The following is a 69,437-nucleotide window of genomic DNA, read 5'->3' as shown; positions in this document are numbered from 1 at the left end:
AATCTTGGCTCACTGCAACTTCCGCCTCCTGGGTTCAAGCGATTCTCCTGCCTCAGCCTCCCAAGTAGCTGGGATTACTGATGCCTGCCACCACGCCTGGCTAATTTTTGTATTTTCAGTAGAGACGGGTTTTACCATGTTGACCAGGCTGGTCTCAAACTCCTGACCTCAGGTGATCTGCCCGCCTCAGCCTCCCAAAGTGCTTGGATTACAGTTGTGAGCCACCATGCCCAGCCCATTAAAAGTCTTAAGAAACAGCCACCAAATGCAACACATGCGGATAATCTCAAGATCTTGATCCCGGATCTGAATATATCAACTGTTAAAAGGCATTTTTGAGAGAATCAAAGAAATTTGAACATAGACTGGTTATTAGGTGATATTAAAGTTGGTAATTAAAAAAAAGTTGGTAATTTTGTTTGGAATAAAAGAACATTGCTGCTATAAATAAATATATTTGAATATATATATTAATTACAGCTGTGTGTGTGTGTATATATGTATATATATATAAAACTCTTATCTCCTAGAAATGTACAATAAAGTATTTACAGTGAAATGGTAAGCTGTATGCCTTAAAATATTACACCAAATATAAATATATAAAGAATAAAATTTAAAAAAAGTAAGAGTGTTGCCAGGTGCAGTAGCTCATGCCTTATAATCCCAGCACCTTGGGAGGCTGAGGCAGGTAGATTGCTTGAGGCCAGGAGTTTGAGACCAGCCTGGCCAACATGGCGAAACTCTGTCTCTACTACAAATACAAAAATTATCTGGGTATGTTGGTGCATGCCTGTAATCCCAGCTACTCAGGAGGCTGAGGCATGAGAATCACTTAAACCTGGGAGGCAGAGGCTGCAGTGAGCCGGGATCGCGCCAGTCCACTTCAGCCTGGGCGACAAAGTGAGACAAAAGAAAAAACAAAGGGGGTGTGTATATAAAACAAAGATTTGCAGAAACAGTGTAATTCTTGATGCTGAGTGATGGAATATGAGGTCCATGACACTATTCATTTTTACTTTTATGTTTGATCCTTTTTTGTAATAAGTTGAAAACATTTCCATTTTGTGGTTTCTGTCTTTAGTGGTATCCCGAGGGTCCCAAGCAAGGCCGACTTCGGTGGGCCCCACACTGGCCGAGTTGCTCCTGAGCCTCCCCTGCCCACGGCTCCGGCCCTCGTCCTGCTGTCTCCCACCACTATCCCTCGAGGTTGTCTGACCATCAGCTTGAGACTTTGAAGAGCCATATCAGGGCCTGGAAGTGGAAAGGATGAGAACATTTTTAGAAACAACAAAATGGGGGTCTCCCTCCCCGGCTTTGTCTGCTTTAGTATCATCTGCAGGGAAGGGGCAGGGGCCCGGATAGGGAGGGAGCCAAAGACTGAAGCAGTGGACTTTTGAAGGGAAGGGAGGAGGGATTCATAATTAAATAACAGAGAGGAGGGCAGCTTGCACAGCATGCAAGACAGATTGGGATGGGAGAGAAGCCCAGGGGCGTGAACAGAGGGTCTGCAGAGAGGAACAAGATGTTGGAAAAGGGCCTCCTCTGGCAGCGGGACATACGCAGTGAGTCAAGTTTAAACAGAGAACAGTTGGCTGTGGGGAGGAGAGAGCTAGGATTTCTGTAGTACCTACCAGCAGTCCAGTCGCATTTGGATCTTCTGGTCAAATGGTGCTGGAGGCTGCATCCTTCCTGCTGGAATTCCTGCTCCAGACATGGAGGTGGTAGAGATGCTTGCTGCTGGTGAGCCATGGGAAAGAGGCCACATTCAGTGGCCCTTTTATTACTCTGTGGCCGTTGGCATCATCTCAAGCTGGACAGCAAAACAGCAGGTCACCCAAAACATCTCTCCTTTTAAAATATTGTCTAATATATCTAACCTTTCTTGGTATGTCTTAGACCTAGAATTTTTTTTATTGTTACTCATTCCTTTAGTAAAGGTAATTCATCAGCCTGACTCGAGTTTCCGTTGAAGAATCCACGAGCTTCCCAGTTGGTAACTTCTGCCTTATGGCTGTCACATCTCATCCCACAGAATCCAAGTGTTGGAATGTTCCATCGGGCAGGGGTGCAAAGGTCCTTTAGCTCCTACATGTCAGTGACGTGGCACCTGGTCTACCATGCTCCATTCTGAGTCCAAGGCAGATATTGCCAGCGAACAACAGGACCCCCGACCACTGGATGTGGCCCCAGAATCCTGAGCAACATACAATCCTTTCAGCCACGTGTTCTAGCAACCAGTGTCGGCACTGGATCGGGAATGATTGCTATTCTTGGACGAGTCCAGTCTGTTATCCTGGAGATGGGGAAACTGAGAGCTGGGGTGTATAATTTACAGAAGGGATGCAAGGTAGGTTAGTGAAGTGCTGGGACCCGGGGCTTCTGGCTCTCCGGTAATCCTCTTCCCACCAGGGCATAGGCTTGGGGAACTCCAAGAAGGGAAAGGTGAGAGAATGCTCAATTGCAGTCCCTGCTGCCAGCTTCCGTAGGTCACTTTCGGGGGTCTGCAGGTGCCAGAGCTGAAGTTCTTTCCTCTTTCTCCTTAAGTCCGGCTCCACTTCTGTTGCCAGACCTGCCGTCTTATGGCAGCAGGAAGGCAATGTTGGAAGCTGCCAGACACAGTGGGGGCAGCCCCGGCTGGAGTGGCACCAGGAAGGAGGAGGCAGTGGTGCCGGTTAGTGCTTGACTTGTGCCCAGCTTGGCAGCCCCACAACTTCCCCTCCTTGTTCATACCACACCGACCCTTGTAAGTTGGTGTGGCACTGGCCTGTATTTAGAGTAAGGAACATCTTCTGGTCAGACTTCGACAATTGAAACCCAATGTTCTATTTCGCCTTTAGGGGACTCTTGGCTGAGTTGGGAGGGTCAGACAAGGGTGCATTCAAGGACTTGTTGCTTCTCTGATGCTCAAGAAAGACCTTGGAGCTTTGAAGGCCCTGATGAGGGATGAACAACTCATGCTTTCTGGGGGCTTCACTGTCTGGAGACAAAGAATGGATCAAGGAAAACCCACCGGGAAAGCCCGGGCATTACTTGGGTCTCAACTGATTTCAAGTTGAATTCTAGCCACCAGACATCATGGTCAGGTGCTGATGCCCCATGGCCATCTTCCAGGAAGGAATGGAAGAACCAGACCCTGCCAAAGGAGCAGCCACCTTCGGGGGGCCCCTGTGATCCCACTGGGGGAGATTAGACAAGAGCGTTTACTTTCCTCCTGGCCCTATGTGTGTGCTGGGGGTTCCACCCAGGAGGACAAGCAAACCCCAGGGTTCCTGGTGGTGGCAGTGGCACCCACTGAGCCTCTTGGAGCTGGAGCTGCTGATGATAACCAGCTTATCTACATGGCCCTGGGCCCAGAGCAAACTCAGCTCTATTGACACCTCTTATTTTCCTGCCTCAGTTTGCACGTAGCCCCAGGGCTTGCCATTCTGGGAAAGGGGTTGATAATTCATTGCTGATAACTTGCTCCGAGTCAACAAATCAAGTGTGTGATGAGGTCATGGTGTGTAACTTGTGGCCTCGATGGCCTGGTTGACGACGGTGTGTTCGGGTGTGGACGGAAGACTGGAGATGGAAAAGTAGCCATTTATTGAACTTGGTTACCTTGGGCCTTTGCAATTCCTGTTCCCCCTGTCTAGAAGGTTCTTCTCCCAGCTTTCTGCGTGGACGGCTATTCAGCCATCATCTCAATGTTCCCTCCTCAGTGATGTCTTCCGTGGCCACTCTGGTCTCCCAGCTGTAGAGCCTGACTTGGAGGAGCCCTGGAGACACCTATTGAACGCCTTTTCCCATGTGCTCTTTGTGGGCACCCTGTGGGGCTGATAATGTCTCCAATTTATAGATAAGGAAACTGAGGCTTAGAGGAGCTAAGTAACTTCCTCAAGGACTTATGGCAAGTAAGTGGTAGAGTCAAGATTTGAACTAGGTCTGTCTGACTACAAATTCTAGGCTCTTGGCCACTCTGCGGCTCATTAGTACTGGGCTTGGGAGATCAGGAAACGAGGCAGAACAAAAGGAGGAGAGGACGGGTGGGAGGAGGAGGGGATAACTGAGGACAGGTCTCATCTATTAGGAAAATTCGTTCTTTCAGTGAACACTTGAGGGTGCTCGAAGCCAAGTTCATAAATTGCTCGCTGCTTATGAATAGCCTTGCAGACAGGGCCATGGAGGACAGTGTACAAACTGTGCCCAGAACACAGGTGTCAGGCCATGGGGGAAGGAGGCCTGAAGTCAGATCATGATTCACTGCTGAGCCATGCACCTGGGCAGCTGCAGCCACCTGGAGGGGGCCAGCTTTTTCTGAATCTAACGAAGGCTCCAAATGGGCTAGCAGTGGCCCTGAAGTCCAGGAAATAAAATATTTAGAAAGCTAATGTGGCAGCACTGCAATAGAGGCATGCCCTGGGCATCCTGCAAAGAGGATGCCCAATGCTGCCTTAGATAGAAAGTTAGGAAGGCTCCCTAGTGGAGGTGGCAACTGAGCTGAGTCTCAGTGGATGAGAGAAGTTTGCCAAGTGGGCATGGGAAGGAGGGAACACCAAAGAGGGCAGCACTGGCATGATAACAGACCTAAAGGATTGTAAGTCACCTGGTAAGGTTAGACGGCAAGGGTCATGGGCCCAACCGATGCAGGATATTAGTCAGCATGGGCAGTTGTACTGCAGTAACAAGCAACACCCAATTTCACAATAAGAAGGTTTCTCTTTTGCTTTCCTTATTTGTCCATTACAGGTCATCTAGGGCTCTGGTTTGAGACGTCTTCACTCAGGGATGCAGACTGATGGAGACTTTACCATCTATGGTGTCACTGGTGGCCACAGCAGGGGGAGAGGCACATGCCAACTCATGCACCCGCCACACCAGAAGTGTCTGCAGGAGTGAAATGGGTCACTACTATTTGCATTTCATTGGCCCAAGCGACGCCAAATTTCAAGGGATTATGGAAGTATAATTCAACATGGTTTTAGAATGAGGACTAGGAAAATCTGGAGAACAGTGCTAACGATATACGGCTTAACATGGGGAAGGAGAGGAAGGACCACATCACAGTAGCCTTTGAGTGCCATGGTTAGGAACTTGGAATGTTTTCTGTAGGCAACGAGGAGCTTTGGGTGGGTGGATGAGGTGTGAGCCTGCAAAGAAGGGAGCAGAAGAGAGGAAAGTGAGGTTTAAACATGAGAAGGGCGCCAGAGCCAAAGGAAGAGGAAGGAAGTACGAAACATCAAACAGAGAGGGAAGCTGGAGAGACGGGTTGGGGAAGCGCTGGACAGTGAGTGAAAGTCAGGCCCTCCGGCCTCCAACCCTCCCTTTCATTGGAAAGAGAGAGACTTGGGAGAAAGGGATGGAGGGAGGAGGTGGGGAAGACGGAGACCAGACAGACATTTTGAGGGGTTGCTTAGACTGGAAAATCAAGACTTCGGTGGAGCTTCAGGGCCAACCACAAATATCTAAAAGTTGTTTGCAAAAACAAGGGACTAGACTTATTCGATGGCAAATGTTCTGAGTAGCACAGGGACAAATACTGGGAATTATAGGGAGGTGGATTCAACTTTTATTTGATAACAACTTCTGTTATCAACTTAAGCTTTTTATTTGAACTATGTACAAGCACCTTGCAGGGGTGAAGAGGCGTGCAATGTTTTGAAATGTTAATTTCCTTCCTGTTCTCAGGGCTGAAGGAAAGAATTAATGAATATTTAATACTACAGGCTAGGACTGTGCTTTGAGGGTGACAGGTGACAATTAATGGCTTTGTGGTATTCTAGGACTGTACTGAAGAAAACCCCCACCCAAGCCAGTGTTTAGAAGATGAAGTTAAATGAGAATGGGGAGGTAAATAGAGGGGTAAGTGCCACGTTAGAAAAGAAGAGGAAAAAGCTGGGTGTGGTGGCACACACCTGTAGTCCCAGGTACTTGGGAGACTGAGGTGGGAGGATTACTTGGGTCCAGAAATTGGAGGCTGCAGTGAGCCGTGATTGCACCACTGCACTCCAGCCTGGAAGACAGAGTGTGACTCCATATCTAAAAAAAGAAAACAAAAAATCCCCCCAGAAATGAAAGAAGGAGGAAGCCTTCTCTGGGGGAAAGAGGGGTGATGGCTTCCTTACACAGCTGAGGCTGGTTATGCTCCCAATTCTGGGCCACAGAAAGAGGCAGAACTTATGATCCTAGGTAGGTAGATGCCAGAGTCTCATTTCTGAGCATGTGGCTTTGGGAGGAGCTGGCAGGATACCCTAGGAATTGTCCTTGTCCTGGCTTGGGCCCTTGGAGTGGCATCTCAGTGACCTGCCCAGTGACAGAAGGCATTGCCATGTCACCCTGTGGCAGAGGAGGCTGTGGCTAAGAGGGTGATCAGCATGGTGTCTAAACTCAGCCCCCATTCCCGCTAGTTTTCCTTTTCTTTCTTTTTTTCTCTTTTCTTTTTTTTTTTTTTGAAATGGAGTCTTGCTCTGTTGCCTAGGCTGGAGTGCAGTGGCACAATCTTGGCTCACTGCAACCTCTGCCTCTCGGGTTCAAGCAATTCCCCTGCCTCAGCCTCCTGAGCAGCTGGGACTACAAGTGCCCGCTGGCATGCCTGGCTAACTTTTGTATTTTTAGTAGAGATGGGGTTTTGCCATGTTGGCCAGGCTGGTCTTGAACTCCTGACCTCAAGTGATCCGCCCACCTCGGCCTCCCAAAGTGCTGGGATTATGGCGTGAGCCACTGCACCCTGCTTCCCCCTAGTTTTTCTGACACTGTTATGGTCTGGAAATCTCACAGGATTCTATGGAGTGGGAGGAAGGAATGAACGGGCTGCTTTGGGAGCCTCCATGCCTGCACGAGGATCAAGCAGAGGCTGTCTGACCTCCAGCTGGTCTGAGGGCTCTTCTGGGATGCTGCCCAGAAGAGAGATTGCCCTTTCATTCTGATGTCCAGCTAGCCTTAGGGGTTGGGGGGATTTGTTTGACTCCCTGTGGCCTTATCAGCTGATACCATGTCATTTCCAAAGACTTGAGAACCTTCGCAACGTTCCTGGGCAGGTCCTTGCCCAGAGACCAATACGGATCCAAGTGTAGGGAGCTGCAGTGGCCGCCAAAGCTCAGAGTTCCTGGGTGCTCAACCTAATGGGACGGAGGCTGGCTGGTCTTGGCCGAAAGCTTTGTAACGATCACACCACTCCCTGCATCTTGCTCTTAAAAAATTTGTGTTGGGGGGCAGGGATTTAAATGCCATGGGTGCCACTGGGGTGAATGCATTCTTCCTCCAGCTGCTGGCTTCTCCATAGCTCACCAGAAATATCTTTTCTTACCAGGTGCAGTGGGACACGCCTGTAATCCTAGCTACCGGGGAGGCTGAGGCAGGAGGATCACTTGATGCCAGGAGTTTGAGACCAGCCTGGGCAACATAGCAAAATTCCATCTCTAAAAACAAAAAACAAAACTTAAAAAAAGGGAATGTTTTTATGTCTTTTCTGTTCCATTGAGGGGGTTTTGGCCACTGGGAACCAGAAAGGCTCTCTCTCTCAAAGCCTTTGCAGGATTCCTGTTATGATGTTGATGGGAGTAGAAGAGGTGTGGAACATCCCAACATCACCTGAGGTTGCACTTTCACCGGGTTTGAGGTGCTTTTGCTTCTCATGGCACCTATGACTTGTCTTTGGAGAACAGAATACATTGGCCCACAGGTGCAGGGTGGCCCTTAGCCAATGACTGAGGGGTGCAGGTGGGAGTGTGAAAGCCCAGCTTGCTTGCCTTAGGTTGGGGCAATTTTGAGGCATGACTTACATTCCAGGGCTCCCCTGTGGGATCAGGCTGGAGCTTCCCTCTGCAGGACTTGCATAAAATCACACTTTGGCTTGGCTTCATCCTCCTCCCAGTCCTGCTTCCCTGCTCCCTCCTTCACTGGTTTCCTGAACCACCTTTGAAATAAATCACTTGTACAGGAAACCTCATCTCACTGGTTACTTCTGGGGAGCTTGACCTGAGACAGTGTCCTTCAGGCAGCCACTGAGACCCCAGCTATGAGTTCCTAGAGCACCTGGAAGCTTTCCCTGCCGTGTGGCTTTGCCCCGGCCTGATTTTCTGAACCCCTGGCTGGACCACATGTTCCCGAGGGCAGGGATCTCACTTGACTTCAAGTCCATGGTCTCTACCTGCCATAAGTCTAATTGTCAAAACCAGGCTAACATCCAGGAATTAGGCTGCAGGTTCAACTGCTGTAACCAAAGCCCAAATAACAGAGGTTTAAGTAAAATACAATTTCATGGCTGGGTGCAGTGACTCACACCTGTAATCCCAGCACTTTGCAAGGCCAAGGTGGGAGGATCACAAGGTCAAGAGATCGAGACCCTCCTGGCCAACTTGGTGAAACCCCGTCTCTACTAAAAAAATACAAAATAATTAGCTGGGCATGGTGGTGCGCGCCTGTAGCCCCAGCTACTCGTGAGGCTGAGGCAGGAGAATCACTTGAACCTGGGAGGTAGAGGTTGCAGTGAGCCGAGATTGAGCCACTGCATTCCAGCCTGGTGACAGAGCGAGACTCCATCTCAACAAACAAACAAACAAACAAACAAACATTTCATTTATCTTTCATATAATAGATAATAGTCCAGGTGGCTCTCCAGTGATTGAAACCCAAATTCCTTCTTGTTGCCTTGCCAACCTCAACACAGGATATTCATCTCTTGGTCTATTATAGCTGCTTCAGCTCCTGTCATTACATCTGCATTTCAGCCAGTGGGAAATAGAGAAAGGGAAGTGGGATGTGCCCCTTTCCTTAAAAGGCATAATCCAGAAGTTGCAAAGATTACTTCTGCTCATATGTCACTGGCCATAATGAAGTTAACAGGGGCACTTCTAGGTGAAAGAGAGGCTGGGAAATGTAGTCTTTAGCTAGGTGGCCACAGACTAGGGTGAAAGTTAGCGTTTGATTACTGGAGGAAGTAGATGATGAGCAGTTCCTGTTATACCCTCCTGCTTCAGTGAAGATAAGCTGGTTTCCACCCTCCAAATCTCAGAAGATCAACACAACTAAGGTTGATTTCTCCCTCACAGCCGACCTGGGCTGGCAGGGAGCTCTGCTCCTCACAGCCACGCAGGGACTCCGGCTGACAGATGCTCTGTCCTGATGCAGGGGAAGGGGATGGGTGAGAAATGGGACTCTGGTTCCTAAAGGCTTCCACCTGGAAGTGACACACATCACCACCTCTGCTCACATTCCATTGGCCAAAGTAAATTTGACCAATGGGGTTGGGTGGCAGGGGGATGAGGGTGGGAGGGGGATGGTGGTTTGGAAGAGGGAGGGGAAGTGTGGTTCTGCTGCTGCGGTTATGAACAGCAACAATGGCCACACCTTTCACCTAGTGCTCATGCCTCACTCACCTTTGGTTCTCCCCACCCCCACTCTAAGCCTCTTTTGGCCAACGTATGCAGATTTGGATGAGATTATACAGGAGGACATGCACTACGCTGTCAAAAAGCAGGGGAACCAACCAAACAACCAAAGAAAAAAAAGAAAACATCCCCCAACTATGCTTAACCATCGTTTATAATCACAATTTGCATTTATGCATGATTATGTATATGTGCATTTTTTTTTTTTTTTTGAGATGGAGTCTTGCTCTGTTACCCAGGCTGGAGTGCAGTGGCTCTATCTTGGCTCACTGCAACCTCCGCCTCCTGAGTTCAAGCAATTCTCGTGCCTCAGCCTCTGGAGCAGCTGGGATTATAGGCCCCCGCCACCATGCCCCGGTACTTTTTTGTATTTTTAGTACAGATGGGGGTTTCATCATGTCGGCCAGGCTGGTCTCAAACTCCTGACCTCAGGTATCCCAGCTGCTCCAGAGGCTGAGGCACGAGAATTGCTTGAACTCAGGAGGCGGAGCAGCTGGGATTATAGGCCCCCGCCACCATGCCCCGGTACTTTTTTGTATTTTTAGTACAGATGGGGGTTTCATCATGTCGGCCAGGCTGGTCTCAAACTCCTGACCTCAGGTAATCCACTCGCCTTGGCCTCCCAAAGTGCTGGAATTACAGGCGTGAGCCTGTAATAGTCTGTGCTTTTTTTTTTTTTTTTTTTGGCAGCCTGAGCAGACTAAGACACACAGTAACTGTGTAGTAGTATCAGGTTTAAGTTTAGGTGCACATTATAGAAAACCTGAAATAACCACAATTTTAAAAAGATAAAACTTATTTTTTCTCCCTTAAATAAATCTGCAGATAGGCTGTTCAGAGTTTGAACACTTTCCATTTCCAAAGTCACCTCATAGTCCAATATGGCTGCAGGAGTTCCAGCCAGCACATCTGAAATCTAGTGAGTACTTAGAAGGCGGGGGAAGGCAAAAAGGCTCACATCCCAGCTGAATCAGCTCCTTTAAAGCAGCCTTCCAGGAAGTCCCCCTCAATACTCCTGCTTATATCACAGTCACCTAGTCACAACTAACAGCAAAAGAGGTTGGGAAATGCAGTCCTTTAGCTGACTGGACACATTGCTATCCTGAATGAAATGTACTGTTTTTAAGGAAAAACAGAGAACGGATAATTTTGTAGGCAGCTGCCAGCCCCTACCTCAGAGGCAAATCCATTGTTTGGATTGTGCAGGCTGAATGGCTCGGCACAGCGTGGGAGCCACAAGGAGGAAGCAGAAGTGAGAAACCAGCCAGACAGATCTGACTCCCAACTCTAGAAATAAAAAGATAAAGTAACTCTTCACTGGTGATCCTCTGAAGACCAAACTAGAGATTCTACATGCCACATAGTAAAACTTCCTTTATAAACTGCTCTTCCGGCCAGGCACAGTGGCTCCCACCTGTAATCCTAGCATTTTGGGAGGCTGAGGAGGGCAGATCTCGAGGTCAGGAGATCGAGACCATCCTGGCTAACACAGTGAAATCTCATCTGTACTAAAAATATTAAAAATTAGCCAGGCGTGGTGGTACGCGCCTATAGTCCCAGCACTTGGGAGGCTGAGGCAGGAGAATTGCTTGAACCCGGGAGGCGGAGGTAGCAGTGAGCCGAGATCGTGCCACTGTACTCCAGCCTGGGTGACAGAGCGAGACTCCATCTCAAAAACAAACAAACAAAAAACCCCCAAAACAACAACAAAACTGCTCTTCCAACCCAGTTCCCAAATCTCTCGCAATACCTCAGCTTCTCAAATGTCTCATTACCTCGAACTCTTAACTTCCTTGTCTTGTCTTCCTTGTTTACGTAACTTGTCCATCCATTCAACCAGTATGACAAGGTCCGGGGCTGAGCAGCTGAGCAAACAAGGAAGCAAAGAAGCAAACCGAAACCTTCACTTTTTAGAAGGAGGCAGAGAGGCAATGCAATGTATACTTCAACGTAGTGTCATATTTTTTGTTCCTGATCAGGGTCATTTGAAGGACTGAGGCATCTTGGGCTAGAGATACCTTGTTTTCTCTCCAATCTCAACCAAAAATGTGACTTCCTTGAGGCTGGAGAGGGTATCTGTTCATCTGTGTATCCGCAGGTCTTAGCAGTGTGGGTATTCAGTGAATGCACGTGGAATGAACAAAGGAATGAAGTGAATGGGAGAAAGAGAGTAAGGTACCGCCTTCTCTAACAGGGGTTGTGTTTATAACTTTTTTTAAATTTTGGATTAATCAGGGCCACTCCAGTTACGAATGAAATTGGGTGTAATTGAGGTATAGAACGTGGGAACATAGGTGTATGCGATAGGAGACCAGGACTGGAGGAGGGGCTAGAGCCAAAGGAAGTTGCAAAAGGCCCAAAGTGGAAAATAGCAGGAACCAAATAAAAAGAGCACCCTTTTTCCCAATGCCACTTCCCTCCCATGACCTGAATTTCCTGCAATTTTCTCTTCCTCCCTCCTTTGTCCTAATTCTCTATCTTTGGTTATTCAGGAGGGCCAGCACCCTCTGGCCCCAGAAGATAATGTGGCAATGACTCAGGACATGCAGAGAGAGCATAGGCAGCTGTGTGTCATTTCCCCTCAACACCCTTGGTACAATCATCGTGTCTGTCACATTCACAAGTTCTTCTTCTTCTTCTTCTTTTTTTTTAGCGTTAGCAGTTTCCAGCATCTGCATAAAATGATGTATAAAATAGAGTCTCTGCCTGTCCTTAGAGAAGTTACTATCTAGGGGGAGTGAAAGGTCAACTACAGAAAAGTGTAGAGAATGCTAAGAAAGAGTTGAAGGGTGGGGTGTTTGAATAACATACAAGGGGGGAACTTACCCAGTCTTAGGGTATAGGGGCTTTCCAGAAGTAGAGTCTAAGATTTAAAAGGCACAAGTGACAGAAAACCCAAAACAACAGTGACACGAGGTGGTTTATTTCCCTTTAACACAGAGCCCAGAGGCAGCCATCCAGCAGTGTCATGGTCCTTTATGGAATCAGGGCTCAGGTTCCTTCTATTTTGTTGTGCCACTAGTGTGGCCTCTATTCCTATGGTCGCCTCATGGTTCAAGATGACTACACTTGCTCCAGCCATCATGTCCATGTTCCACCTTCCAACATGGTACCAATCAGTGAAGAGATTGTTCGATATAAACTCAAGCTAATCCATCAATAGTGTTTCCTAATTATTTTCCTTCAGAAATGAAACACATGCAGAGTTAAAAATCACATAGCAGCTGGGCATGGTGGCTCACGCCTGTAATCCCAGCACTTTGGGAGGCCGAGGTGGGTGGATCACCTGAGGTCAGGAGTTCGAGATCAGCCTGGCAACATGGAAAACCTGTCTCTACTAAAAATACAAAGACTAGCCGAGTGTGGTGGCAGGTGCCTGTAATCCCAGCTATTCGGGAGGCTGAGGCAGGAGAATCACTTGAACCCAGGAGGCGGAGGTTGCAGTGAGCAGAGATCGCACCATTACACTCCAGCCTGGGCAACAAGAGTGAAACTCTGTCTCAAAAAAAAAAAAAAAAAAAAAAAAAAACCACATAGCACAAAAAGGCTTATGACAAAAAATTAAGGTCATCTGCCCTGGCCCTCCCTAACCCTCAGAAACAATTTCAACCTCGCTTTCAGGCAGGTGCTGTCAATGGGAGTCACTCTGACATTATGTACCAAGTGAAACGTTTGCAAAACCAACATGCCCCCGCTCAAAGGAGTCACCAGTGTCTCAGAAGGGTCAGCAGCTGAGACTGCCTTCTTCATGGACCCCTTCTGTTATCAGAAGGAGTTTTGACATATTCAGTTTGACAGAGTTTAATTGAGCAAATAATAATTTGTGAATCAGTCAGCCCCCAGAACCAGAATAGGTTCAGAGTGACTCTGAGGCTGTCACGTGGTTGGATAACATTTAGGGATAGAAAACGGAAAGTAGGTTGGGCGTGGCGGCTCATGCCTGTAATCCCAACACTTTGGGAAGCCGAGGCTGGAGGATTGCTTGAGCCCAGGAGTTCCAGACCAGCCTGGGCAACATAGCGGATCTCCATTTCTGTTAAAAAATAACAATCATTAAAATTTTAAAATAAGAAAAGAAAAAGGAAAGAGATGTCCAGAAAACAGAAGCGAGGTACAGAAACAGTTGGACCAGTTATGTAAGCGCAGAACCAGCCCCATCTGATTCAACTTTGTGTAATAAAGTGGTGAGTTGTTTTTTCAGTTGCCATGATCCCAGGTTGCAAGTTATGTAACCTGAGCGTGCCCAGAAGAATCAAGCATGCAACCACAGGCGCAACCTAAATGCTCAGACCAAAGAACCGGAACAGAATTAAGAAGTAGATACATGGTAAAAGCCATGATCTAATCAGATTGAGCCATGGCATCATCCCATGGCAAGATCCAGTCAGATCATTGCTCATTGCAAGATTATCAGATCACTGCTCATTACCCTCTGCCTATAACACCTGCCACAGCCCCCGGCTTGGGGAGACAGATTTGAGCATGTCTCCTTGCCAGTTGACTTGCAACAAATCTTTCCCTCTACAAAAACCTGATACTTCGGTGTTTGGCTTTCTGAGGGCAAAGGGATCCAGTTTGGTTCCCTACCAATGACAGATTGACATTTGCCTTATTGGAACAAGGTTTGAACAGGTGGCTGCCTGTGATTGGCTGAAATTCTGTGATTGGTATGAGTAGGTTCCAGTTCACTATGTGCGGAGAAACCTTTAGGACAAACTTAAAATATGCCAGGAGACAACTTTAGGCTAAACTGAACACTTCTCCCCTTTTGGTCAACCTCTTGATTTTGAGAGGTTGGAAACTTTAGACATTGACATCAGTTACCATTGTAAATAGACTTATTTGGTCTCAAATTCCCCTGGGAAATAGAGCAGTGGGTTTCATAGGTGGGAAAGGAAACAGAATAGAAAAAAAAAAACCTGATTAGTTAACATCAGGTCACTTCAGGTTCCTTTTTTTAAGGGTTAGAGCAGAGGGGGCTTCCTTATTATGCTGGAATCTCCTGTTTCCGGGGGGAAGGGAGGAGATGGGGAATATCGGTAATTCTGTAGAATGAATGGGTGGGGGAAAGAGATTAACTAGTAAATGGAAATGAGTGTGTGGTGGCCTTGGGGCTCCTCAGTCTTAGCTCAGCCTAGCTGGGGCTCCTCCTAGGTTCTGGGCTTCCATCTGCTTCCCCCTCCTTTTGGGTCCCTCTGAGAAGCCTCCCAAGATCGAGCTGCGTACAGAGCGAGTCCTCGCTGGCCACTCGGAAGGCGGCGGATGTCCGCGCCGGCGCACTCGCCCAGAGCGGCCTGGTCTCCGCCCAGTGGGCGGGGCCTCTTACCGGAGGCGGGGCCGGGGCGTGCGGCGCGCGCGGGAGGGGTCTCGTGGGCGCTCCTGTGGTTGTGGCCCGGGCGGCCGCGAGCGTGTGTGTGTGGCACGATGTCGTGGTAACTCAGAGGCGCGCGAAGCCGGGCGCCCAACGGGGTCGCGGGGCGAGCACGCGCGCCACTGGGGCGCCGGACGTTGCAAGGGGGTCACATCCGGTAGGGGGCGGGCCTGGCGGACCCCGGAAGTGTGGGCGCGGCTGCGGTTTAACCCGCGGTGGCGGCGGCGACGGCGGCCCTGGCAGGTGAGCGGGCCCTGGGGAGGGTCCCGGCTCTGCCGCAGGCGGGCGGGGCAGAGGACGACGGTGGGGGCGGTGCCGGCGGTGGCTCCCGGAGCGCCCCCGCCTGCCCGCCTCATCCTGGCAGAGGCCGGTGATTGGGCACGAGGGGCGCGTGACTCGCGCCGGGGGCCGGCGCCCCTGCCCCTCGCGGTGGGAGGGAGGGAGGGAGAGCGCGAGGCGCCGCCCCGGCTCCCCTGCGGGTCGCACCTCCAATTCCGCCCCACCCCTCACCGCCACCCTTTTTTCTCCGTCTCAGCAGGCCGTCGTCCCATATGTGAGGATCTTGCGGTCACAATTCTGATGACATTAGAGCCTATTAGCCCATTGTATAGATGGGGAAGCTGAGGCCTAAGAATAGGGTCGGACTTGCCAGAGGGCACGCGGGAGACCAGTGGCAGAGTGGAGGCTGGGGGCACTTTGGTCTTTGACTTACTGGCTTGTGCCCTTTCTCCACAGCATTGAGAGATGGGACTCTCAGCTTTGGCTTTGTTCAGGAGTCAGACTTGGACCTCCCAGCATCATTGACCATTTCTTACCCCAGGACCCTCTGGGCTCAAAGGGCAGTGATGTATACATACCCATTATATGCCTGGTTCCTTTCCATTTCCTCCTCAGCCGATGAGGCGATTTCCCACTTTACGGATGGGAGAAGGAGTTACCTGGAGCTGTTTTGTGAGTTACTGGCAGAGTTGACTCTACAACCTGAGGTTTTAGTCGCTGAGCTGAGGCAGTGCTTTCCCAGCTACACCTTGTCCGGGCTCACTTACCCTGGGAACGTCAGTCTTCAGCTCCAGAAACTTCCCAGACTCATTTCCCTTCGCTCCAGCAGTACCTCAGTTCTGTTGCTGCCTAAGGCCTTTTCCACCCTCTTTATTGGCTCCAGGAGTCTCATTTCCTACTAATGCACCAAGATGCTGCCACCAGACTCTCAGTTCTGTGACTCTTGGCCTTAGAGCTGGAGGTGGTGGTGACCGAGGAACTGGGGAAAGAAAGACTCTTTGTTGTCCAAAGCTGCAACCCTGCAGAGACCTGAACTCTGTAGTTCTGGGTGGGATTGGGGACTGTTGCAGTGAAAATACTGGACGCTAAAGTGAGTCTTTGTTCTTTGCGGTCATAGTGCCCAGAAAAGCCTTTTTCCTAGATTATCTTGGAAATGTGGTTCCGTGCCTTTGTAATTTCCATTAAGTAGGACATTTTCATTGTAGACTTTGAGCAGTTTCTGGCAGCTGTTTTGCAGGTAGCAATAGCTGTGATTTGTTGCTTGGCTTCATATGCTGGGCACTGTTCTAGGGCTTTCTGAACATACTGAATTTTGCGAACATGTCCAAATAGGCGATGATCCCATTTTACAGATGAAGTGAGTTGCAGAGATGTTAGATAACCTGGCTAGCGTCACACAGCCAGTAAGTGGCCAAGTTTGGATTTTTTTTTTTTTTTTTGAGACGTAGTCTTGATCTGTTGCCCAGGCTGGAGTGAAATGGTGTGATCTCAGCTCACTGCAACCTCCGCCCGCCGGTTCAAGCGATTCTCCTGCCTCAGCCTCCCAAGTAGCTGGGATTATAGGTGCCCACCACCACGCCCGGCTAATTTTTGTATTTTTTAGTAGAGATGGGGTTTCACCATGTTGGCCAGGCTGGTCTCGAACTCCTGACCTCAGGTGATCCACCTGCTTTGGCCTACCAAAGTGCTAGGATTACAGGCGTGAGCCACTGCGTCTGGCCGCAAGTGAGATTTCTAACCCATCAGTCTCGTTTCGAAGTTAATGTGCTTTTAACTCTGTGATACTGCCTCTCAGACCCTTTAGTTTCCCAGAGGTGCTGGACCTTAAGAATAATTTCTGATGCTTGTTAGAAATACAGAGGTCCACCTCTAGAGATTCTTGGGCTATTGTCTGGAGGAGGGCCCAGAAATCTATTTTTAACAAACGCACTGGATGATTCTTACGGTAAGGCAAGTTTGGTAAACACCGCCTTTAAGAACTTTGTAGATTTGCTGGGCCACTGGTAGCTTGGAAGTGACATTATTCCTGAGGATTCTTGTTTTCTTTTTGTTTATTGCTTTGAAATTTGTTAATTTGCCCTTAAAAGGCCTTTGGGTTAACTAGCCATATGAATCATTTCTGGACACTTGGCCAGTAATAGTAGGGGTTTTCCAGGCTGACAAAATCAGATCACTCAAGACCTGATTTAATGGATTTAGCTCTTTTTATCCAGCTGGATCTCCGTTGTGTGGAAATTCTGTTAGAAGTGTCCTTGAAGGATGTGGCGTTTCCACAAGGTTTTGGTCTGTTCCCAGGTGCTTACCGAATGACAGAGAGGTGTCTAATGGCAGCCCTGTCTGAGGTTTTGCTAGCTTTAAAGGCATGTTTACTTAGTAGGTGCTCCTTCCAATTCATATCTCACCTCTTTATCTTCGTTTACTGGTTTATGTGAAAGACTTAAGCAAGCAAATATCAAGCAGGTTTGTGTTGATTTAGCTGGGGCTGACAAGTAGGACCCCTGGGGCTTAGGATGGGCTGGAGAGGAGGGTGAGTCTCCCCAGTGAACTTCAAACAGATAGCTCAGGCAGGTAGGCCCTACCTTTGAAGACCTGTTAGTATTTTTAGTTCCGCTACTGATTTATCTGGTCCCACCTCAAGCGGGATTACAAATAGTCACAGATAAAGTCAGCATTATAGGATTACTTTATTCTCCTATCTGGTAAACACTGATTTCTAATTTATTTTCTTTTAAATAGAGAACATACTTCTCTACTAAATTTGCTGATACTTGTTCTATGGTGTGTCTTGGTAAATGTTCTGTGAGCACTTGAGAAGATCACATCTTCTGCTGTTGCCGGGTCAAGTGTTCTATAACTTTCAATTTAGGCGGGTTGGCTTGTAATGTTCAAGTCTTCTGTGTCCTTACTGATTTTTGGTCTTCTGTCCTTTCAGTTATTGAGAGAGGGACATTGACACTTCTGATTGTAATTGTGGATTTGTCCATTTCCTCTTGTAGTTTTATCAATTTGTGTTTCACATTGTTTTGAAGCTCTGTTGTTAATTGCATAAACCTTTATGAGTATTATATTCCGTGTATGAATTGACCTTCTTTATTGTATTGCATTAGTCTGTTTTGCATTGCTATAAAGGAATACCTGAAGCTGGATAATTTATAAAGAAAAGAGATTCATTTGGCTCACGGTTCTGCAGGCTGTACAAGAAGCATAGCACCAGCATCTGCTTCTGGTGAGGACTCAGGAAGCTTTTACTCGTCTCAGAAGGTGAAAGGGGAACAGGTGTGTCACAGCCACAGAGGGAGCAAGAGAGATGCCAGGCCCTTTTAAGCAACCAGCTCTCATGTGGACTAAGAGAGCAAGAACTCATTACTGTGGGAGGGCACCAAGCCATTCATGAGGGATCTGTCCTGTGACCTAAACATGTCTCACAAGGCCCTACCTCCAACATTGGAAATCAAATTTTAACGGATTTGGAGGAGACAAATATCCAAGCTATATCATTGATCATGAAATGACCCTTTTAGCCCCTGGAAATAGTCTTTGCTCTGAAATCTACTTTGTCTGATATTAGTATAGCTAATTCAGCTTTAAAAAAATAGTGTTAGGAATTGATTTCCGGAGTATGTAAAGAACTTTTACTACCCAACAACAAAAAATAACGCTGTTCAAAAATGGGCGAAGGACTTGAATAGATATTTCTTCAAAGAAGATACACAAATGGCCCATAAGCACATGAAAAGATGCTCAGCATCACTAATCATTATGGAATGCAAATCAATACCACAGTGAGCTACCACTTCACCCATTAGGATGGCTATTATTAAAAAACAGTAAATAATAAGTGTTGACAAGGATGTAGGGAAATTGAAACCCTTGTGCTTTTTTGGTGGGAATGTAAAATGGTATAGCCAGTGGAAAATAGTATGGCAGTTTCTCAAAAAATTAAACATAGAATTGCCATATCATCTAGCAATTCCACTTCTGGGTATATACCAAAATAAGGGAAAGCAGACACTTGAACAAGTATTTGTATACCCATGTTCGTAGCAGCATTATTTACAATAGCCAAAAAGTTGGGAGCCATGCAAGTGTCCATGGACAGGTGAATGGATAACCAAAATGTGTTATATATATTAGATAGAATATTATTCAGTCTTAAAAAGGAAAGAACATTTGATATATCCTGTAATACGGGTGAACCTTGAAGACATTATCCTAAGTGAAACCAGCCAGTCACAAAAGAACAAATATTGTTGGATTCCTCTTACATGAGGTTCCTAGAGTAGTCCAATTCGTAGAGACAGAAAGTGGAATGGTGGTTGCCAGAAGATGGGAGAAAGGGAGAATGGGAAGTTAGTGCTTAATGGGTGCAGAATTTCAGTTTAGGGTGATGAAAATCTTCTGGAGAGGAATGATGGTGATGGTTGTACAACAAAGTAAATGTACTTAATGTGAAAGAACTGTATACTTAAAAATGATTAAAATGGTTAAATTTTGTTACATATAAAACAGTTTTTAAAAATAGAGGATTTAAAAATTATGGTATATCTCTTAAAAAGTTTTTTTACTTCTAAACAATTTGTGTCTTTATATTGAAAATGGGCTTCTTGTAGGCAGCATATAGATGGGTGGTGGTTTTTTGTTTTTGTGTGTTTTTTTTTTTGAGACAGAGTCTCCTTCTGTTGCCCAGGCTGGAGTGTAGTGGTGTGATCTTGACTCACTGCAACCACCTCCTCCTGGGTTCAAATGATTCTCATGCCTCAGCTTCCTGAGAGCTGGGATTACAGGCGTGTGCCTACCATGCCCAGCTAATTTTTTGGTATTTTTAGTAGAGACGGGATTTCACCATGTTGGCTAGGCTGGTCTTGAACTCCTGACCTTAGGTTATCTGCCCACCCCTCCCAAAGTGCTGGGTTTACAGGCGTGAACAACCGTACCTGGCCAGGGGTTGCTTTTTAATCCAATCTCACAAGCTGCATTTTAATTGGGGCGTTAAGACTATTTAGATTTAATGTGATTATTGATATGTTTGAGTTTAAATCTACCTTCTTGCTATTTGTTTTCAATCTGTCCCATGTGCTTTGTTCCCTTTTTCCTTTTTTATGACTGCTTTGGGATCGAATAATTTTTATGATTCCATTTTGTTTCCTTTGTTGGTTTATTAATTCTAACACTTTTTTTAGTGGTTGCTTTAAGGTATATAGTATGCATCTTTAATTTGCCACAGCCTATCTTCAAGCGATATTATACCACTTTAGTGTAAGAATCTTGCAATAATTTACTTTCATTTCCTTCCTCCTGGACTTTGTACTGTTGTCACCTGTTTTACTTCTACACATGCCATAAATCCCATAACACATTGTTATTTTTGCTTTAGTCAATTATTTTTTAAGGAGATTAAAACGTAAAGTTCTTTTATATTAACTCATTCATTTAACATTTTTGGTGCTCTTTATTCCTCCATGCAGATCCACATTTCTGTCTTGTTTCATGTTCCTTCTGACTTGAGGACGTCCTTTTAACATTTCTTGTGGTGCTGGTCTGTTAGTGATGGATTCTTTCAGCTTTTGGGTGTCTAGAGAAGTCTTTATTTTGGCTTTGTTTTTGGAAGGCATTTTCCCTGTCTGGAATTCTAGATTAACTATTTTTTTTTTTTTTTTCAGTGCTTTAAAGATGTTCCAGTGTCTTCTGCTTGCATTGTTTCATATCAGTAATCTGCTATTTTTCTTTCCTTTTTTCTTCTTGCTTTTTAAGAGGCAGAGTCTCACTCTCTCATCCAGGCCAGAGTGCAGTGGCGTGATCATAGCTCACTGTGGCCTCAAACTTCTGGGCTCAAGTGATCCTCCCACCTCAGGGTCCCTAGTAGCTAAGACTACAGGTGTGTATCACCATGCCTGGGTAGTTGTTTTTTAATGATTATTCTTTATTTTTATAGAGATAGGGTCTTGCTGTGTTGCTCAGGCTGGTCTCGACTTCCTGGCCTCAAGTGATCCTACGGCATCGGCTTCCCAAAGTGGTGAGATTACAGGCATGAGCCACCACACCTGGTCTGTTTATTTTTATTTTTTGCTCTTCTGTTTGTAATGTATCTTTTCTCCTTATAACTGCTTTTCTTTCTTCCCCTGCCCTGCCCCAGCTTTTTTTTTTTTTTGGAGACGGAGTCTCACTCTATCATCCAGGCCAGAGTGCAGTGGCGTGATCATAGCTCGCTGCAGCCTCAAACTTCTGGGCTCAAGGGATACTCCCACTTCAGCCTCCCAAGTAGCTGGGACCACAGGTGTGTAGCACCATGCCAGGCAATTTTTTTATTTTTTGTAGAGACAGGGTCTCACTATGTTGCCCAGGGTGGTTGAAAACTCCTGGGCTCAAGCGATCCTCCCACCTTGGCCTTCCAAAGTGCTGAGATTGCAGGCGTGAGCCACTGTGCCTGGCCCTAACTGGTTTTCTAACTGAGTTTAAACAATGTAATGATGATGCGCTTTTGTGTAGTGTAGTTTTCTTCATGTGTTTTGTGCTTGGGTTCATTGAGTTTTTGGGATTTGTGGGTTTATAGCTTCATCAGATTTGGAAATTTTTCAGTCAGTAATTCTGCAAATTTTTTTTATTCCCTTTTCTCTTTCCTCTCTTTCGGGGACTCCAGTTACATGTATGTAAGGGTGCTAGAGGTTGTTCCATAGCTCTCTGATCATTCATTTTTCCCAGTAGTCCCTTTTTTTTTTCTCTCTGGTTTGTTCTGGATAGTTTCTGTTGCTCTGTCTTCAAATTCACTGGTCTCTTCTGCGTTGTCTAATCTGCTGATATTTCCTTTCAGTATACTTTTTATCACAGACATTGTAGTTTTCATCTCTAGAAGTTTGGTTTGGGTCTTTTAAATATCTTCTCTGTCTCTAACATGCTTAATCTTTCCTTTAGCTTCATGAACATATGGAATATAGTTTTAGGAACTGTTTTAATGTCCTTGCCTGCTAATTCCATTATCTGCTTATTTTTTGGGTCTGTTTCTATTGTTTCCCTCATTATGGGTCTTATTTTCTTGTTTCTTTGTGTATCTGGTAATTTTTTATTGTATATCAGATGTTGTGAATTTTACCTTGTGGGGTGCTGGATATTTTTGTATTTCTATAAATGTTCCTGGCATTGTTTTGGGACACTGTTAAGTTCCTTGGGAATGGTTTGATTCTTTAAAGCTGCTCTCAAGGCTTGTTAGTTGGGATCAGAACAGCCTTAGGCCCAGGCCTGGTTTTTCCTCACTACCGAGGCAATACTGTCCTTAGTACTTTACCAATGTCCTGTGAATGATGAGGTTTTTCCACTGTGGCTGGTAGGCACACAAGACTATTTCTGTTTCAGTTTGAGGTCCAAGGATTGTTGCCTTGGACTAGTACAGATCAGTACCAGCTGAGAACTGGAGGGGGACCCTCTGTAGGTTCCTGGGGTTCTCTGTGTGGCCCTTTCCTCTCTGGTACTCTGCCCTGTGAACTCTGGCTACCCTGGCCTCCCTGGAGTTTGCATTCCTCTCCTCCACTCCCTGTGTCTTGGGCCTGGAGTCCCTCTAGGAGTAAGTTGGAGCAACTATAGCACTCAGCTTGGTTGTTTCCCACTGTCAGGGGTCACTCTTCTGTGCTGTCTGATGTCCAGTGTTTACAAACTATCGTTCTATGTGTTTTGTTTGGCTTTGTCTGGCTTTTTAGTTTTTTGAGGCAGGAGAGTAAATCTAGTGCCTCTCCCTCCACATTAGCCAAAAGCGGAAGTCCCTGTCCAGTCAGCATTCCTTGGATGCCTGTTGTATTGGTCCGTTTTTTCACACTGCTATAATAAAAAGAACTGCCCAAGACTGGGTAACTAATAAAGGAAAGAGGTTTAATTGACTCACACTTCGGCATGTTTGGGAGGCCTCAGGAAAGTTATAATCATGGCGGAAGGTGAAGTATGCTCGTCTTAATGGCGGCAGGTGAGAGTGTCTGTAGGATAAACTGTCAAACACTTATGAAACCATCATAGCTCATGAGACCTCATTCACTGTCACGAGAACAGCATGGGGGAAACTGCCCCCATGATCCAATCACCTCCCACTAGGTCCCTCCCTCCACATGTGGGGATTATGGGGATTACAATTCAAGATGAGATTTGGGTGGGGACACAGAGCCAAACCATATTACCTTGTATGTGCTCAGTGTTGACCTAGGCGCTGGGCTGCAGAAACAAACACGACATGGGCTGTGCCCTTGGGGAGCTCACACTCTAGCTGGAGAAGCATGCTGATTCCTAAATAAGAAATGCTACGTGCTGTGTACAGAGTACCATGGAAGGCAGGATGAACTCTTTGGGAGGAAGGAGCAAGGAAAGCTTTAGAGAGTTGCTGGCTTTTGAGGGATGGAGCAGGCATTTTCTAGATGGGGAAAGTGTAGGAAAGAATATTCCAGGCAGAGTGGAGAGCAAGAGCAAAGGCAGAACAGCTTGTGCTGTGAACTCCTTGCTGGGCAGGATCCCTGTCTTACTGATGTTTAGAGATCAATGTATGTCAAATGACTGCAAGTGTGGTTTTTGTTCTGGGACTAGTAGGTAGAACAGAAAGAGTTGGGATGGAGTGGGCAACCCATGGAGAAATAGAGGCTTGGGGTCAGCTGATACAGGGCGTTGTATACCAAGCCAAGGAGCACAAGATTTGGAACATAATACCAAATGCTGGGGAGCCATGGGAGGGCCATGGGAGCTCTGACTGTGTTCTCTCGAGGTTACTGGGGGGTGTAGAAGAGGGCTGGAGAGGGCCGAGGCGGGCTTAGGGCAGACTTTCTGTACAAGGATGAAAATGAGTCCACAGCTCAGTGCAGTCGTGGATACAGCTTTGCCACCCTTTGTTTGATAATGGCCTTCGTGGATTCCTGCCTGAGTCAAGAATTGATTTGAGAAGGCCCTGGCTTGGTTTCTCTTTTTCTGTGGCTATACCTGTCTGCCTGTGGATGATTCCTCTGGACCCGGAAGTTCTGGGTCTGGCTTATCACTGGCAGGGGTAGGGTCTGCAGCTGCCCCACTTTATATCAGCCTAGGATGGCCAAACCTCAGTGAGAACAGCGGTCTCATCATCTTGGGCTTTGAACAGATACACTTTGCATGACCGGTGCACACTCCTGGATGTTTGTCCTGAATGTGTCTTTGCCTTGACCTTCTTCTTGATCCCTCCTTAAAGGGACAGTTGAATCCACTTACTCAGCTCGCTCTGTGGAGATTAGAAGTGGGCTGGGGGAGGATGGACAGCTGCAGATTGAAATCCTTTCTGAGTCATCTGAACAGTAGGGACAAAGGAGATACAAGTGGAAGTTGGTGTGAAGTCAGTATGTTTTCCTCTTCAAGTCACTCATGGGCCAGAGAAGGAAGAGGCCTTGCCAAGTGGCTTGGCTTTACTGTCAGGAAGTTTCAAAAACCGGCTACCTATTAAATCACCTGTTTCTTGGCCATCATTTTGATTGATGCTGAATGCTGTTGGTCTGATTACATCCAGCCTTTGGAGTTATGTTCCTCTGTTGACTGATGCCAGCTCTGGAGGAATCTTAAATTCTCTGTCCTGCGTCGACCCAGGAAGTGCTTGAGTTGCAGAGGTAAGAATGGGCTGAGTGTCTGCCCTCAGCCACAGTGATAGAAATCACGAGCAACTGTTTATTGATCCCTGCCTGAGAGCCAGACTTTAGACTTTCTAGGCATGAAACTGTATTCGTCTGTACAAAAGCTCCATCTTAGAGAAGACACTGAGGCACAGAGATTTAAAATTACCCACCCAAGGTCTCCCCAGCCAGTAAGCAAGAGTGCAGGGTTGTCTGTCTTACAGATTCAGAGCCTTTAATCCCTGGGTGTCCCCTGCAGAGCTGAGTTTCAAAGAAGGCACTGCTCCTGTGCTGCCGGGGCTCCTGGGCCTGTACATCTGTTTGGACTTTAGTCTGAGGGCTGGTGAACGAGAGTAGTTACCACTTTAGTATTTGTTAGGACAGCATCATGCTGGGTTCTGAACGAAATAGAACAGATCCTACTCTTTAGGGATCTAGTTGAAGATATCCGTACCAATGACCATTGATGAAGTTGGTCCCCAGAGCCAAGCCTGGTGTTCTGTGGATGTAGACTTGATCGAGGAAGCCGAGCATAGTGAGGCGTGTGGGCTATGAAGCTGGACGGGCTTTGTTGCAGTTCAGGCTCTGCGTTTCCTCCCTGGGAAACTGTGGGCAGGCACAGAACTTCAGTTTTCTCCTATTTAAAATGAGAAAAGCCTGAGGATGGACAGCAGGCTTAGGAGCGGTGAGGATTACCTTAGTTGCGGTGTATGGAACACCCGGGCCAGCCTCTGGACTGTGAGCAGCCTCTAAACCTCAGACGCAGGGCCTCTCCCAGTTCCTGACACTGATGGCACAGTGAGGCTCTGGAGGGCAACTGGGCAGGAGGCGGTAAGGCCTGGTTTGGTGACTCCCCACACTCTACGCTGCTGGCAAGACATCACAGCTGAAAGGGAGTGGAGGAGGGGACGAGGGGAGGGACTGGTGAGGGTTGGGAGCAGCAGGGGTAGGGGGTTAGGGCGGTGGTCTCAGGGGCCAACTCTAGGTCAAGGGGAAACTGAGCTGTGAGAACAGGGCTCCCCCCGACCTGTTTGCCCAGAGCCTATGTGTTGTGAAGTGTTCTGTGCAGTAGGGTTTGGATTAAATGTTCTGTTTGGAAAAAAGAAAAAATCTCCTTTGAAGAAGGTTGAAAGTGACAGGATTAGGCCAAACCGGGCAAATGGGCGGAGGAGGGAGGTGTCTTGTCCACACTGGTTAGGCTACTCGACCCCTCCCACCACCACCCATTGACAGGTGGGGGGCTGAGGGGAGGAGGGGGGCAAGATGGCCAGCCTTTGGGAAGCAGTGAGAAGATAGGACACATTCATCCGGGGAGCCTGGTGGGATGGTTGTGAGAAAGAGACCCTGAAGACTAGAAGACGAGTTTGCAGCCTGCATAGGGCAGGGATGGGTGTGTGTGAGAGCCTTTGGAACACTGACTAGCTAAAACGTGGTGATTGGACATCAGGGGTGGGGGGACCCACATGTCTCAGCTGACCTGGAAGCCTGGAAGTCAGGGCCAGGAGCTGAAGTCATGGATAGAAACGGAGGCTGGGAGGAAAGTCTGGTAGAAGAGTGAGAGGAGTGGGAGTGGAGATCTAGGAATGCTAGAATGCAGGTGTGTGTGGAGGTTCAGCAGGTTTGGGAGGAGTCCCCCACGGACTGGGTCAGCAAAGCCAAGCCAGCGACCTAGAGGGCAGGGTGTGAGTGCTGGGCTCTGCAGCCTGCCACGTGCTGATAGAGCCTCCCAGCCAGCCAGCCGAGTGGCTTAATTTCCCGAAGTCTTCTGCCACTCTGGGTGCCTCCCACCATTTGGCACAGTGAATGGCTTATTATTCTTGAGTCTTCTCACTTGACGGCCCTGCGTCTGGGCAAAGGGGGGTCAGATGGAGTTTTTCAGTGGATTGAGGAGCATTCAGTTGTTATATAAATATTTATGTAAAGATGACAGTTTCCTTCATGAAGCAATTTCCTTATGAGAGATTGTACATTCCCCCTATGTATGCTTATATTTGAGGACTCTTGTCTAGATTGGTTTGGAGCTTGTTTCAGAAAGCCACACCCTTTGCTTCTGACTGGGATCTGCTCTTTCAGAGTCCTCTGGTTGCAGACCTAGCTGGGTGCCTGGCACAGTTGACAGGCAGCATTTCCTAACAATTAAGTTGTGAGGGAGTGGGAATTAATACTGCCTGGCGCCAGACATGCTGCTTGGTGGTCTTGTTTAATTCTCATTTAATCCTTACAACCCCATGATGTTGGTAATATTAGCCCCATTTTACAAATGAGAAACAGAATGAGAACGGCTGAATAATGTGCCCATGGTGATATAGCTAGTGAAAGGTCAGGATGGGATTGAAATCTAGGAGTTTTTGTCTCCAAAGCCTCTTCACGTAGCCTTTTTTTTTTTTTTTTTTTTTTTGAGACGGAGTCTTGCTCTGTTGCCCAGGCTGGAGTGCAGTGGCGTGATCTCAGCTCACGGCAAGCTCTGCCTCCTGGGTTCACGCCATTCTCCTGCCTCAGCCTCTGGAGTAGCTGGGACTACAGGCACGCGCCACCACACCTAGCTACTTTTTTTGTACTTTTAGTAGAGATGGGGTTTCACTGTGTTAGCCAGGATGGTCTGTGATCTCCTGACCTAGTGGTCCGCCTGCCTTGGCCTCCCAAAGTGCTGGGATTACAGGCGTGAGTCACCGCACCCGACCCCTCTTTGGGTAGTCTTAACTATTTATCCCTGGTGGGTGGGAGGAATCTCCAACCCCAATCCAGCCCCAACCCTAGCAATTCCTTAGAATGAAAACCAGCTGGGGGCGGTGGCACAGGCCTGGACTCCCAGCTACTTGGGAGGTGAGGTGGATTGCTTGAGCCCAAGAGTTTGAGGCTGTGAAGTGAGTTACTGTTGCGTCCCTGCACTCTAGCCTGGGCAACAGAGTGACAGAGTGAGTCCTTCATCTCTTAAAAAAAAAAAAAAGAAAACTAAAAACGCAAAAAATTGAAACTAAAAACGCCTCCCTCTCCATGGTTTACACTGTAACTTTTCCACTTGTGAGGAAGGTCAGTTCGGTGCTGCTTTGGGTCAGGTGAGAAGAACTTGATGATTTGATTTTTTTTTTTTTTTTTAACCTCCTGTGGGAAGTCAGGAAACAAAACAGTCTGGTACTCGGATGCACAGCTGGAATCATTCCGGGAAAAGAAAACCAGATCCGGCCCACAAATATTTCCTCATTCAGCAGCACGATTAGGAAGGTTTCTAAGGCAACAGCAGGTGTTTCTGACATACGGGGTAAGATGGGGCCAGTTCCTTTTTAACACGTACAGGTTGGACTTTGCAGGTTGCCCTGGTAACAGCTTCTTCTGGTACCATAGGTGGATGTGGGGAATTTGTAAGAAACCAAGGGATGTCACAGCTCTTCTTGCAGTGTGATTTCGGGCTTGAGGTCACTGGCAAGTAAGTGTTGTCTGGCAAGGCGAGGGGAGTGGTGGGAGCCGTGCTTCAGCTGCCAGATGCTGGAGCCGGTGGAGACTGGAATCCTCCTGCCCAGTCTCAGCAGCCATTTCACTTGACACAAGATTGCAGCCCAGGGGTTGCAGGAGTAACCCCAGGAGGTGGAATAATTTATATTTGTTCAGTGCTCAGGGGTTTGCAAAGCTCTTTCTGGGCTGTTCGCTTATCTGAGCCACACAGCAACCCCTAAGGTGGGATTATCATCACCGTGCCCCATTAAGGAGACCGAGGTTAAAGGACTTGATTAAGGTCACACAGTTAAAAGAGCTGTGGAGCCAAAGCACAAACTCAAGGCATCTGTTTTCAAATTCCATGTCTGCACAGGACAGAATTCTGTGCAGACACAGAGTTTGGGGAGAGAGTTGGCATGAACCACTTAGAGGCAAGGGGTGAGGGGCAGTGCAAGTTGTCTCTAGGGCTGGCATGCCACACTCTGATCTCAGTGCCCTCACTGTCTAGAAAATGCTGCATTTTGCAGTCCAGCTTTTTTTTTTTTTTGATGGTTATCTTTGGAAAGGATCTCTGATCAGTGGAAACGATTTGTTTTTGAGCTGATTAGCTCGTTGAGCAAAACCATCTATGCATGACTTTTTTTTTCCCCGACAAAAACAGATCTGGAAGGCTGCCCCAAGTTTGAATCCTCCCCAGAGTCCCCCTTCCACCCTGGTCTCCTAGGAAGTTCTGTGGCCTCCCTTGCTGGGGATGTGGCGCTGCCTTTGGCGTAAATCCACTGGCCCTGTGCTATCTTTTACCACATCGTGTACCCTGTGCTCAAGACCTGTGGGATCGATTTAGTCAAGATATAAAGTAATGGAAAGAAGTTGAGACCAGAGATCAAAGCAACAGGTGCCAGATGGCCGATCTGGCTGCACCCAGAAATGCTGCTTCCTTGGTTCTGATAGCAAAGCTCCAGTGCGTTCAGCCTGTGCCCCCACCCCCAACCTCCTTTCAGTGCATTGTGGCAAACGGTGGGGCTCCAGGATTTTTGTGGGATGTCTTTGTCACCTCTCCCCTCTGCCCCACCCCCTTTTCTGTGATCTGTACCCTTGCACTTGTCTCCCATAGAGGATATGGCGTCAATTCAGGTCACACACCTGAATTGTGGGTTTTGATGGCCCACCCAGTTTCTCAACAGCTTTTGAGTTGAAATTTAAAAATGGGAAGATGTACCTAGATGTAGATTTCTGGCTCCCTTTGGAGAGCTGATGGGTCTGGGAAAGCTGGCAAGGCTGCAGGAGGGGCCTAGAATCACCAGGGCCGCTTTCCAGTCAGACACACTCCCTGCCTGCCGCTTGGCCTCCTACTGCCGGCCTGGCCTTTGTAGGCCACTGGGGTTGGGACCTCTGGTGGGGGTGAAAACTGCAGAGACACAACTTTAAAAAGCAAAAGGAAAAAACAAAAACAAGTGCTCTTCCTTCTCAGGGGCTGGTAGTGAGGAACCAGGGGCACTGTTCCTCTTCTCTGTGCAAGGAACACAGACTGGCTCACGCATAGCTTTCTCACCTTGTTCCCTCCCAGCCAGATCATTCTCGAGTTGATGATATCGCCCCAGAAAAGGTGTTTTCTGCTGTACCTGTGAACCTGTGCAGCTGCCTGCCCCGCAGCCCTCCCTCCTCCTCCCCTCCCAGCCCCTTGGATCTGCAGTGGCTCCCGCCTGGGCTGTGCTGCTCCTGGCATGGCACGCGCAGGCCCCTGTGGCCAAGCTTTCCAGGCCCACAGAGCGGCCCATCTCTTCTCCGTACTCCATTGGTGTCTGTCTCTGTTACGCCACTCTCACCTGTATTCATGATGAATTATTGTGAATAGTTTTGGCTTTTTAAAATGAAACTGAGTTACTTGAGAGTTAGGATCAGCTCTTACCTGTGAATGCTGTGTCTGGCTCATAGTAAGAACCCCCCAAATATTTGCTCACATCCTGCTGCCCCCATTTATCCTTCCTCCCTTGATGTGGATCTCTCAGTATTCTTGGCAAATGCAATTGCTTCATAAGTATTGATTCAGTAAGGGAGTGGAGAAATGCGAGCGGGCGGGGGTGAGGGGAAGAATGCCCCGTTCTCTGTCCCCACATCTTCACTCACTTGTTCTCTCCTTCCTGTCTCCATCACTTTTTGGGCAAACATTATTGTGAGCTATCTGACAGCCAGTCTGCTGGGCTTGGGTTGACGAAGATGAGTGAGACATTCTCTTTGTCTTCAAGGGGTTGATTTATTCTCACCCTCAACAACTCCCTACTCCTGGCGCAGCAAACCCCGGAGGTCACTAGAGCAGTGCTGCATCCTCCCGGGCATCCTGGCAGTGGGAGGGGCTCTGGGCCAGGGCCCTGGTACTGAGGGGCCCAGGTAGTTGGACTCGTCACACCCTCCAGCAGCAAAAGCCCATGGACTCTGGGTCCCTGAAGGACATCTCAGGACCCCCCTAGTTCTCTACTTTGAGATATCTGTGGTGGCTGAGGTCACTCCGAGAAGTGTCACTTTGGACTTGTCCCTTGTGTTGGATGATGGAGTTAGATGCCACCAGCAGTGGATGGCCAAGCTTCAAGGGCACTTTCTTAGCAGCTCTGTGGGCTGTGGGCAAAATAGTTTCCTGTTCTCCCTTCTCTGTATTAGGGACCCAGGGAAGTGCTTGCTGCTTCCAGCCTCGCTGGTGGCTCTGAGGAGCAGGTGATGGCTGTGGCATTGGTGAGATAAAGGGAACTGTAATTTCCAGGGGTGGGTGATGCTGCGGTAAACCCCACAAGGTGGCACTTGCCTGCCGAGCCTGAGATGCTGTATGAGGGCGGTGAGGTGGGCCTCCCGCACCCGGAGGCAGGGACAGGGAGGGATGGGATAATCGGCGTGCTTGCGTGGGCTTCTAATCTCTGGATCTCGGGCCTTATGGCTAAACACCTTATCCTCACTGCAACCCTCTGATGGGCCGAGCGGGTGGGGCAAAGATGTTGGTGAAATGAAAACACCCACACAGGGGTGCAGTATCCTTCCTGCTTCTTTCTGGGATTCATTTTATCTCTGAAATAGGAGTCACTTAAGCTCATGCTGGCTTTACATACCAGAGAGGTTATGTAAATTAACAGGAGAGTTTACAGAGGGCTTTGGTCTCTTTTATTTATTGTTTCAATTAAAGACCAGTGTGATAGTACAGAGGGCTTTGATTTCAGAAGAGCCTTGTAAGAGTTCGTTTGCCCATTTTACAGATAAGGAAAATTGAGTCCCCAAACGAAAATCTGGCCTCTAGCTATTTGGCAAAGTTGGGAGTAGGGTTCTGAGCACTCCTCATTTGGGACATGTTTGTCTGGCACATGCCACCAGTGCCTTCTGAAATGGGAGCCCCATGAGCAGAGGAGGTAGCAGCTTGGTGGAGGCCCCTGGTCCCCTTCCCAGACTTAGCTTCCGTGTAGGGGGGACTCCTGGCCTGTTAGACGCCTGACATCGTGGCAGGCACTGTTTTCACATGAATCTCCCCTGTGGAGCTGGCCAGAGCTTGGGCACTCGTCTCATGAGCTGTGGCCGCGACGTTCTGCCTCTTGCTCTTTACCGTATGTGACGCTGCCTCCCTCTGTGATGTGGATTGTCATGTCACTGCAAATCTGAAGCCTAAATCCCAGCATGAAGGCCCCTGTCTTGTGCACCTGGGTGTCACCTGTCCCACTGTGCCCACACAGAGCCAAGCCTTAGGAAGTGCCCTTGGGGTCCTGGTGGGGACTCACTCTGTAGAAACAGCACTGCCTGCGTTCTCCTCCTGCCTCTGCCGTGACTGGGTGACAAGGCCCTTCCTCCCCCGGGGTCTTTGCTTTTCCTCTGTCAGATGGGGTTGCCTCCACCTGAGTTCCCCCAGAGTGTTGGGGAAAGGAGAAAATAAGATAATAGATGCCAAACTAGTCATATCCAGGTAGCCTAGTTAAAATGAAAACTTCATTAAAAATTAAGAATCGGCCGGGCGCGGTAGCTCCCACCTGTAATCCCAGCACTTTGGGAGGCCGAGGCAGGTGGATCACTTGAGGTCAGGAGTTTGAGACCAGCCTGACCAACATGGAGAAACCCTGTTTCTACTAAAATTACAAAATTAGCTGGGCGTGGTGTTGCATGCCTGTAATCCCAGCTACTGGGGAGGCTGAGGCTGGAGAATCACTTGAACCCGGGAAGCAGAGGTTGCCGTGAGCCAAGATTGTGCCATTGCACTCCAGCCTGGGCAATAAGAGCGAAACTCCATCTCAGAAAAAAAAAAAAAAAAAAAAGAATTGGCTGGACGTGGTGGTTCACACCTGTAATCCCAGCACTTTGGGAGTCTGAGGCAGGTGGATCACTTGAGGTCAGGAGTTCAAGATCAGCCTGGCCAACATGGTGAAACCTCCATCTCTACTAAAAATACAAAAATCAGCCAGGCTGGTGTCAGGCACCTGTAATCCTCGAGAGGCTGAGGCAAGAGAATTGCTTGAACCCAGGAGGTAGAGGTTACAGTGAGCTGAGATTGCGCCACTGCACTCCAGCCTGGGCGACAGAACAAGACTCCGTCTCAAAAAAATAAAAGATAAAAAATAAAGAATCCTGGAGATTCTACAGTTCTAGGTCTGGAGGAGGACTTAGGACTCAGGGACTCCATGAAGCACATGTTGAGAATCCCTGGACCAGTAAAGGCATTGTCATTCCAAACTGCATGACCTTGGGCAAGTAACGTCACCTCTCTCAGCCTCCCCTGTGAGGTTGGGGTGATATTGACGCCCACTGTGTAATATGGTTGCCAGGGTCCTCATAGCAGCAAATGCTTAGTGGTGCTTACTATGTTCCACATGCTGTTCTGTTTTACAGATTGAGAAATTGAGGCACAAAGGGGTTAGGTGACACAGTAAGTGGCAGAGCTGGGTTCATACCGAGGCAGTCTGGCTCCAGAGTCTCATCTCTTAACCTCTAGACCAGTGGCTCTCAAAGTGTGTTTCAGGGGGACTCCTGGAGGTTTCCAGAGACCCTTTCAGGCCATCCATGAGGATAGAGTGGTTTCCATAATCATTCTGAGACATTATTTTCTTTCTTCACTCTCTTTTCTTGCATGAGTATACAGTGCAGTTTTCAGAGGCCGCATGACCCATGATCATGTTGTCATTCTGGCAGCTAATGGAAGGTAGTGTTTGTGTATTCTTGTATTTTAAAAATTTCTCGGCTGGGTGTGGTGGCTCACACCTGTTATTCCAGCACTTTGGGAGGTCAGGGCGGGAGGATTACTTGCGTACAGGAGTTTGAGACCAGCCTGGATCAAGTAGTGAGACCCCATCTTTACAAAAAATTTTAAAATATTAGCTGGGTGTGGTGGCACATGCCTGTAGTCCTGGTTACTCAGGAGGCTGAGGTGGGAGGATTGCTTGAGTCCGGGAGATCAAGTCTGAAGTGAGCTGAGATCATGCCAGTGCATTCTAGCCTGAGCGATAGAGCGAGACCCTATTTGAAAAAAGTTTTTCTTCCACTTTTAATTTCGAACATGGTAAATACCGATAGCTATAATCCACATAAACAAAACTCTTGGAGTCCTCCTTAACATTGAGAGTGAAAAGGGGTCCTGAGACCAAAAAGTTTGCGATGTGTTGTTGGAGGCTGTGTTACCTTATTAAATGTGATACTTGTCAAACATCTGGTGGCACCTCCCGTGGTAAGCAGCTGGAGGGGAGTTGGTGCCTGTCCCAGGGAATCTTGGCTCTTCTCGGGGCCTCCCCACGCGTGGAGACTTCCGTGTATGAGAGTGAGTCCTGAACCTGCTGGGTGCTTTCACAGATGGCGGTGCTGACTGTGCTGTTTGTGTGTGGTCAGCTAGCTGCCCGTGACAGAGCTTCCGTCCTCCACCTGGCTGCACCTGCAGTGCTCAGCCCTGATGGCAGGAGTGAGCAGATGCTCAGTGGCGGGCCTCCCCTTGGGTGGAGCCGATATGGGTGCAGCTGCTGTGGCCCTGCAAGTTCTGTTCCAGGCCAGGCCCGGCACCGAGCCAGCACTTTGCCTGTGCTATCCCATTGAACCTCGCACCCGCCCTGTGAGGGAGGGGCTGTTGTGAGTCTCATTTTGCAGGTGAAGGACTCAAGGCTCAGGGAGGTTCCACCTTTGCCAGGGGCAGGGCCTGGACTCCAGCTGTCTGGCTGGCTGGAGCCTGTGCCCCTGATGTGTTTCGGTGTCTTCACAGTGTTGCTCCTGCTTATGGCCAACTCATTTGGGTTTGGATTTGGGGTGTGTTGCCAGTGTTCCTCCCAGAGTTCTGCTCCAGCCCAGGCCATCTGCAGGCTGCTCTTCCCCTGCTCCAGCTCTAGCTTTTACTTCTTTTCTTTTCTTTTGTTTTTTTTGAGACCGAGTCTTGCTCGGTTGCCCAGGCTGGAGTGCAGTGGCACGATCTCCACTCACTGTAACCTCCGCCTCCCGGGTTCAAGTGATTCTGGTGCCTCGGCCTCTGGAGTAACTGGGATTACAATCGCGTGCCACCACGCCGGGCTAATTTTGTATTTTTAGTAGAGACAGGGTTTCACCATGTTGGCCAGGCTGGTCGCGAACTCCTGACCTCAGGTGATCTGCCTACCTCGGCCTCCCAAAGTGCTGGGATTACAGGCATAAGCCACTGCGCCTGGCCCAGCTTTTACTTACTTTCATTATTTTATTTCATTTTACAATTTTTACAATCAGATGCTACATTGCCTAGGCTGCTCTTGACCTCCTGGCCGAAAATGAGCCTTCTACCCTGGTCTCCCAAAGTATTGGGATTACAGGTGTGAGCCACTGTGTCCGACCTGGCTCTGGGGCTTTTAGACCAAGGGTTTTGGAGCAGTAAGGTGAGGTGTGGACAGAATACAAGTTTGAATTTTGGCTCTGCCGTTTGCTGGCTGTGACTCTAACCTTTCTGATACCCTGTCTGCATATGACATGGCTGCTGCTACCTCTCCTTTTTAGGGGAGAACAGCTCAGGGAAAACTGACGTTGCCCGTACTCAGAAACCAGGGGTCTCCACTGTGATAGGACTGGCATGGAGCTGTCATCTTCTCAAAATCTGGCCCTGGACCAACTTTGTCAGTCTCTCCAGGAGGGATTCCGGATTTCTGGGCCCTGCCCTGACCTACTGATGCAGAGCTCTGTGGGAGGGGCTGGCCACCTGTATCGTCAGTGAGCTTTGCTGGAATTCAGATGCACACTGAAGTTTGGCAATCCCTGCTTAGAGGTTGGGGGCCACTTTTAACCCTCAGGACATAACAAATACTGGTCACGTCCCTATATGGATAGCTCTTTATCAGTGGCCATATGATTTGTTGTTTAAACCAGGGCACCCTTGAGTGGGTGGAGGCGGGGGTCCCCTGAGGAGTGCACTGGGACTTCCTGGTACATGGGAACATGTGGTCGTTTCTCAGTCCTCCTCTTACCTTTCTGATGGCCCTAGAAGATGCCGTTCGCTTCCTACTGCAAATGGGGAAACTGAGACCTGGAGAAGGTTGCATCTGACCACATAGCTGTAACCTTGGTTCTTGATTCTAGAACACCTTCTCAGCTGGGTTGTCAGCCTTGGCTCACCCTAGCTGAGTGCTGGTGCAGGTAGGCTGTGGAGGACCCTAGATTTCTGTGGTGCTGGAATCTTTTGAAAACTAACATAACCTTTGTGATGAGAAAAACCAACATTAAAGCTATGGAGCCGGACATGGTGGCACACACCTGTAATCCCAGCACCTTGGGAGGCCAAGGCAGGAGAATCGTTTGAGCCCAGTAGTTCGAGACCAGCCTGGGCAAAATAGTGAGACCCTGTCTCTACAAAAAAATTAAAAATTAGCTGGAGGTGGTAACACACGCCTATAGTGCCAGCTATTGGGAGGTTGAGGTGGGAGGATCATTTGAGCCCAGGAGGTCAAGGCTGCAGTGAGCCCTGTTTGCACCATTGCTTTCCAGCCTGGGCAACAGAGTGAGACCATGTCTCAGAAAAAAAAAAAAGCTATGGAATGCACGTCTGGAAAAGATACAAACCAGATGAAAATGGAGGACACTGTCAGCAGAAAGGAAGCAGGTCCCGGGTGTATTTGTGCTTCCTCTCTTCAGTCCCTGGGGTTCCCTCCTGGGCCTGGCTGTGACCCATCTACCACACAGACAATCGATGGCCCTCCAGGCAGAGTGACAGGGAGAGGGCCGCTGACACCAGCTCTCTGTCAAAGCAGATGTCCTCTTTGGGTCGCTCAATTTCTTTCCTTCCTGATTGCCTGCGAGGCCAACTGGCTGATTTTTTTTTTTTCCTGCTCCTATAAGGATGCGCATATGACAGTCCCTTTTGGTGGCACATGGAGAGGGCTGCAGTTAAGAGGAATTCTGGAGGGAAACCTGAGGTTTCTGGAGCACTAAATATAACAAGCAGTGACATAGTTGAACTAGTGATGTTGAAGCCAGCAAAGCCCCCATGTGTGGAGCTTGGTGTATTTCGGGTTCAGACAGAAATAGATACCTACCAGAGGGCATGATGGCATCAGTGCTTGCAGGCAGCCTTGGGCCAAACTTAGTCTCCATCCCTGCTGCCTGGCCCTCTCCTCCTGCCTTTTCCTCTCTGCTCCATGGGGAGCTCCATCTAGCACCCGAGGATTGTGGTTTTGCTTCTGGCTGCAAGTACTTTCACATATCCTGTTGCTCATGAGAGGGTGGAGGGAGCAGCTCCTTGGTCTCCCTGGGGAGGGGGTAGGCTGAGCCACAGGAATGTGCTCTCAGAGATCTCTGCCCCTCCTCGAGATCTCTGCCCCTCCTCGAGCCTCCCGGTGGAGTGGTATTATCGCAGGAAAACTCCAGTTTGTTTTTGATAAATCGTATGTACAGGCTCGGGGGTCCCTTCCTCTTGGGCTGCCCATTCGTTACTTTGGTGTCACTGTGTTCACAGGGAAGGATGGAGACGCTGAAGGATAAGACCCTGCAGGAGCTGGAGGAGTTGCAGAATGACTCGGAGGCGATTGACCAGCTGGCCCTGGAGTCTCCTGAGGTAGAGGGAGGCTGGTATGGGACCCAACAGAGGCCAGCAGATGAGGCTTGTTAAGAGGCGCTTTTTAAGGATGCTGGCTTATTGGAAGTTTTGGCCAAATTCATTTCCCTTTCCTGGGAACTTCATCCTGGTTTGGACTCAGAGGAATCCCTGAGGCTTCAGAACAGTTCCTGGGAGTTCTTGGTAGTGCTAGGGAGTCCACTGCCTCCTGGTGCCTTTCCAGGACCCAGATACCCCAGGAGTCCCCACACTGTCGTTCCAGCCCAAATCTGGAGGCAGCTCCTCAAAGCACTGGTATGGTTTTGTACCCACTTTTCCAGAGCCTTGTGTGATCCCATATCTCCAGGTGGCTCTAGGGCTTCTAGGAGCCATTCTTGGGCTGAGATCTAGCTCATCTCCCATTTGATCCTGTTTCTCCTCATAACTGGCCCCTAATCCTCTCGCTCTTAATCACAGAGTCCTTGTGGAAAGAAACAGAATCCTGCCTGTGCAGAGATTTACACTTAATAAAGGACGTTCCCTGCCCCTAGCATCTCCTGTGACCCTGGGATGTCCCCTGTGAGATGGGAGAGGTCAGGCCACACAGCCAGAAATAACCTACGGTCACCCATTGAGTGGCTGCAGCTCATCCGTTGTTCTGGAAGCTCCCGCTTCCTGTCCCTAATGTGAGGGAGAGACACGCACGCAAGCAATGCCAGCTCCTTTGATTTGCATTTGGAGTACATGTTTACTTGCACGGATGAGCAGGTATGGTGTGTCTCTTCTGTGAACTTTCATTTTGAAAAAAATAATGATGCTCCCCCATCCAGTGTCTCCGTGCTTCCATGCCATGGGGGGTGCCAGGCCGGTGAGTCCCCTGCTCCTGTTCCGGCTTGTGCTCTTGCCACCTGCTGCCTGCTCTACTGCCTAAGTGAGGAATCTTCACTGGTGTTGGAGGTGTCTGAACATTGGGTTGAAAAGACCTCCTGGTGGGCAGATTGTGAGGAGAGGTGGACACCATGGGCCATATCCTAGCACCCTAGGGCTTTTTCAGTCCTCAGCAAGGACGTGGAGCAAAGCTTGCTTGTCGAAGCCCCAGGGCCGACTCAAATGGCTTGTGAGGCTGTGAGCTCTGCCAGGGCATTGCTCCTGCCCGGCCTGGTGCTGGGCACAGTGCAGCTCTGCCTGCGTTCCTTTGTCACGTATTAAGCACTGTGAGCATGGTGCCATGGGAAGCCCAAGGCCTGCTTCTAGAGTGTGCAGAGCTGAGCAGGCTGACAGAATCGTGAGAAAGCAGAGAATCACGGAAAATGTGAGCAGAAGCGACCTCTTGGGCAGAAGGCATTTGAATTTTGTGGTGTGCAGCCACACCTGTCCCATTGATCTGAACTCTCTGAGGGAAAAAAACCCTCGTGGATCAGGTGGAAATGAAGCTGGACAAGCCACTTAGACTTCAGACCTTTGGCAGACTTTTTTATGGTGGGCTGTAAGACAGTCATTGAGTCACGGTGGGATTGTGAGAAGAGACAGGAGCTCTCTCTTAGTTTGGGACATGGACATGGCTAGGAGAGAAGGGAGTTGGCAAGGGCTCTCTCCATGTAGAAGAGTGTGCATAGAGGGGTGTGTGGAGGGGAGCTGCTTTGGGTTGGGGGCCAGATATAGAAAGGAAACACTGTAACTTATTAAGGAAAGTTAGTCAAAATGGTTTTATCTCCCACTTTGCAACTTTTTTTAATTTTTATTTTTTTAGGCAGATTTTTACTTTGTTGCCCAGGCTGGAGTGCAATGGCGCCATCATGGCTCACTGCAGCCTCCACCTCCTGAACTCAAACAATTGTCCCACCTCAGCCTCCCAAGTAGCTGGGACTACAGGCGCACACCACCACACCCAGCTAATTTTCAAATTTTACGTAGCAACTTTTTTTTTTTTTTTGAGATGGGGTCTCGCTCTTTCGCCCAGCCCGGGCGGAGTGCAGTGGCGCAATCTCGGCTCACTGCAAGCTCCGCCTCCTGGGTTCACGCCATTCTCCTGCCTCAGCCCCCCGAGTAGCTGGGACTACAGGCACCCGCCACTGCGCCCGGCTAATTTTTTGTATTTTTAGTAGAGACGGGGTTTCACCGTGTTAACCAGGATGGTCTGGATCTCCTGACCTCGTGATCCGCCCGCCTCGGCCTCCCAAAGTGTTGGGATTACAGGCGTGAGCCACTGCGCCTGACCCATAGCAACTTTTGAGAACTATTAGATACTTCTTGTTGAGTTTTGCTGTAGATTCAAAGAAAATTGATAATTATCTATAAAGGTTAGTAGCGACTCCTTCCTGTTCTAGCTATTTATCTGTATGAGTATAGATTCTTCCTGCTTATTTCCACCAAAGTAATATACTAGGGTAGATTGAATTCAGAAGCAGCAAAACATGTGAAAACATCTTTTATTTACCTATTTTTAGTCTTACTGACCGCTTTTCAGTGAGTGGGAGGACTTCACACTGAACCCCTAATATGCATTGATATGCAGTTTTCTAAATTGATGCATATTTTGCGTATTTATGGGGAAGATGAGAATCTTTGTTGCATGCATAGAATGTGTGATGATCAGGCCGGGTGCAGTGGCTCATGCCTGTAATCCCAGCACTTTGGGAGGCTGAGGTGGGTGGATGACCTGAGGTCAGGAGTTTGAGAGCAGCCTAGCCAACATAGTGAAACCCCATCTCTACTAAAAGTACAAAAATTAGCCAGGCGTGGTGGCCCGTGCCTGTAGTCCCAGCTGCAAGGGAGGCTGAGGCAGGAGAATCTCTTGAACCCAGGAGGCAGAGATTGAAGTGAGCCGAGATCACGCCATTGCACTCCAGCCTGGGCAACAGAGTGAAACTCTGTCTCAAAAAAAAAAAAAAAAAAAGAATGTGTAATTAAGGTCAGGGCATTTAGGGTCTCCATCACCTTGAGTATTTGTGGTTTCTGTGTGTTGGGAACATTTTACGCTTCTTGCTACTTTGAAATATACAATACATTGTTGCTGACCATAGTCACCCTACTCAGCTGTTGAACATTAGAACTTACTTCTTCTATCTACCTGTATGTTTTTACCCATTGACCCACTTCATGGAGAAAGATGTGAGAAGGCTGTGGGGACAGCGAGCAGAAATAAGTAGGGCAAGATTTAGCGGAAAATGATACAGCGTCGATTTGTTGGTTTAGACCCAGGGAAAGGGCAGTGGACATATAGGAAGGCCAGAGGATCCATGGGCCCTGCAAGGGATGGGTGAGCAGGAGGTCTTTAGGCCTTTCACTCTGGGTCAGCCATGTAAGTAAAGTTTCCATGGCTAATAAAAATTAGATTGAGAGTCACGTATGGTGGTTTGTGCCTGTAGTCCCAGCTGTTGGAAGGATGGGATGGGAGGATTGTTTGAGGCCAGCCTGGGCAACATGGGGAAACCTCATCTCTACAGAAAATAAAAGAACTTAGCCAGGCGTGGTGGTGCGTGCCTGTAGTCCCAGCTACTGGAAAGGCTGAGGCAGGAACATGGCTCGACCTCAGGAGTGTGAGGCTGCAGTGACCTATGGTCATGCCATTGCACTCATTCTGGACGACAGAATGAGACCATGTCTGTAGAAGGCAGCAGTGTGGGCTCTAGACTGGACAAACCCTGGGCCCTACATCCCTGAACCCTGGCAGCCTCGTCTGGAGGGCTCAGGGAGGGCAGAGAACTGTGGCATCCCTCTTTCCAATCTGGAGCACAAAGAAGAGGCTATGGGCCTGCCCCGGAGTGCAGAGCCTCGGCCCCTGTAGCTGGGACAGCAGAAGGGGTAGGCTTTCCCTGAAGCCTCCTCTTCCAGAGTGCCCACAGGCTTTCTATGTCTCCTGGGACATGAGCCAGTCTGGCTTGGTCTGTCACATGCTGACCATGGTGGAGAAGCTGCACAGAGAAGCTGCACAGTGAGGGCCTGACTTAAGAGTCAGTCTTGTTGAGCTGTTCTCTGCGCCCTGTGGCAGGTGCCGAGGCCTCTCTTCTGGTGCCCCATGCTGCTGTCAGTGTACCGTCACCGCTGGCTCAGCGTGCAGGTCTGACTCCTCCGCCCTCCTCTTAGGAAGAGGACTCCTTGGCCTATGCATGGGGCATCACATCACAATAGCTGGGAAGGGTGCCCTGGCGTGTGCCTCACTGGCTGGCAGCGACGAAGAGCCTGGCAGAGGGGTAAAGTGCCGCTTGGCTTGGGGAAGTGTTTGCAGCAGGGAATGTCCAGGGTGGCCCCTCTGGCTCATCTGTGCAGCTTCTCTGCAGGACACACATGCGGCACAGGAGGCAGGTCCGGGTCTCTCCTAAGTCAGTGGCATGGTCTGGTCCAGGGACCTGGCTCTTTCACCCCTCACAATAACTTTATTTGGGGCCTCATTATATGTCTTGCCTGTGCATCTGGCCAGGGCCACCTACCCATGGTAGGTCTCTTGACTCTGAAGCTTGGGGATAAGTAATTGGGACTTTTGATCCCTTCCCTCCTAGAAAGCCTCTGATTTTTCTCGTGTAAATTGGTCCACCCCCTCCTTGGGGCTCTGCACATTCCATCGTGGATATCAATCATGTGGCCTTGGGCGAGCTCTTCACCTTCAGCACCAGGTTCCCATGCGTCTCCACCTCGTGGGCTGTGAGTTAAGGATTAAGTGAGGCGCAGAGTACTTCATTCAGGGTTTGAACCTGGCTTTGTCTGACTAGTGGAGGGCTGAGTATCGCCCCAAGGATGAGCCCCTCCGCCCCAGGGTGAGCGATGTGCCCCCGAAGCCCCTGACCCAGACTGCCAGGAGGTTAAGGGTGATGGACGTTTTCCTTAGGTTCTGTTGTTCTGCCCTTTTAGGTCCAGGACCTGCAGCTGGAACGGGAGATGGCACTGGCCACCAACCGGAGCCTGGCGGAACGGAACTTGGAGTTCCAGGGTCCCCTGGAGATCAGCCGCTCAAACCTCTCAGATAAATACCAGGAGCTCCGGAAGCTCGTGGAGCGGTGCCAGGAGCAGAAGGCAAAGCTGGGTAGGGTGGTTCCTCTGTGAACTCAGGGTCCCCCCTCTGTGAACTCAGGGTCCCCATTCAGGGTTGGACGGGGCTGAGCAGCTGGAACAGCATGAAGGATAGATTCCCTGTCCCGTCCCCCAGGATGGGCAAGGCCCATAGCTACCGAGGCCCACCATGTTCCCAGCCCTGTGCTAAGTGCTTTATGTACATTTTTTTCACAACAGCTGTAGAAGGGTGGGTACTGTTGTTACTCCATTTTATAGGTAAGAAAAATGAGGCTCAGAGAGATTCAAGAACTTGACTAAGGTCACCCAGCTTAGAAGTAGGTGGAGTTGGGATTTGAATCGAGACAGCCTGCATCCTTTGCTGCTGCCGTTACCCCTGGCAGCTCAGCTTCTGTGCTTTACTGAGCTGCTCTTGAGCTGCTCTGGGTTCTGTGTCCTAGGAACTGTCACCTTGGAAGGTGGGAGGGTGGTCCTTGTCTTGATGGTGAGAGAGCTTGACACTCAGGTTAGGTACCTCCCCTGGCTGGCAGGCAGAACTGGGTCAATTGGGCTCTGAAGCCCGAGTCGTTTCCCTTCCCAGGATGGTGTAGGGGAGGCTTGGCCAAGGTCTAGGCTGGGTTCATTTGGGCCCTTCTCTGCTCAGGAAGGTAGTCTAAGGAACTGGACCAAAAGTGCTCATCAAGCCCACCCGAAAGGACCCTTTGGTGGACCCTGGGGTGGTGGCTGGGCCTGGATGCACACAGAGGGCATGCAAAATGCCTTTAACACCGAATCAGGAAGCACTTTTCAAATGTCAGTCGTTCTGCCCTCCCTTCCAGAGAAATTTTCTTCAGCACTGCAGCCAGGGACCTTGTTAGACCTTCTGCAGGTGGAAGGCATGAAGATCGAAGAAGAGTCCGAGGTGAGAGCGCGAGGTGACACCCCTCTTCCCTGGATGGGGTGTCAGTCCCTGCAGCAGGGGCCCTTGGAAGGAGGAACAGATGTCTGCAAAGCATGGAACAAGGGAGCTTTCGTAGATGGCAGAGGTGAAGGACATCTTTAGTCCTGGGGAGGCCTTTTGGGTATAAATAACAGGAACCCAGTCCCACTAGCTGAAGCAGAAACGGGTGACAGTGGACAAGGGCAGCTCGCAGCCCTGGATGGTAGGGCAGCACAGCAGGAGGTCGCCAGGGGCTGAGGCCAGCTCCCTACTCCACCCTCCCTGCTTCCTGCTTCCCTCCGGCCACCTCTTCAGCCTCTGTGGGCAAACTGGTGCTGTCCACTCTGTGTGTGGGTGGAAGAAGTTTCTAGGCCCTCCAAGTCCCTGGGCTAGTGCTCATCCAGATGTTCAGCACATATATGCAGTGGCCACTGTGGGCCTGGCATGACGCCAGGGTGCCAGGACAGAGGTGACCATGACAGAGACAGTCCTCAAGGGACTGACATTCTAGTGAGGGAGACAGTGCATGTACCATATGTCAGCTGTGAGAAGGGGCATATGGCCAGGGAAGAGGAGGGGGTGCCTGAGGCGGCCTGAGGTGGGAGGGCTGCAGCTGAACTCAGACCCCGGGGAAAAACAAGAGGCTTTGATCCCAGCTGGCCCCTATTGTCACTGGACCTTATGTCTTCCAGGCCATGGCTGAGAAGTTCCTGGAGGGCGAGGTGCCCCTGGAAACATTCCTGGAGAATTTTTCCTCCATGAGGATGCTGTCCCACCTGCGCCGGGTTCGCGTGGAAAAGCTCCAGGAAGTGTTGAGGAAGCCCAGAGCTTCCCAGGAGCTGGCCGGTGATGCCCCTCCACCCCGCCCACCACCCCTGGTGCGCCCAGTCCCCCAGGGAACGCCCCCTGTGGTTGAAGAGCAGCCGCAGCCACCATCAGCCGTGCCTCCCTACCCTTTGCCCTACAGCCCGTCCCCCAGCCTGCCTGTGGGCCCCACTGCTCATGGAGCCCTGCCACCGGCCCCTTTCCCGGTGGTGTCCCAGCCCTCCTTCTACAGCAGCCCTCTGGGCCCCACTTACCCGGCAGCCCAGCCTGGACCCAGGGGTGCTGCGGGTTACTCCTGGTCCCCACAGAGGAGCACGCCACCCCGGCCGGGCTATCCTGGGACCCCAACTGGTGCCTCTGGGCCTGGGTACCCCTTGGCGGGAGGCAGGGCTCCCAGTCCTGGTTATCCTCAACAGTCCCCATACCCCGCAACAGGAGGAAAACCTCCCTACCCAATACAGCCCCAGTTCCCCAGCTTCCCAGGCCAGCCCCAGCCCTCAGTGCCCCTGCAGCCCCCTTATCCCCCCGGGCCCGCCCCTCCCTATGGGTTTCCACCACCCCCGGGGCCTGCCTGGCCTGGGTATTAGACACACTCCTGGCCCTCGGCCCCTCCCTAGTCCCACCCATGCTCAACCTTTGGCCCAGCCATCGCCGAGATTCGAGGGTCAACTGGAAGTGGCGTTGGTGCTCCCTGTGGACTTGCGTTGGCACCCAGAGGCCTTGGAGGGACAAGGCACTGGGCAGTGTGACTGGTCATGGCACTTGCTGGCCTTCTGGCCGGAGGTCCTCCTAGAAGCCCCTCCTTTCACTGCCTGGCTGCAGTGGTGCTAGCCAGGCTGGAGTCCAGCACCTCTTGCCGGTGTCTGTGTGAGTGAGCGCATGTGCGCATTTATGAGCATCTACTTGCGGCTGCACTCAGGGCCATTTGAACCCAGTGCAGAGTTATCTCGATAAGGAGGCCCCGGGTCTCCAGCCCCCTCCATCTCATCTGGGGTTTGGCGTATTTGACATGGAGCCCCATGCCAAGGGATGCAGGTGTTGGTGTCTGTCCAGTATACTCAAGGCTAGCCTGCCCATGCACTGTGGCAGGGGTTGGATTGGAGGGAGAGAACAGAGTTGGGAAAAACAACAGGTTTGAGTCCTATAAAGCCATAATTTAACTCCAGTAGTTGATGTCAGACAAGCTTGTCCTATGTCCTATTTGAGTGGCAGCAGCGCCAGCCCAGCAAGAAGGCTGGGGGTTATGAAGTTTGTCCCCAGACCTTGCTTGCACTGGTTGGAGAACCCAGGGGGCTGCCTTGGGCCCTCTGGCCAGAGGGAAGGGGGCAGCTTTAGCCTTGGAGATTGTGGTCACATTGGGGCTTGTTTAGGACTGGAGGGCCAGGTCACCTTCCCCGCCACCCTTCTCTCCTCTGGGGCCCCCCACTTTAGGGCGACTTTGCCCGAGGCCCACGCATCCATCCACTCCTTTAGTGCCTTGAATCTCATTCACAAGCAGCCCCCTCCCTTCCCCTCCCCTTCTCCTGACTCGTTTGATGTAATCCTCCCACCCTTGGTGTCCATCCTAAGACAGGCATCAAAAGAGGCCCTAACCTAACTTCCCAAATGGTGCTTTTTAAAAAAACACCATCACTACATTAGGGGCAATTTTTTCGCACCTCCCTGTCTTCAGAATGTAAAGGGCGGGGATTATGTCTCCCTTTAATATGCAGCCCCCTGCACTGTGGGGTTTGGGGCATGTTCAGAAATAAGAATGAATACAGTAGACAAAGGGGGTGTGATGCGTGTTAACTTGGTTGTTCCAGAGGTAAACCAGGTCTCAGGGAAGAGCCTGGAGCTGCTATTGCTTAGGAAGTTGTATGTGCCTTGAAATGTCCACTACCTGAGGACCCAGCATCTGGTGGGCCCGGGGCTGCTGGGGCCAAGGAGGGACCTTGACCTTCTGGTGCCTGCCCCTCCCCGGCCTACGTGCCATCCGCATGACACTAGGTCAGCGCTGCCGGTTCTTTACCAAATGTGCTTGCTTCTCCTAAGTTATTTATAAAGAGAAATCACTAATGGACTCTACTGGTTTGAGTGCTTCTGAGCTGGATGACCGACCGCCTGTATGTTTGTGTAATTAATTGCCATAATAAACTTTGGTGAGTCACATGTGGTGTGGTGTTGGTGGGTTTGAGTGAAGACGTGGCTGCATGTGGGTGCCTTGAACTCTTCTGCAGCCTTCAGATCGTGCTCTCTGGAGGGGCCTCTGATTCACGTCCCAAAGCCCCATCCGTTTGGATGTCAGCCTTCCCCTGCCCGCTTGCCCCAGGGCTGGCCCTGGGAGTATTTACCTTCCCTCTCCCGCTCTTCCGCTTTCTTTCTTAGCCGTTTTCCTATTGGAGCCTGCGTTTGCCTGGTCCTGGACTGAGAGCAATGGCATGCAAGGCCACAGGATGCCACGAGGGGGCGTCTGGTCCTCAGCCCGCTCGGGAGGTGCCGTGTTCCTGCCACCTGCCGGGCTGGCGGGATGTTGGCGTGTGGGCCTGTCTGTGAGCCATCTAATTCTAACCTGCGCTTGCGGGATGGGCTCAGAGGGACAGCAGGCCGCTAAACTGGCTGCGGCACCAACAGTCTTCTAGGCTTTGGCCCAGCCTGCCTCCCTCCCCAGCGTCGCCCTGAGCTCTGCTGCTGGGCTGCCTATCCCGAGGCCGAGGAGGGCGTCTTCAGCTCAGCAGGAAGGGCAGCTTGGAGGGAGTCTGAAGATCGGGCTTCTAACAGTCCCTCATATCAGCCCTCCGCCTCTTCTTCCCTGCAAGGTGACCGGGCGGCTGCCTGCGGAGGATGCCTAGAGATGCCCTGAGTCGCTATGGCTGCATGCCGTGCTGTGCTTTCAGGCGCATTATCTCCTGGAGTCCTCGCAACAGCCCTTTCATCCCCAGTTTAAATGGCAGGAAACCACAGGGCAGGTGGTTCGGTGAGCAGGTTGCACAGCCTTAGGAGGAGGTGGGACTTGGACTGGGTCGGTTGGATTTCAGAGGCTGTAGGGGCTCCTCCCTGCTGCCTTGGTGGTACCAGAAGTGCCTCCCGAGGACAGAGCTGAGAGTCGCTGGGCACTGGTCAAATGTTTACTGCCCTTCACCCCCAGCCGAACTCTGGCCTTGCCTTGCAGGTGCCCAAGGCTGAGGACACAGGACATCAGGGACAGCTGGAAGCAATTTGGCTTTGTAGGAAGAGGCTGCAAATCTCCCTCTAGGCGCATAGTCAGGTCACCTGCCTTGGGTTGGTGCCAGAGTGGTGGCAGGGGGCACGGAGGGGCTGACTTTCTAAGAAAGGACCATCATGAGCTGCCTCAGCTGGTCAGCCCGCGTGTCCCACCCTGTGCTCTTTGCTTCCCCCTTTCCCTGGCCACCTCACCTCAGTGGGCAGCACACACAGGCGCTCCTCACGCCTCCCTCTCTGCATTCCTGGGAGATCACTGGCTGCTTTTCACCAGACTACAGTGGGCCTCCCGCTGCAGGGGGACAGACCCCGAGCATCAAATTTAGAGTCTCAAGAGATTCCTAGCTTAGGACACTTTGCTGGATGTGGTGAGGCCATATGAATGTCATGTCCTTACAGCTCTCTGTTCTGCTCTGTACTTCCAGATCCCTGGGTGCATGATAACTTTTTTTTTTGAGACAGAATCTCACTCATCTGGCTCCCAGGCTGGAGTGTATTGGCACCATCTCGGCTCACTGCAACCTCCTTCTCTCAGGTTCAAGTGATTCTCCTGCCTCAGCCTCTTGAGTAGCTGGGATTACAGGTGTGTGCCACCATGCCTGGCTAGTTATTTGTATATATGTGGTTTTTTGGGAAAAAAAAAAAGCCTGTTTCCCAGGCTGGAGTGCAATGGCAAGATCATGGCTCACTGCAGCCTTAAACTCCTGGCCTCAAGTGATCCTCCTGCCCCAGGCTCATGAATAACGGACTATAGGCATGTGCCACCATGCTCAGCTAATTAAACTCTTTTTTTTGGTAGATATGGGGTCTCACTTTGTTGCCCAGGCTGGTCTGGAACTCCTGGTTTCAAGCAATCCTTCCACCTTGGCCTCCCAGCCTCATGCTGGGATTAGAGGCATGAGCCACCATGCCTGGCCACGTGACAGTGTGAAAGCTAGACTTGTTGTTTGGTCCTTGGTATCCTTGACCTAATGTGCTAGAATCAGGGGTTGCACGCCCAAACACTCATTGGCCAGGTCACATGATTTACCCAGGAACATAATTTACGGAATGGGCAGGGTTTGAGGGACACACAGGTGAGTGGAAGGGGTGGCCCTGCTCTAGCAGGTTGCTGTGATGCAGGAACGGGGAGGTTGTCCAGGTCACGGCAGCGCGTCCTCTACCAAGGGACATGGACACCAGCCCCCTGAACACTGGCTGGGGGAGCAGTGGGTTGCCTTCACCAGCCAAGGCAGAAACTTGACAATGGCACCTTAAAGACTAAAATGCTTCTATTACATTGCATCACCAAACATCTTTTTGAAATGCATCACCCAAGTCAGCCACCCCTTGAAAAACAGTTTTCTAAAGACTCATTTCTCCTCAACTAAACTCTTTATTTTTGGTTTGGTTTTTAAGTAGGCCATGGTTGCTTTGAGGCCACTGTATGGTGGCCAAACTATAGACGAAAGAGCTTTTATTCAAAAAGGCACTGATGGGAGACACTGGCTGCCCCAGATCCTTTGCCCTCCCTAAGAGCAGCCTCTCAGTTCCCTTTTGAGGAGCCCCCTCACCTCCACCAGATATGGGAAGACAAATGGGGTCCTTGTTTCTGGATTCCCAGCATGGTCAGGGGAAGATCTGTGACCTGGGCTTGGCCACGGGGGCTCTCAGAAGGCAAGGCCTGGTTGGAGGGTGTTGGTGGGGGCAGAAAGCTGAGCAGATTCTGGGAGCACCCCACCCCATATCCTAGTATCTCCCTTTTGCTCTTCCAGACTTGGATTCTGTGGCTTGGACCATTGATGCCTGTGCTCCCAGGAGGTACAGCATCAAATGGCATGGAGAAAGGCCCTGTCCTAGGATGTGTTCCCACGTTGCTTCACCTTCTTAGGGAGCCGCCGCAGTGAGCTCCGCATGGCCTCTCCCTTGATGAGACCTGAGGCTCCTGGGTAGACCTCCTCTTCTCACTTGCAGTTAAGGAAGCCGAGGCCCCACGGGATTAGGTATACGTCCAAGAGCTCCAAGTACTAGAGGAGTCTGTTTTAGTCAAGGGAGTTATTTAAACCAAAGGAACATGACCAGCCCCATCTCTGACTCTTGGGTTAGAAGATGAACTGTGATGGGCTGAAACTACCTCAGCTTGGGACTTTTAATTGCTGGGTGAAGCAAAAAACCAAGTTGATTAAGGTTTACTAGGCGCCCCTTTGTGCAGGGCCCTGAGTGGCACTGGTGCCCTGTGGGCTTGACAGCCAGTGGAAAGGAAGGTGTCTTTAGATGAGGGGGTTGGGGAGGGGAGTCATAAGAGAGGGAGTGGGGTGACGCTGTGGGTCAGGGTGGTGGCCACCCAGACCCCTGGCTGGCAGCTGCGGTGAATGCGCAGAGCTGTCTTTGTGCTCAGGTGAGCAGCCTCTGACCACCACGGCTGCAGAGGTTCCCGGGAGTCCCCTGCTTGTGCCTCCCCAGAGGGATCCGCAGGGGTGGATGCTGCACAGAAGAGACTGAAGCGCTCGATTTGTCAGGAAGGAGGAAAAGCGCTACTTACAAAGAACTATTCAAAATGCACTCGCCCAGCTGTGAGCTTCCTTGTCACTCCTTACCAAGGACAGAGTCTGAGGACAAAGCCGATTTCACTCAAGACGCCGCTCCCCAGCGGGCAGGAAAAGGGGGCCCCCTTCAGACACCCCAAGTCTCTAGTTGGAAGGCTGCTTGTTTGAGGGCTCTGCCCACCACAGCTTCCACAAGCGGAGGGGCAGCCGAGCTGGTTGTACAGCAGAGGGTGAGCTGGCTTGCCGCTCGGGGCAGCAGCGCCTGTCCAGAAGGCTCCTGGCCTCTGTCCATGTTCTGGCTGGGGTAGAAATAGGGACATGATTTCAAGTGAAGAGCGGACAGTTTTCTCAGGACAAACAGGTCTGGCTCTTGGCTTTTTGCTCCTGGATCCCAGTTCTGTGGGGTGAGAAGGAAGTGTGTTAGAGTAAGACACCGCAGAGGGGATGCAGGGAGGTGGGGGACAGGACCCATGCTCTGGGCTCCATCTTGGGAACGGTTGCTGTCCTGAACCAGGGGCTCCTTCTCCCTGCTGGCAGGTTGGCAGTCCTAGAGGGGCGTGATTCCATTACGGAGCTCTTAGGGACTCTGCCTGTGGGGCCTTCCGAATGGAGTTTAAGAGTTGATTGTTAAGGTCCATGATTGCTCTGCTCTAATTGTCAAACCAGCTCGTATAACCTAAACAGCTGACGTTTGTCTTGCCCTTTACAAGAATCAAGATGCTGGGGGTCCCCTATTTATGTATGGGCAGGATGGGCCTGAGGGGAGGCACTGAGTGGCTGCTGCTCACCCCCAGGACTGTGGAGGACCCTGGGTGCTGGGGTCAGGCTGGAGATGGGCTCACCTTTACAGCCTCTGAGCCCCGTGCAGATCGTAGTCACTGTCGGAGGAGTTGTCAGGCTGCGTGGAGGAGCGATGCAGAGCCTCTTCCAGAGCTGGGGAAAGAAAGGACGCTGTTTGCAGAGGGTTTGTGATTCCACAGAGCCCCTTGGATCCTAGAGCCACTGCCCACAGTGGGTTGGAAGATCACAGGGGCTTTATGAGCCGGTGACAGCCCCGTATCTGTTTTGATCAAATCAGCCAAACGTTCACTAATGATGCTGAACTCCAGGCTCCCTGGGGCTTAATTGGTAGTGCCAGTCAGGGAGCCTTTAGTACAGTGCTCCTGCAGCCCACTTAATGGCTCTCTTCTGGCCCGGAGGAATCCAAGGGGCCTCATTTACCATGCAGGCCCTCAAGGCCCTGCAGGGAAACAGGCCCATTAGGTCACAGCAAGGCTGGGGTTGATGGCTTTCTGAGTGCATTCTTCTCTCCAGATGAGTAGTTCATGGTCTCAAAACGGGACAGCTGGGGCCCGTAAAGCCTACATCCCTTCCACACCCCTGCTGCATCCTGCGACGTTTGATCCCCCTGCACCCTGGGGTCTCCATTCTGTCTTTGGGCCATCACCCGACCTTCAAGGGCATCATGTGACCTGCCTTGGCGGCCTGCTCCAGCCCTGCCTGCGTGCCTGGTAGCACCCGCTGGTGCTTACCCCTTGGTGGCCTGCTCCAGCCCTGCCTGTGTGCCTGGTAGCACCCGCTGGTGCTTACCTGGATAAGCTGACAGGCGGGAGTTCCTGGGAGGTTGGCTGTATTCGTTATCCACGTGGGACGCTGTGGGGTTCTCAGCATGGGACCGGACGGTCGCTGTGTGGTTGCGATGGAAAGACACTGGGCAGATGGTAGGAGACAGTGTCGTTAGACTTGTGGCTGTGTCCTCCGCCTCCTTCCCCAGCAGGTGCCCAGAACTTTAATCTCCTATTCCCATGATGTTAGCGGGCAAAGGCACCCACAGCCCCTTCAATGCATCCCCCTCTCCTCTCTTCCCGGGAGGTTCATGCTAGCAGGATCAGCAGCAGACTTCTAGAGCAGGTTTGGGTAACCCAGCAATCTGACTGGCAGGGTGGGGCCTTCCGTGAGTCGGTCATCAAGCATTTACCAAGCAGGAGACTGGAGCACAGGTGACGGGACAGATCTGCTCCCTGCCCTCCAGGAGCTGAGGGCCTGTATGTTATTAAGAAAGGCTGGACAACACAGAGCCCTCTTGAAGGATTTGGCCCTGGACTTGGGAAGGGGGAAGAAGGTGGAATGGGAGGCAGGAAGAGCACCATGTCTCCATCCATTAGGGTGTCTCTGACTGTGGCTGGAAGGAGGGAGGATGAAGACCAGGGATGGTGTTGGGCTGGCTGCACCAAAATGTCCTAATACTGGCCTTGTAAGTTGTTCCATGATGAAAATAGCTGGGACAGCCCTTCTTAATGTATCCTTGCTTTGGAGATGGGCAATACAAAAATGCCCATTAAGGTTCTGATAAGTCCTGAAATAGCCATGCTTAGCTGTGCCTAACTCATGGTTTTCCAGATCTGTCGATCAGGGAGGCCTGTTTTGTGAGTGCTGCCTGTTAGCATCCACTGGCCACTGTGTTGGGGAATGCTGCTGGAGGAGGTGAGGGCTGCTGGGGACCCTAGAGATGAGGCGAGGGACAGGAAGGATACCATGAGATGTTTCTACACTCTGAGGCTTCAGCGGTAGAAACCGCTCAGCCATCAGCCCATCAAGAAGCCTCTGCCCTCCCTGGTGTGGGGATGTCTGTTGGCCACAGTCACATGTCAGACAAGCACTGTGGAGATCAGAGGCTTCAAGCAGCCACAGCCTCCGTCTGTGGTCAGCAGAGAGCCTCGACTCTGCCTCCATGGCCTCTGTCCAGGGCCTGAGGGAGGCTCCTGCCTCCAGGGACACTTACTGTTCTGGTTCATTCCCGTTGGGCCAATCCACTGGCGCTGCTTCTTCTGGCGGACTGGGCAAGAGGCAAGAAAGGCACATCAGAGTGGTGGGGGCAGGTGTGTGTGGGGGGGCAGGCAGGGGTGGGGATGGGGATGGGGCTGGGCCTGGGAGGGAGATGGTGGCGGCAGGTGCAGCTGAGGGCAGGGCGGCTGGGCTCTGCCCCCGGAGTCTCTCATAGGCCTCGGTTTCCTAACTTGGCTCGGGAAGGGAATTGCAGCCATCCTGTGCCAAAGGAGCAGGCCGAGGATGGTGTCGAGGTGCCCAGCTCCTCAGGAGAAAAGACCACGGGCGTTTAGAACTAGACCTGGGCAGGCACTAGGACCCAACACTGTCCTGCTGGGCCCTCTGTTCCCAATCTCTCCCCTCTCACTTCTTTGTCTGAATAATTTCCTCTTAAGTTCTGCAAGGCAAGTAGAACAACACCCCACGTTCACAAGGTGTGCGATCGCCCATTTGGTAGATGAAGAAGCTGAGGGTCAGAGAGAGGAAGTGTCCCAATCAGCATCCTGGGCAGTGGTAAGTGGTGGAGCTAGGCCTGGGATGTGTGTCTCCTGCCATCAGAGGCCGTGCTGAACACTCTCTGGGCCTGCCACAGCCTTGGGAATGGCCACACCTTTTCTCTGACCTGGAGTGGGTCTCAGCTGGGCTCCAGAGATGGACAAATCAGCAATTGCAATTTTGTTTACTTTCTGTTTCTGTTACTTGGGGCAGAAAATGGCTAATGGGCAGGAGAGGGGAAGGCTGGGTGGTGAAGCAGAGGTGCCCTGCGCGCCCAGTTCTCTGGAGGCACGACCCCTCCTCCGGTGGACTCTAGGGCAGCCCCTCCAGTCTCTGCACGTGGGAACGGAGCCACTCAGGGCCGTGACACCTACATTTCTTCACCAGCTGCTTGTAGGCAAGGGGGCCGCACACGACCAGCAGCACCACCAGGAGCACCAGGGCCAGGATGATGCTTGCCACTGTGCCTGCGGCCAGGCCTGCAGGGTTTGGATCCTGGCCTGGGGAAGGAGGAAGAGTTAGGTCAGTCCCAGCCCTGGGGGGAGAAAAACTGTGGGAGGGAAGCTGCTGGCTGCCTGGCTTCCGCCGTCATCCTTGCTCATCTGAGAAATTCACCAGCATACACGGAAGGCAATGATCTATTTGGCTGTCCCTCCATCTATCTCTAGAATTCCCTGCTACCCACTCACCCACCCACCATTTATCACCTAACAGTTGATCATCTAGCTATCATTTGCCACACTTGTTATAAGCTATTTAGTTTTCTACCACTTGCCAGTTATTAGTGATCACCTTGCCATCATATACCATCATAAACCAATATATGATCGTATACCAATAGCCAGCTGGGCCTCTATTCTTGATCCATCCATCCATCTGTCCATCCATCCTTCTGTCCATCCATCCATCCATCCATCCACTCACCCATCCATCAATCCACTCATCCATCCATTCATCCATCCAACCATCCATCCATCCACCCACCCACTGATCCATCCATTCATCCATCCATCCATCCATCCATCCATCCATCATCCATCCATCCGCCCACCCACTGATCCATCCATCCATTTACCCACCCACTGATCCATCCATCCATCCATCCATCCATCCATCCATCCATCCATCCATTTCTCTCTTTTACTTGCCATTTAGTTACCATTCATGTAGCAAATATGTGCTATCTACCATTTGATTTTCTGGCTTCCACCTTGCAAAAGTAGAAGGTAGAAGGAGAAGTTCTATGACTCATCAGCTGCCTGACAGTGATCTGCCTATTGCTTGCCCTGTCTCCTATTATTGTTCATGCCCATTGCTGTCTGAGTACTCTTGCTCCCTGGCCCTCCAATTTCCCTCTCTCCATCCTTTCTGGGTCTCTGGGACTCTCTGTCTAGCTCCCCAGGGCTGCCCTTTAGAGACATGCACCCTGACCGGGTCCTAGAGGTAAAGTTGTAACTGCTTCCACCCACTGTGGGCGGTGGCCAACTCACATGTGACAAACACCTTCTTGCAGTAGGAATTTCTCTCCCAAAGTTCATGGCACTGGGACAGCTTCTGATGGGGACAGGAGAGCCCCCGGGATGTTGGGTCACCAGCGTCCAGCACTCGATAGGAGTTGACACCGCCACACTGCTGCTCCCGGCACACCTCCTCCCACCGCAGGGAGCTCCTGGCTGAAGAGCTGTCGCACAGGGCTGCCCACTGAGTCCCCTGGCGCACCTCCACGGTGCCTTCACAGATGCTGCTGCCCCCCACCAGACGGCTCTGCACCTTGGGCTGGAAACCTGAGAGGGGAAGCAATGGGAAAGGAGGGTGCAAGTGTGACCCTGAGCCTGTGTGCTGCTTCCTGGGGCCCCATGCCACTGGCAAATCGGGGCCCTGGTTAGGGGAAGGTACTGTGTGGGACCACCAGGAGAGGCAGCCTTCCTTTCTGCCCTTCCCTTCTTCTGACACCCTCTGTGGCTCTTCCCTTGACCCAGCACTGTCTCCGGTGCCTCTGGGCAGCTGCCACCACCATCCTGAGACACAGCAGCATAGGCGCTTTTTGCAAGGAGGCTGTTGGCAGCCACCAGCAGGGAGTCGGCTCCATGCCAGGTGGAGATAAGAGAAGAGCATGGGAAATAGGCTCCACCTAGGTCCACTTCTCACTTGGAAACATCCTGTCATTCTCCCGCCGCACTTTGGGAAGAAAGAGGACTTTTCAGAAGAGGGAAACTGAGGCCCGGGGGTTGGAAAGACCTACTGCCCTGAGTCCTGGCAGTTCACAATTGAGACAGATCCTGCCGCCCAGGCACTGAACTCTGAGGGCCAGGCTTTCAGCAAGTGGGGCCTGGCTCAACAGAGGCACGCATTTATTTCTGCCTGCCAGGGTGGGGCCTGGGAGTCCGTAGCTGAGGCCCACACATGCTCAGTTTAGAGAGAGTTGTGATCTCACCAGCTTTGGCCAGTTTCCATAGCAACATCCACCTTCAAAGCCCTAGTAAATCTAGAAGAAGCTTCAAAGGCAAGAACCCTGGGTATGGTTTTACAGGTTGTAGCCTGCAGGAAGGATAGTAGCTGAGGGGTGGGTGGGACTGCGAGCCAGCTCCTGCTCCCCTCATCAGGCCAAGAGGCCCTTGGGAGCTGCTTCTGCTGGGGGAGGGGCAGCATTTTACTAATTTACACCAGGTACCCAGCGTGCTTGCAGGACAGCCAGGTGGCCCTGAGCAGTGATTCCTAGATTTGTGCACATAAATCACTGAGGACCTTGCTGAAAAGTGGATTCTGATTCGGAAGGACTGGGCTGGGGCCTGAGCACCTCCATTTCTAACCAGCTGCTGCTGGTCCAGGACCACACTGAGTCACCAAGGCTCAGACAACAGGCTCTAGAGTGACCCTGCTTGAACAGAAATCCCAGCAAGTGCTCTATAGTACTGGGCAAGAGGTTTAGCCTCTCTAAACCTCAGCCTCCTCACTGTAAAAAGGGATGATAATAATAACACCCACCTCCTAAGGCCATGTGAAAAATTTAGAATGTCCAGGAATGGTCCCTGCATGAAGTAAGCTCTCGGTAAGTACAGTGTGGACTTTACTGAGAACACTTCCGGCCATAGGAACCCGCTACTTCTGGAGGGAGGCGTGCTGCGAGGATTCTCCCTTCGTTTCAGCTGCGGTTTCTTCCCTTTAGTTTTCTTCATTGATCCTGTTTTGGCCCACTGGGGTCTCACAGACTCAGTCTCACCTGCCTCCTCCCCTCAACCACACAACGGCGGCATTCTCTTTACCTTGTCAGTGCATGGTGCAGGACCCTCTGCAGAGCCCTCTTGGGGGCTGTCTGTTTCTCTCTTTGCCTGCTGTGCTCTGACCCCGGGCCTCAGGGATCTCCCACCTCTCACCATTGCTGCAGTGTCAACTCGGGATCCTGCAAGGCCCACCCTTCCAAGTGCCCCATCTTTGGCACAAGCCATAATTCCTACCTAGACATTTTTTTTCTCCCCCAGACCCACGAAGAGACCTTGCCTTCTCCTGGAAGTCCTGCTGACTCTCCTTCCCCATGTGGCAGCTGAGCCAGTGGTTCCTTTGGGCTTGGGGTGTGTGGCTTTGCAGAGATTACCAAGGCATTGAGTGTGGATGCATCCTCCCCACCCCAACCCTTGTTACCTCTTAGAGGCCAAGACCAGGCCTCCACTTCCCTTGTATTCTCCATAGTGCCCTGTGCTGCACACATGTTCCCTGACCTTCTGAGATGCTCTGTGACTCCACCTAGGGCAGCAGAAGGTGTCCTGGGGCTTGGCCAGGTCTCACTTACCTGAGCAGAGGAGGGCAAGAGCTCGACCACTTTTCTGGGGCTTGATTTTCCTGAAGCAATGCTCCAGGGAGGTACAGCTTGAGTTCTGGATCTTCCATTGGATTGGCAAGGGCCGGTGTTCCCGCGGCTCCCCTGGGTCTTGGGCTCTGGCTGCCTCGGTCTCTGGCAGATGCTTCAGGAAGGAGCCACACTGGAGGTTGTTGCAGAGGAAGTTCTCCAGGTCCTGGGTCTTGTCCTGGGCCTCATAGCTGATGGTACCCCCCAGGCTGCCACTGTAGAACTCCACCACGCCGGCACAGTGCCGGCTGCCAGACTGTGCCACCAGCTGCAGCCTAGGAGGAGCTAGGAGAGGAGAGAGCGGGAGGGGGAGCCAGCGTGAGCGCCGAGGGCTTCCTGGGCACTCCTTGTTGTTTGGCCCCAACTTGTGGACAACTGCTGACTAACGCTTAGCCTTGGGAGGTGATGGGGTCCCAAATATTGCGTAGAACACACCAATACTAAACATTTCCATCCTTATCAGAAATTCAAATGTAACTGGGCATCCTGGGTTTTTATTTGCTAGCTCTGACTCCCTATGGGGGGTTCAGAATCCTCTTACCTGTGGGCTCCGGAGTTGTGGTGGGTGGGGGCCTTGTGGGTGGAGGTGTCGTCTTCTGGGGCTCTGCAATGAGACACTCTGATGAGGGAGGAGTAGGTGGTGTGGGGAGGGCCGGGGGGAAGCTGGCAGCCTTGAGAGGACCAGGAGCTCCTGGCATGAGTGCCGCTTGGCACACCAGGTCCACTTGACCCACACGTTGTCTCTAAGCCTCCTGCGAGGCAGGAAGTACCACCCCACTTCACAGATGGGAGAATGGAGGTTCAGAGGTGACGATGAAGTCAGTGATTGGCAGAACTAGGTCCTCCATTGCCATCCTACAGATGGGTGCTTCCAGTCCCCCTCCTGGGTATGTGTCTTGGGGAGTGGTTATAAACTGGGGTCCCCCCACCTCTTCCACCAGCCTGCTCAGACCCTAGATCACAGGCCTTGGGCAGTCTCCTCAGGGCTGGTGCCCAGGCCCAGGGTGCCTGTGTGGCTGGCTAGTTACCCACCTAAGCAGGTCAGGCCCAGAGAGTGACACATGTCATTTCTGCTGTGGCTGCAGTTGGAGAAGGAGCCCAGTTGTCCGTAGCAGATGATTGGGCTCTGATGTGTATAGGTGACAAGGAACGGGCCAAGGCTTAAGGGCACCCCACAGTTCAGCCGCTGGCAGACTTCTGTTGCTTGTTTGGGGTCCTCCCACTGGTTGGACCTCCGGCCCCAGCTCTGGCCGCAAACCATGTGCCATCCATCCTTGATGTAGACCTCCAGCTGGCCCTGGCACTTCGAGTTGGAATGGGTGAGCCTTGCCTGGAAATCTGGGAGTCAGAAAGGTGTGGTGGGGTTCAGGCTGGGAGGGGTTCCCCACTGGCACCCCTCACTGCTCTCTCCCTAGGACGCCCAGTTGAGCTCCCTCCTGCCCCGTGGGCTACCTGCCTTGCCCCTTGTGAGCTTTGTCCCTTCTGGGGCATTGCAGGGGCTTCCCAGAGGGCCCTGACCCAGGCAGCCCTGAAGCTAGACCCAGGAGGGTGGGGCTTCAGATTTCAGAGCCAGAAGGGAGCTCAGATAAATGGGCAAGGTGTTCTCAGCACCCACTGTCCAGCAGGATGGCCCCGTCCCAGAAATTCTGTCTCAGAGGGTCTGAGATTGAGGCTGGTGTTTGCTTTTTATGAGATCTTTAAAAATTAATTTTAGACCAGGTGTGGTGGTTCATGCCTGTAATCCCAGCACTTTGGGAAGCTGAGGTGGGCAGATCACCTGAGGTCAGGAGTTCGAGACCAGCCTGGCCAATATGGTGAAACCCCGTCTCTACTAAAAAAAGAAAAAATACCAAAAATTAGCTGGGTGTGGTGGCAGGTGCCTGTAATCCTAGCTACTCGGGAGGCTGAGGCAGGAGAATCGCATGAACCCGGGAGGCAGAGGTTGCAGTGAGCCAAGATCGTGCCACTGCACTCCAGCCTGGGTAACAAACAGATCAAGATTCCATCTCAAAAAAAAAAAAAATTTTATTGAGGTAAATTTACATACAGTGAAATGCACTCATTTTAAGGGTACTGTTCGATGCAATTTGACAAACGTATACATGCATGTAATCACCACCATAACCTAGATATGGGACATTTCTATCATCTAGAAAGTTCCCTAAGGCCCCTTTATAGTTAATTTCCCTGAGTCTAGCCTCAGGCAAACACTGATCTGCTTTTTGTCACAAAAGATGAGTTTTGCCTGCGCTACGGTGTCATAGACATGGACTTATACAGCATGTATTTTATTTTGTTTGGTTTGGCTTTTTTCGCTTAGCATGTATTTGAGATTTAGCTATGTCATTGGACGCATAAATAGTTCATTCCTTTTTATTGCCGAATGATAGTTCACTACACGGGCATGCCACATTTGTTTTCCATGTGTTTTTATGGTTGTTTGATGTGTATGTGTGGTGTGTGTGTCTTGTGTGGATGTTGTGTGTGTAGTGGTGTGTGTGGGGTGTTTATGTCATGTGGGTGTGTGGTGTGTGTAGTATGTGTGTTTGTGTTTGTGTGTGATGTGTGTGGTGTGTATGTATGTGGTGTGTATGTGGTGTGTGTAGTGTGCATGTGTGTGTGGTGTATGTGGGTGTGTGTATGTGGTGTGTGTGTGGGTGTGTGTGGGTGTGTAGTTGTGTGTGGTGTGTGTATGTTTTTATGGGATGGTGTGTGGTGTGTGTGGTGCATGTGGTGTGTGTGTGGTGTGTGTGGGATATGTGTGTGGTGTGCGGTGTGTGTGTGGTGTTTGTGGTGGTGTGTGTGTGGTGTGTGTGGGGTGTGTGTGTGGTGGGCGGTGTGTGTGTGGTGTTTGTGGTGGTGTGTGTGTGGTGTGGTTGTGTGTATGTGTGGCATGTGTGTGTGGGGTCTGTGTGGCGGGTATGTGTGTGTATTTGCATAAAGAGCTTCTTGAAGAATATGCAAGAAATAAATAAACGTGGTCATTACCCGGGGTGTTGGGGTCGACGTCGGGGGCGACTGGGATAGACGGGAATAGAGATGGAAGTGAGACTCTTCACTACAGATCTTTTTATATTCTTTTAAATTTTTGAGCTGGATGAATGTGTCACCGATTCAAGAAATTTTTAGAAATGTGAAAGGCTCTCCCAAGTGATTCTGAGGGGGAAGTTTTCCCTGGTCCGGAACCACGGGTCAGGCTGCCATTTTCTTCCGACGAGGACACTCTGGGGCCAAAGCTCAGGGCCAGGGCTTGCCAAGGGCACTTGGCTAGTTAGAGGCAGAACGAGAGCGTCTCAACAGCTAACACTGGTGGGGTGCTTTGCAGGCTGTCCGCCCAGCAAGCTGGCTCGCTGCGGCTTCACCAGGCAAGAGATTTTCTTCCCATTTTACAGCTGGGGAAACTGGGTCTCAAGAGGTCAAGCAGTGTGCCAAAGCTTGGAGCTAGGATGTCAGTGCAGGGTCCAGATCGTGCTTAGGGACTACCAAGGCCCCTGTCACCCCTTCTGGCTGCACAGTGGCATCTCAAGACCCTTCAGCCACAATTCTCCCCAGATACATTCAGCACGATGTTATCCCAGTCATTGTGAAGGAGAGGTCTGTGGTGAAATAAGGGTGCAAACTGCTGAGTTAGAAAGTGTAATGTATTTCTTCGCTGCAGGATTTCTCAGAGCCTTTACTGGGCCGGTGTACACTGTCAGTCTTCAGTGGGAGATGCGGTGTTGCCTGCCCTTTGTCCAGCATGCTCCATGGAACCCTATTTGGGAAACAGCCTCTACGACTAAACTCCAACCTCTAAGGCTGGACATTCCACACACTTTACCATCAGTCTGCAGCCTCTCTCTGCAGACTCCGCTCTAAACATCTTTGACCATGGAGTGTCTGTCAGGATTGGGTAGGAAATAGGACTTTGCAAGGTACATTTATGAGCTGGAATGTTTTCTGTGCATGGTGAGCAGGTCATAATAATTATCATGAGATCTGGCATTTGTGGGTGATTTACGGCTGTCGAGGGCACCCACCTGCATGTGAGCATCTTAAATGTGCAGTGTCTGCATCTATGTGCCTGTGTGTATGCTGGGGTTCACTCTCTGTAGGGTGGGGTTCACTCTGGCAGAAGTGATGGCTTCATCGACAGGTCCCCAATGGCCTGATGAAACCACAGCCCTGCTCTCCCCGTGCCCCAGGCCTTTCTCCATGTGGCTCTTCCTTACCTGGGTCATTCCAGCTGAGCCGTCCGAGGCAGGAAGCGACTGCAGAAAGGAGAGAGGAGAGTCAGGAAGTGAAGGCTCTCACCCTCTCCCTTCTCCCCAGCTCACCCACCCACAGCCTGAGCAATGGCCCTTTCTGCCTCCCCCTATCCACTATCATGGGTTTTAGGGACAGGAATTTGCATACTCCAGGTTGGAACCCCTGAGTGATATGAATTCTATTTAGTGGGTTGCAACTATCAATTTTTTTCTTCTTAAAAAACGTTACTTTTAAAATGAACATACGTGAAATTGATTTTTCGTGAATGTCACATATATAGATGTGTGTGACCACCATCACAATCAAGGTATACACCAGTTCCATTACTCCCTACCTCAAATTCCCTCATGCTAACCTTTGTAATAATGTAACCATCAATTATTACTATTATTACTTTTTGAGACAGGATCTCACTCTCCTCACCCAGGCTGGAGTGCAGTGGCATGATCACGGCTCACTGCAGCCTCAACCCCCCTGGCTCAAAGAATCCTCCCACCTCAGCCTCTTGAGTAGCTAGGATTACAGGCATGAGCCACCATGCCTGGCTAATTTTTTTACTATGTATGTATGTATGTACGTATGTATGTATGTATGTGTGTGTGTATGTAGAGATGGGGTCTCACTATATTGTCCAGGCTGGTTTTGAACTCCTAGACTCAAGTGATCCTCGTGCCTCAGCTTCCTGAAGTGCTGGGATTACATGTGTGAGCCACAGCACTCAGTCCATCAATTTTTTTAAAAATGAAATGGAGTAGAATAGAGAGGCCGTGCACGGTGGCTTATGACTGTAATTCCAGCACTTAAGGGGGCCAAGGTGGGAGGACTGCTTGAGCCCAGAAGTTGGACCCTGCAGTGAGCTATGATCATGCCACAGCACTTTAGCCTGAGTGACAGAGTAAGACCCTGTTTTTTTTTTTAATAAATAAAAAAGAGAATGTCAGAATGCACTGATCACTTTTTGTGTGTTGAGGGTTGCAATGTAAAAATGTCCTGCATGTTGCTTTCACTCAAAAAAGTTTGAGCTCCTTAGTTCTAGAGAATGGAGAAATGATCCAGAAAGGGCCGAGCATGGTGGCTCATGCCTATAATCCAAGCACTTTGGGAGGCTGAGGTGGGGGGATCACTTGAGGTCAGGAGTTTGAGACTGGCCTAGCCAATATGGTGAAACCCTGTCTCTACTAAAAATAACAAAAATTAGTTCAGCGTGGTGGTGCATGCCTGTAATCCCAGCTCCTCGGGAGGCTGAGGCAGGAGAATTGCTTGAACCTGGGAGGTGGAGGCTGCAGTGAGCTGAGATGGCACCACTACACTCCAGCCTGGGTGAGAGAGTGAGATTCTGTCTTTACAAGAAAAAAAAAAGGAAAGAAAGAAATGAGCAAGAAAGGGAACCAAGAGAACATTTGCTACTTTCTAGCATTCCCAAGGCAGGGTAAGAATGACAGCCACTTATCTTTAACAGCTGCCCATTTCTGGAGAAGACCAAGCTCAAAGAGATGGCGGGACCTGCCCACAGTAGCGTAGCCAGCTAGTTGGCAAGGGAACCAAGGCGACAGACCCAGGGAACATGGGTCTGCAGGGAACCAGCTTTCCCCCATGTCGACCACGTGGAAGCTCTGCCTCCTTGTAGCCTTGTCTCACTGTGGAGTGGGGGCAAAGTGGCCCATTATGGGGCTCTCAGCAGAGCAGCTCATCTGTGTCTGGGGAAGAGGTTTAATTTAGGTTGGGACAAGGTGGAGTAGCAAGCTCACGTGGCTTCAAAGCTTAACCTCTGTATTCACCACCTAGCATGATCAGTTACGGTGCAGGTATAGTATTTTGATTTCTATCTGTCTGACTTGGGTTTACTCTTGGATTTACGGCACTGGGTCAAGGAGACTGCTTTATATATTAATAGTGAAAGGCTGTGTTCAAATTGTTTGTGAGAAATTGTTGCTTGGTGTTAAAAAATAGGTGTGTTTAGCTGGGCCAGTGGCTCAAGGCTATAGTCCCAGCTACTCAGCAGGCTGAGGCAGGAGGATCACTTGAGCCAAGGAGTTTGAGTCCAGCCTGGACAACATAGCAAGACCCCATCTCTTAAAGAATAGGTGTGCTTTGAAAAAGCTGTTCTTGCTTGAGTGTTCTCAAGCTGGCAGTTGAATTTTAAGGGGTGATGTGCTCCATAGTTCATCCTCGTCCCCGAATCAAGACTCTTTGTAATGAAGTCATTGTGGCCATGTGATAAGTTTCCCCTGAATCTGCAAGATCCTTTCGCGGCTGTTGCTCTAGGAGTCACGGGCCTTGGAAGGGGAAGGTTATTCTTATCAACAGGGAAGTGTACAGAGCTCTGGCCTGGGTGGAAACGGATGGTCTAGTTGTCAATCATCTGATCAATTTTTTATTTTTTTTTTTTGAGACAGAGGCTCTCTTGCCCAGTCTGGAATGCGGTGGCATGATCTTGGCTCACTATAACCTCTGCCTCCCTGGTTCAAGCAATTCTCCTGCGTCAACTTCCCGAGTAGCTGGGACTACAGACATGAACCACCACGCCCGACTAATTTTTGTACTTTTAGTAGAGATGAGGTTTCACCATGTTGGCCAGGCTGGTCTTGAACTCCTGACCTCAGGTGATCCACCCGCCTCAGCTTCCCAAAGTGCTGGGATTACAAGCATGAGCCACCGCACCCAGCCAATCATCTGATCTATTGCAGTGCGCAGGGCAGCCTCAGGAGGCCATGGGGGAGATGTCCAGCTAGTGAGAGAGATCAGGAAAGAGGCCCTTTGGCCCTGCCCTCACCTCTCACTCCTGACCTCTCATTCCCACCTCCCTCTCATCCCAGCTGCCCATCAGGAGCAGGGCAGTCCGCCTGGAAGGAGTCATCCTTCTGGCTAAGTCTCAAGGGCTAAGGCAGCTTGAAGTGCCGCCTGTGGGGAGTGGGAGTCTGAAGATCTGCCCTTCAGTGCTACACAGCTCAGGATGGGTTTTCAGTCACCGATAACTTTCTACTGCTCCAGTTCTGAGTATCAGCTCTGCCACTTCCTGCCTGTAGAGTCTGGGGAGCACGTCTGTCCTGTCTCTGGGCCTCCGAGCCACGGTTGCCTCACTCATAGCATGAGGATGAGCATGGGACTAGCTTTCTAGAACTGTTGTGTAGATGAGATGAGCTGATCGGTGTAAAGGGCTTAGCCCAGTGCCTTCCTGGCCTGTGTTCAGTGCTCAGAGCTGGTGCTACTGATCTGTGCAGTAGGCTGGGCTGGGGGAAGCTGTGCCCAGGGTGGCAGACCCTCGGGGAGATTTCCTAGTGGGAAAATTCCCTGTCCAGGGGCACGGAGAGCCAAGCCATGGGTCTCCCCACTTCCTTCTAACTTGGAAACTTCGCGCAGACAGTCCAGACTTAAGGTGGTTCAACTTATGACTTTTCAAGTTTGCAATGGGTTTATTGGGGTATTAAATGAATTTTTGACTTAGGATGTTTTCAGCTTACAATGGGTTTATCAAGAGGTAACCCCACTGTAGGTCAAGGAGCATCTCTATTTCCCGAGTCATCATACTCAACGTTCATTATTAACAGCAGCTGCCAACTATTGAGCACCTGCTGCATACTTAGCCCTCGGTATGGTTCATCACAGATATTGTTGTTAATCTTCCACACAGCCCCATCACGAGAGTTGAGTACGTTCCTGGTATAAATGGTAGGAGAGGGCAAATGCCCTGTCCCTGGTGATATGGCTGGCAGGTGGAGTCGAACCACGTGTCTGACTCCAAAACCCATGCTCTCTGCTCCCAGCCACCCAATTCCTCCTCCAGAGTGCCAGGTTTGGAGATGCAGAGATGAACACCACCTGGATCTGACCTGGAAACGCTCGTGCAGCCAGACCCTGAAGGCCTGGGGACAGGGACTGGGCCTGACAATCTTGGCAGATTCCACACAGAACAGCCTAGGTCTTGCTCAGAGAACATTCTCGGGAAAGACTGAACAAGCTGGAGAACCAAGTGAAATTCTTTTAAAAATGCTCTAACAAATGCTTTAATAAAAAAGATATTTATGCATTCTAGAGCGTCGCCCTGGAACCTTCCTCTGGGTGCCTGTCTGGTCCCCAGGTGAGCAGCACTTCCTCTCCTCTCCTTCCATCTCTATCACCGTCACCATCACCATCATCATCACCATCACTGTCACCATCACCAACACTTTAAAAGTTTTCACTCTTCCGGGCCTTTTACACATTAACTCTCCCAGTCCTCACCACAATGCTATGAAGTAGGTACTATTATTTTGGTCCCGATTTTACAGACCAGGAAACTTGAGAGGGGTTAAATGACTTGTCCAAGCAGCTAATGAGTGCTGGGGCCCGAACTCAAACCTAGCCGCCTGGCACTGAGTCTTGAGCTTTTGCCAGTGAGGCCCAAACTGCCTCCCTTCCCTCCAGCAGGAAGCCCATGATGGCCTGCCCCAGGTTTCATTGATTCCTGCACGGCCCTGGTGTGCAATCCTGATCAAAGGGAATGAACTTGTGATTCCATTCAGTCGGTAAAACATGCAGTGGGAAGACTTAGCTATGAAGTGCTGTGTGACCTTGGCAAGCCACTCAACCTCTCTGGGCTCAGTTTCTTAATCTGTAAAGTAAGGAAGTTAGATTCCGCAATCCCTCACCTTCCCCTTGGTTCAAACACCTATGATCTATAATCTTTAGCTCCTGATGGATTTCAGCAGCTGGTGGAGGGAGGGCAGTGAGATGTACGGCTGACTTGGAAGCTTCCTGAGTGTGTAGTGTATATTCTTTCTGCCTGTCCACGAATATGTTCAGGTTTCTTTTTGTTTGCTTGTTTTTCACTTATAATCTAGGGAGCAGAATGAACATTGAGGTTTTGAGGGTCCACAACCTATTTCCATTTTTTAGTTGCTTCTCACAGGGGTCAGACCAGCACCCTCCATCCCCTGAGCCCTGTGGTCTGTGTTCAGAGTCTCCCTGACCCCCTCTGGGGGGTCTACAGCTTATTCCTGCGCCATCCTTCCTAGCCTCATGAAGCCTGAGGCTCCCGCTATTGCCAAAGCTGTGGACAAAATCCCTGATACTCGAGACCAGGAGGCCCCTGAGGCCTGGAAGCGCTATGCCGTTTCCTTATCCGCCGGCCACACCTCACCCCCAGCAACTGGGGCTACGGATGAGAATTCTCTGAAAACCCCTTCCTTCTCCTGCCCACCTCCCCTTGCAGCTCCCACAATTTAGAGCCTGGACTGGGCAAACCCAGGCAAAACTCAGGGCCAAAGAAGTCAGAAGGCTTATCACACCCCCGGAGCCCCCGTCTCTTGTCTTTGCATTGGCAGAGACAATATTTTTGGCCCTGCCTGCCCTGAGGGCTTGGTGAGGATTCGATGCCTTCCCGAAAGCAGCCCCAAGACATTTATATCCTCCTCCCCGTCCCTCTCATTCCTCTTGCCCCCACAGTATTCAGGATAATTCTCACTTTGGCTCTCATTACGGCATCCCATGAGTTTTATTTGCTCTGCACAGTGTTTAAAAATTTTTTGAGCCAAATTAAAAAAAAAAAGGTTTCTTTTAATTTTGTTTTGCTTTTTAAACACATTTCAAGATCCAGGTGTTTTTGAAAAATAGGACATCCTGGCTCCACTGGCTGCGCCTCTGGCAGCCCCAGGCAGTGGCGGTGGCCCTTGCCTTCTGTTTTGTCAACGCCTCGCTGGCACCCTACGGTCGCCATGTGTCTGGAGAGCCCTGGCTTCAAACACATGGCAGTGTCTGCAGCGAAACATACGCAGTTTCACACTAAGTGGGACGCGTCAAGATTATAAATGGCCTCCCATTCGTTCAGGTCAAGATTTGCACCAAATACATTTGCCAGAAACTTACAAATATTTTTTGGGCTTTGGAATTACAGATGAACATTTGTTGACTTGCATGATGGGCCCCAGTTTACAGAGGAGGAGGCTGTCGTGGTGCATGGGAGTGAGAACTTGGCAGAGCCAGAATTCAGCCCTGGGTGGCTGGCTTCGTAACCTGCACTCCTGGCCCCTGCCTCTGGCTCACTCCTAGGTCCTGCTGCCCCTGCACCCTGGGAAGTGGAGGCCAGGGTGTGGCCTGCTTAGGGTTCGGCAGGCACCCAGATTCACAGGGAGGGGCCTGTGATAATAACCGATGATAATAAAATGACAGCATCCTTACCCTGTGCAGACCCCAGGACGAGGATTTTTCACAGAAGACCCCATTTCTTCCTGGAGCCTCAGAGGACGGGGGGCTATCACTACTTTGTTCCACAGATAAAAACCTATGACTGATTTAGTGTAGTTTGCAAGTCAGGTGTTCCCTTTTCCCCGTAAACAGTGATTCATTCTAACAGTCCACAGACCTCCCCATAGCTACAGCCATCAATGTCCATGAAATACAATCGATCTACCTGTGTTTTGGGGAGGATTCTGGATTTTCCTTCTTCGAATCCTCTATGTTGGCTGACTTGAAAGGTCAGAAGCCCCTCTTTTCTGAAACGACAGTCATCTGTGGAGTCGGAGCTGTATCAGGGCTTTAGGGAAACGAAGGTCATAAAGGACCAAAATTCCCTTTCTTGGGTTGAGCACAGATGAAATGATTGGTTTATGATTAGACGGCTTTTATGTGCAAAATACATATAGAATCACACTGGGCTTACACCAGGAGAGGCCTGGGAATGGAGCCCGCAGGAAGGAACAGCAGATTTAGGTCTCTAATCTGGCTCACCCAGGGCCTGTCCCAGTGTGCGGACAGTGGGTCATGGGCAGAATTACCTTTGCTGTTTGAATTGTTATTTCTCTCTCGCGCTAGTGGTCTGCTGTTGCATGAGTTTTGCATCATATACGGTGTCTCTGCTGTCACAGAGACAAGCCTTTGGTTTTGTTTAGAGCTTTACCTACCCCAAAGCTCTCTCATGCACTAGGCTCATTCTTTCTACCCACAGCCCTGTGAAGAAGGGACCATGCTCACCTCCATTTTCAGATCAGGAAACCGAGGTTCAGAGAGGCTGAGTGACTTGCCCAAGGTCACACAGCTAGCTGGTGGTAGAGTCAGGAGAGAAACCCTGTCTCCATCACCTGACAGGGCCTGTGGGAGTCTTACCCCAGGGAGGCCCCAGAGCCTGCTTGCTCTGGAGTACAGATGGAGGAAACTGGGGCCAGAAGGAGGGAGGGGTTCATTCCAGATGCCTCTGTGGGAGTCTGTGGCAGTGCATGGGACCCTTGTCATCTCTGCAGACTGCCACCACCCATTTCTTACGCTATTCCTACCATATCTGTGCCCCGGAGAGGAGTATTAGGATCCCTCTGGACACCATGAAAGTCAGGCCTTGAAAGGTACATGATGATGAAGATGCTGCTGGTCACCGTGATAGTGGCAGTTACAGAGGAAGTGATCCAGGCCCACAGTCTCTTATCTGCAATTCAAAATCCAAAATCTAAAAGTCTTGTTCTAATGCATTTGGTGGGAGGGTGTTTGCTGTCTTTACATCCCTCTAAGTGTGCAAATTCATGTTTCACTGCAGAAATGGAAATGTGTTGAACTCAGTGTGCTGCGCCAGGCCTCACTGCATGTGTTAAGAGCACACAGTATGTACACAGTATTTCCTTCTACAATCTGAAACCTTCTGAAGTTCCAAATGCATCTGGCCTGGGGTTCAAGATGCACTTGAGGACCTGGAGAGGTGAGAGTTATGCTCACCTCCCTGCTCCTGTGTGGCTCTCCAGCACATGGGAGAAAAAGCCCAAGTTCTCATGGGGGCATCCATGGCCCTCGTGGCTGCCTCGTGGACCCCCCCACTGACCTGCAGCTGGAGGCCCCTCTGCCTGCAACGCTCCTCCTCAGGTCCCACACGGTGGGCTCACTCCCTTCTTTCAAATATTGACTCAAATACCATCTTCTCATGACAGCTGCTGAATCCTCCCTAGGTACCACACACCCCACCAAGGCTTCCGGTCCCAGCCCTCCTCTATCTGTCTGTCTCCACACCTCTCATGACTGTCTAGTATTCGCATAATCACTAGCTTAGCTTGTCTCTTGTTTGTCTCCCCATCATACCCTGACTATTATGCCAGATCCACCAGGGCAGGGATTTTCCACTGTTTTGTTCACTGCTGTGTCCTCAGCACTTAGAACAGTGTCTGGCACATAGTAGGTGTTCAATCCATACCTAGTCTCTGAATAAACCCGATGTAATGATTGCAGTGATCTTTTGAGGTGGGCACAGCAAGGAACCCCTATTTTTATAGATGAGACCCTGAGAGATGTTCACTTGTGGGTGGCCAGGCAGAAATCAAACTAGGTCTGCATTGCTCCAAAGCTCCCCTCCACAGGGCTGTGCACATACGTGTTCATGTGCACACACAGCACATGTGCACATGGACACACACACACAGTAGATGTTCAGTTTCTCTCTCTCACACACACACACACACACACACACACACAGTAGATGTTCAATTTCACACACACACAGAGTAGATGTTCAATTTCACACACACACACACAGAGTAGATGTTCAATTTCACACATACAC

General features: G+C 50.5%; 2 protein-coding genes across 6 annotated transcripts; one reads left to right on the top strand and one right to left on the bottom strand.

Annotated features, from left to right (window-relative positions):
• Positions 1–14,844: 14,844 nt before the first annotated feature.
• VPS37C (VPS37C subunit of ESCRT-I) lies at positions 14,845–45,937 on the top strand. Of its 5 annotated transcripts, XM_058438764.1 has the most exons (6): positions 24,541–24,614; positions 27,734–27,876; positions 36,958–37,056; positions 41,884–42,055; positions 42,861–42,943; positions 43,654–44,965. In XM_058438764.1, the coding sequence occupies exons 3-6, from the start codon at positions 36,964–36,966 to the stop codon at positions 44,371–44,373; spliced, it is 1,068 nt and encodes a 355-aa protein (XP_058294747.1). In that variant the 5' UTR covers positions 24,541–24,614; positions 27,734–27,876; positions 36,958–36,963; the 3' UTR covers positions 44,374–44,965. The 5 variants fall into 5 exon arrangements, with proteins under 5 accessions (XP_032008896.1, XP_058294750.1, XP_058294749.1 ...); XM_032153005.2 differs by lacking the exons at positions 24,541–24,614; positions 27,734–27,876 and adding an exon at positions 14,845–14,985 and having other exon boundaries at positions 43,654–45,937; XM_058438767.1 differs by lacking the exons at positions 24,541–24,614; positions 27,734–27,876 and adding an exon at positions 15,275–15,295.
• A 3,689-nt stretch (positions 45,938–49,626) lies between these two features.
• Positions 49,627–67,330, bottom strand: CD5 (CD5 molecule). The gene is made up of 11 exons (XM_032153004.2): positions 67,314–67,330; positions 60,889–60,927; positions 57,710–58,015; positions 57,219–57,281; positions 56,621–56,962; positions 54,324–54,617; positions 53,208–53,333; positions 52,295–52,348; positions 51,103–51,222; positions 50,355–50,445; positions 49,627–49,909 (listed from the first exon to the last, which is right to left on the bottom strand). Exons 3-10 carry the CDS (start codon positions 57,936–57,938, stop codon positions 50,357–50,359), a joined length of 1,317 nt encoding a protein of 438 aa, XP_032008895.1. The 5' UTR covers positions 57,939–58,015; positions 60,889–60,927; positions 67,314–67,330; the 3' UTR covers positions 49,627–49,909; positions 50,355–50,356.
• Positions 67,331–69,437: the final 2,107 nt, after the last annotated feature.

The sequence above is a fragment of the Hylobates moloch genome, unplaced genomic scaffold, assembly GCF_009828535.3.
Source record: "Hylobates moloch isolate HMO894 unplaced genomic scaffold, HMol_V3 SCAFFOLD_5, whole genome shotgun sequence".
NCBI classification, from domain to species: domain Eukaryota; kingdom Metazoa; phylum Chordata; class Mammalia; order Primates; family Hylobatidae; genus Hylobates; species Hylobates moloch.
The sequence above is the reverse complement of the archived record's forward strand: the minus strand, read 5'-3'. Positions and strand labels throughout refer to the sequence as shown.

Excerpts from the sequence above, each read along its gene's own strand:
- CD5 (XM_032153004.2), bottom strand. The coding sequence starts at position 57,938 with ATGGTTTGCGGCCAGAGCTGGGGCCGGAGGTCCAACCAGTGGGAGGAC. Across the intron at positions 53,334-54,323 it reads CAAGAAGGTGTTTGTCACAT|GCCAGGATCCAAACCCTGCA; the intron begins GTGAGTTGGCCA and ends CTCCTTCCCCAG. Across the intron at positions 52,349-53,207 it reads CAAGCAGCTGGTGAAGAAAT|TCCGCCAGAAGAAGCAGCGC; the intron begins GTAGGTGTCACG and ends CCTCTTGCCCAG.
- VPS37C (XM_032153005.2), top strand. The coding sequence starts at position 36,964 with ATGGAGACGCTGAAGGATAAGACCCTGCAGGAGCTGGAGGAGTTGCAG. Across the intron at positions 37,057-41,883 it reads TGGCCCTGGAGTCTCCTGAG|GTCCAGGACCTGCAGCTGGA; the intron begins GTAGAGGGAGGC and ends CTGCCCTTTTAG. Across the intron at positions 42,944-43,653 it reads AGATCGAAGAAGAGTCCGAG|GCCATGGCTGAGAAGTTCCT; the intron begins GTGAGAGCGCGA and ends TATGTCTTCCAG.